The 71389-nt window shown below is 39.8% G+C and overlaps 7 protein-coding genes across 8 annotated transcripts; 6 read left to right on the plus strand and 1 right to left on the minus strand.

Moving 5' to 3' along the window:
• The first annotated feature begins 5191 nt into the window (after positions 1-5191).
• Positions 5192-17106, plus strand: igsf10 (immunoglobulin superfamily, member 10). Its single transcript, XM_053320231.1, has 9 exons — positions 5192-5394; positions 7014-7143; positions 7295-7685; positions 8361-9125; positions 9325-11166; positions 11324-12955; positions 13126-14029; positions 14990-15356; positions 15433-17106. Exons 1-9 carry the CDS (start codon positions 5192-5194, stop codon positions 16981-16983), a joined length of 7785 nt encoding a protein of 2594 aa, XP_053176206.1. The 3' UTR covers positions 16984-17106.
• A 12566-nt stretch (positions 17107-29672) lies between these two features.
• p2ry12 (purinergic receptor P2Y12) lies at positions 29673-31828 on the plus strand. Its single transcript, XM_053320948.1, has 3 exons — positions 29673-29729; positions 29972-30233; positions 30772-31828. The coding sequence occupies exons 2-3, from the start codon at positions 29982-29984 to the stop codon at positions 31615-31617; spliced, it is 1098 nt and encodes a 365-aa protein (XP_053176923.1). The 5' UTR covers positions 29673-29729; positions 29972-29981; the 3' UTR covers positions 31618-31828.
• A 1839-nt stretch (positions 31829-33667) lies between these two features.
• Positions 33668-34651, plus strand: LOC128359919 (P2Y purinoceptor 13-like). Its single transcript, XM_053320232.1, has one exon. The coding sequence runs from the start codon at positions 33668-33670 to the stop codon at positions 34649-34651; it is 984 nt and encodes a 327-aa protein (XP_053176207.1).
• A 2413-nt stretch (positions 34652-37064) lies between these two features.
• LOC128359920 (P2Y purinoceptor 13-like) lies at positions 37065-38069 on the plus strand. The gene has a single exon (XM_053320233.1). The coding sequence runs from the start codon at positions 37065-37067 to the stop codon at positions 38067-38069; it is 1005 nt and encodes a 334-aa protein (XP_053176208.1).
• A 1635-nt stretch (positions 38070-39704) lies between these two features.
• On the plus strand, positions 39705-43105 carry LOC128360409 (P2Y purinoceptor 13-like). 2 transcript variants are annotated; one of them, XM_053320837.1, is made up of 5 exons: positions 39705-39876; positions 40140-40174; positions 41000-41099; positions 41186-41575; positions 42118-43105. In XM_053320837.1, exons 4-5 carry the CDS (start codon positions 41204-41206, stop codon positions 42580-42582), a joined length of 837 nt encoding a protein of 278 aa, XP_053176812.1. In that variant the 5' UTR covers positions 39705-39876; positions 40140-40174; positions 41000-41099; positions 41186-41203; the 3' UTR covers positions 42583-43105. The 2 variants fall into 2 exon arrangements, with proteins under 2 accessions (XP_053176812.1, XP_053176811.1); XM_053320836.1 differs by lacking the exons at positions 39705-39876; positions 40140-40174 and having other exon boundaries at positions 40891-41099.
• A 4140-nt stretch (positions 43106-47245) lies between these two features.
• On the plus strand, positions 47246-54733 carry mfsd1 (major facilitator superfamily domain containing 1). The gene is made up of 16 exons (XM_053320675.1): positions 47246-47483; positions 47653-47705; positions 47925-48037; positions 48163-48205; positions 48361-48428; positions 48694-48802; positions 48958-49060; positions 49563-49661; positions 49962-50073; positions 50879-50935; positions 51278-51434; positions 51802-51899; positions 52024-52136; positions 52401-52448; positions 52705-52771; positions 54329-54733. Exons 1-16 carry the CDS (start codon positions 47315-47317, stop codon positions 54330-54332), a joined length of 1413 nt encoding a protein of 470 aa, XP_053176650.1. The 5' UTR covers positions 47246-47314; the 3' UTR covers positions 54333-54733.
• Positions 54734-57058: 2325 nt separating this feature from the next.
• Positions 57059-58051, minus strand: LOC128359921 (P2Y purinoceptor 3-like). The gene has a single exon (XM_053320234.1). It carries the CDS (start codon positions 58049-58051, stop codon positions 57059-57061), a length of 993 nt encoding a protein of 330 aa, XP_053176209.1.
• Positions 58052-71389: the final 13338 nt, after the last annotated feature.

Raw genomic sequence — 71389 nt, forward strand, 5'->3', positions numbered from 1 at the left:
TGCAAGTTGCAGTATCATATATTTGCAAATGCCGGTGTATTGTTAGCTTCGGCTAACACGGGGAGACCACTAACGAGAGTGGAAACAACTGACGGCTACATAGTTCCGGCAGCTTATTACTGTCGTTGTTGTTGTTGTTTGTATCATTAATAATCATGATAACAATAATCTAAGGCGTGGGTAACAATAATTATTTGGATTAATGTGAAGTTTAAGCTGTGTCCTCACAGTTTGTCACCGGCAACGTGAGGAACATCCTCAAAGCCACATAAACATTAGGGATGACTAACTGCAAACCAAACATCAATATGGTTTTCAGCATGTTTGAGGGTGAGTTGTCTGTTTCAGCCAACATGGGGATGAGGATCGGAACTGCAACACGCTGTTCCGCTTACGGGACGGGTCGGAGGTTGGGAGGTCGCCACAAGTCCTTCTGAATGTTTTAAACACCAACCCTTAACATATTTATTCATGCCGTACATTGTTAGAAAGCATAGGTTGCTCTGATTCATTCAAGACCACTCACGAATTATATTGGTTGCTCACAGCCGTAATAGTATTAGCGATTGGCTCGGCTAGCCACTCAGCTAAAGTAAAAACAGCTATAATTTCTACATACCTTCAAAGTCTTCCCTTTATCCACAACGATCATCTTATGACTCGGGACTTTCTGTACAGCTCGCCAAGTATCCATTCTTGTGAAACATGAAATCCGTTTCCATAACATCGAAATACTTTCCTCAATATGTCCATGTATTTAGTCCAACACGTAACGTAATAACACAAATAACAAACCATATACGGTCCCTTTTACGTCTTTTCCTGACCTACACGTACAAGCAACAACAACAACGACAGTAATAAGCTGCCGGAACTATGTAGCCGTCAGTTGTTTCCACTCTCGTTAGTGGTCTCCCCGTGTTAGCCGAAGCTAACAATACAACAAGTTCGTTTTCCAATTCGTAGTCCTGTTCATAGACATATAAAGATATATCTTTATATGTCTATGGTCCTGTTGTTGTTGTTGATTCTTCTTCCGGTGTTTCGGCAAAAACAGTGCCCGGTAATCCACTTCCGTTGTGGCTTTTTTAATTTGCATCGTTTTTTTTTTTTTTATATGCTGCGGTGTTTTGTTTTTTTGTTTGCTGCGGTGTTTCTTTTATTTGCAGCGTTTCTTTTATATGCAGCAGCGTTTCTTTTTATTTGCAGCAGAGTTTGTTTTTGTTTGCAGCGTTACTTTTATTTGCAGCTATGGCGGGTCTCGGCCACCGTACAAAACACCTAACAAACCAATGTTTAGACACATGAATTTCAATGAGATTTCACTAACTCATAACTTTAACAGAACAACCACCATTTACCATGTAACTAAACTTAAACTGTGTGCCAACTGAGATACAGGAAATAAATCTCTAAATTATGAATGCATGTAATGTTTACATGTCTAATCAAAAAAAATAATAAATGTGAAAAATATTACTATAACTGAAGAACAGGAGGAAAATCAAATATGCTGAATAAAACATGTCAAGGATGTTGGGAGAGCATTTCATGTAAGGTGATATTGTTTTCCAACCCACACTATGCCATAGTCATTCACCTCCCACAATGGTGGGCCCCCAGTCATAACTGAGCAGTGAGTGTGAGTAATGAAACCAGTGCTGTATGTGTCTACAGATTCCTCAGAGCCTACCAGCTAGCTGTGATTTTTAGCAGCTGACTCTTCCAGCCACACTCCCTTCAGCCCACAAGAAAAGAGAGCAATATCTGTTTATCATTTCCTGCAGTCCATAAGTCGAACAACTGTGTATGCAACCTCTTTAAGTCGAACAACATACTGCTGACTCATTTGAGGTCATTCAAACTCAGAGTAATTTCAAAACCACCAGGAATCCCAACAAGCATTTACAAATTGTAGCTTGAAGAATAATACAGTTGCCCTTAGAGTACTCTATCATCTGGAGTACATTAAAGTAAATGGGAAGCAGTTTTCTTCGCCAAAAAAGCGGATGAACTAGACTCAACTTTGTAATGAACAGAATCAAAACAAACAAATTGTATTGTCCAGGCCACTATGCACATGCAAACACACACACACACACACACACACACACAAAACCTGTTGCAAGCTATGCTTTTTCCATCTCATCTCCTCCCATCTAAGCTGCTTACAGTATCACTGCAATTTGCCATCTTAGAAGAGGCTTAACTGTTCAGTTACAATGATGACTTGATTGGTATCAAAACATAATTAACTCAAAACTCTAAATGTATGTTCTGTTAGCATATTAATTCCATTCTTCTATTGATTCCAATATGCATACATTCCTTCATAATTTAATTAATTCATGTTTGTATCAAGATTGCTGTGGAGGGATGAGAATATAGGATCGGTCACATCATTCATTACGAAAGTTCGATTAGTGAATCACACTTGTAGCCTCTGACAATACAAATTAATAGTCTCTCTCCTCTCTGATCACTGTTGGTAGATCAAGTGTAAAAACAAGGACAACATTTACAGGAATGTCTCACTCAGATAATGACTGTTGAATTGCTCTTAATTAACAGTTACAAAAGCCACAGCAAACCAATTTCTCTGGGAGAGGAACCTGACATACTGAAACAGAAATAGAATAGAATAAAATAGATCCTTTATTGTCATTGTCACCAGTACAACAAAATTTAAAGTGCTCACCAGTCAGTGCATCATTCATAAAAAATAAATAAAACACAAAAAATAAAGTAAAAGATAATCAATAAATATGTATAAATATATAAATATATATAAAAACAGCCCAAGTACATTTTGCCATTGCACATCCCTATTTCACAGTCAGTTGTAAACAGTATTACTTAATAATATAATAATAATAATAATAATAATAATAATAATAATAATAATAATAATAATAATAATAATAATTAATTTGCAGTATTGAGTGTAGTAATTGCTGTAGGATAAATTGTGTTTGAATCTGTTTGTCCTTGTTTTAATTGATATGAATCATCTGCCTGATGGCAACAGTTCAAACAGAGGGTGTCCAGGGTGAGAAGAGTCCTTTATAATGTTCTGTGCTTTTTTGATGCAACGGGAACTGTGTAGTTCTTCCAGTGTGGGGCCGTGTTGATGCACGTCGTATTTAAGCATCAGTAGAGAAGAGAAGAGAAGAGAAGAGAAGAGAAGAGAAGAGAAGAGAAGAGAAGAAGTGTTGTTGTCCACATGTGTTGATGTGTTGTCCAGATGTTCAAATAAATAACAGCACAAACAATGGAACGAGCTGAACTGATGTAACTGATGAAAAGGATAAGGACATAATCTGTCATTCCACAGAAATTACCAGTCCATAAACACATTTGTGATGATGTTATCTGTTACCTCTGTTATTTCTCTGCAATTAAAATATGACTGAAAAGTTATACTTTAGCCATTTATAGTCTTCTGTATGTGCAACTGTGTCTGCATCTGTGCATCTGAATGTGATGATGTGTGTATGTGTGATTGTGAATCTCTGTGTGCGTTTGCATGAGTGTCCAAAGAGTGTGCATGTTCGTTGATGTTTGACAGTGTCGATGTCGGCTGTGGTGAACCATGGTGACACGGAGCATAGTATTTGGGAGGCCAAAATACACATGGTATGATTTAAAGATAGCTTAAGCTGCGGGACACATGGGTACTGTTTAATGAATACTGTTTACAAGTGAATGACTCAGAAATGTTGATGATGACAGTCACAATGAGTCATCTACAAACAGGGGACATGCAAACTTAAGTTTCATATTAATCAGATGCTGTGAAATATATAATTTTATCTAAGTATTAGGAAATAGAGATGTATGATAAAGGTACAGTCAAGGTTTAAAGGTACATACACTCACCTTTGAACTGAGATGAGTTTCAAAATATCAAGCATCAAAGTTAAGGATTTGAGGATGCTGACTCTATAATGAAGATGATGAAGTGTACCTTTACATGTCTTATTCTTAAAGCTTCTAATTGTGTGCATATGTCAAAATAATTAGATTTTAGAAAAAGCCACAAAAAAAAGAAACTGACCCCCACATGCCTGTAATGATGCTTAGTTTGTGGCTTCACCATGAGAAAAACAAGCAAAACAAACTTATAAACATTGAAATGGCCCATGTGAAAATGCTTATTGATATAATCAGTAACATGTTTGCCCTTGACCACCATGACTGGATGGTACTTACATGTTAAACAAAGAGTTTCAACAATGTTTGGTGAGCTGAGAGCACCATGTCCAACTGCAATCTTTTACTATTAATTATTATGAAAGAGAGCCAAGATCAAGCAAAAATCCCCTTAATTATTCAGGAAATATATATAATAAATCACATAAGGGAAGCATTTAATTCATTATGTGTGCTCCAATGAAAACCCGTTTGGTGACCTACTTCTAAAACCTAATCACATAAGTCAAATATTATTATCTTGGCAGCAATTAATAATTCCACTCTTGTCAACTGAGGGAGGTTTTTGTGTTTATGGTGGCATTTAACAGTCTATGACATGCATGGTTTTTCAGCAAATTGCTTCCCTGAAAAGTTTCATGGTCCAGGATTACATTTCAACAGATTACAAAGTGGGGCGGAGGAGACCAAAGTGAGCTACACTCAACCACACTCACTACACAGGAGCTCAGACACAGACATGACTCCAGTCCCCCTGCGCCTCAGACACACCGGACTCATCTGAGGAACCAATCTGGAGGACTACTGACAGTGAATGTGGACCTTTCCCACTTTCTTCCGTACGGGACTTTTAAATTCCTACAAGTGCAATCCCGTTTGCTACATCTGCCTTAAAGAGCGGTGAGGGGAAATTTTAGATTATTTCTTTCCAGGGGCAAAATTCATTGATTCATAGCTGAACATGTGGTATTTATATCATCATTGCATAAGATTTTGTAATATTTTTTTCTCCAGTTGAGTTTTTTGTTCCTATTCTAACTGCCTGTTCACTCTTATCACACATTTATCTTTTTGCCATGATGACAATACAAATCATTATGAGGCAAATACTTACAACGATTAAACTATGGATTAAATACTTCTATTATTAGTCGTAGACTATTTGGGGAAAAACGCTACAATACGCTGTGCTTCTCTCTTCCAGGTGGGTTTCATTAATGATTCAAGACGCAGTGTGGCCCCCCTCTGTCTGTGCACAATGAGTGTGTGTGCCTGCAGCGCTTCATACCTGCGGAGATGGCTGCTGGAGGCTCTGTTGATCTTGGCTGCTGTGCTGCCGACGAGCGGTGACTGCCCCAAACCATGCGCCTGTTATGTTCCCACCGAAGTGCACTGCACCTTCAGATACCTGACCGCAATACCTGACCACATCCAGCCAGCTGTGGAAAGAATTAACCTCGGGTGAGTTCTCGCTTTCTTTACAGTCTTGAGCAGATTGGAGAACTGCAGCCACCCTGGGGATGCATAAATTTAGTGAGTGATTGAATGCACAGGCGATAAAGTTTAGAGTGAAGAAAATAACTTAATATATCAATGTACACATCCCCAGTGATATGATAAAATAAGAAACTGCATAATGTTAAAATAAAAAAATAAATGGTGGTAATATTTCATTCATTAACAATTAACAACCTAACCTTGTGATTTTTGGATGGATGGCAAATTAGCTCTGGCCAAAATGTGTAACGATAGGGACAGTTAATCAGGTTAAGTAACGTAAACTTCAACAGCCAACAGGCCAACCTACATAATGTATAGCTTAACTACCTCCTTACTTCTGTATTGACTCATTTCTGAAAACTGGTACAGCAAAATTTCAAAGTCAAAGGGAGAGCAAAAGTCCTGCCCCGCCCTCCAGCTTCCTTTTTTGTAACCAGTGTTGCGTCTTTTCATCTTGAGAATATGAGTGCACAGATAGAGACACAAAACGATGTGGTCTGACACACTGGGCTGTTGATGAGGCAAATAATTTGTTACATTTAGCAAACACTATAATGTGAGAGGTGGTGGCAAGTTTGTGCCATTGCTGCTTCAGATGTGTGCCAACTTTTTGGTTGGTCCATGGCAGGATAAGCACGGGTGTAATTACTAATATTAATTGGGCTACATACAATATTGGCTATATTCCATTTAGCAGTGTCATTTCCAGGCTCCTGTTGTTATTCATGCTGACTCACTGTGAGGGCTTACTGAGAAACTTGATGGAACTGACCCATAATTAATGTTATTAGTCAAATTTGTGCTTTTCATGGTACAATAAGTCAAAATGCATGTTGTGAAAAATGTGTATTGACAAGGCAAAATTTACACTGTAGCTAAAGGATGTAGGACAGTAATGTAATGGGCACGGTTGCAAATAGCAAGTTTACAATTATACAGTCATTGTCAAAGCATGTCACAATGTCCTTATGCCATCTGTGTGTGTGTGTGTGTGTGTGTGTGTGTGTGTGTGTGTGTGTGTGTGTGTGTGTGTGTGTGTGTGTGTGTGAGTGGATTGGTCAATATTGGTGTGTGTAATGTAAAGGTGCTTTTAGTGGTTGTGAGACTGGAAAGGCAGTATATAAGTGGAGACTGTTTATCATTTACCTATGTTAGAAAATGTTTTTTTCAGTGTGTGCCAATTAAAGATATATATTTTACACCTTCCACCAACATATCATGTCAAAGAGGATTATCAGATTGGCACTTACAAAAAATAATTATTTTATCATTAATAGACTGCTGTAAATAGTAGATATTTTGACAATAATAATATTATTAGTGTGTCATCCTTTGTCATAGCAAAGCAATAAAGATTTTCACATGTACTGTTGAAAGGAAGTAATGATTAAAGTGACACATTGCTTAGCTGGAATAAATAATAGGTATTAAGCCCAACACCGTGCTTGTTATGTCAATATTAATGAGACTGATTTAATTCACTAACTGCCATAGATAATGTTGTAAACTGGCGACACTCAGTAAAAATGATGATGAATATCTCCAAGCTGAAGTTCCTTTTTGATTTTCTCTGTCTTTAGGTACAACAGCATAACTGTCTTGAGAGAAACTGATCTTTCAGGACTTGAAAACTTAGAGCTATTGATGCTGCATAGCAACACTATCCACAGCATTGAAGACAGAGCTTTCCAAGATCTCAAGTCATTACAGGTAAAATCATGTCTGTCAATCTTATGATAAGTTCAATGTTGTGGAAGTGATCATGATATAGAATACCTGAGTTACTGTGTTACTTTCATGGTATTAAGTCAACATTCCTTTTTGCTAAGCATTTCCAAATGTCTTAATCATGTTCTCACAGGTCCTAAAGATGTCCTATAATAAAGTAAAGGAAATCAACAAGGAGACATTTAAAGGCCTGGACAGTCTGCTTAGACTCCACATGGACCACAACAACATTGAGTTCATCAGCCCAGAAGCTTTCTACGGCCTAACCAATTTACAGTTGGTCCATCTGGAGGGTAATCATCTCCAGCAGCTCCACCCAGACACATTCATCACACTGAGACATAGCCAGGTGTTCAAGGTGTCCTCAGTGAAAAACATCCACCTGTCAGACAACCTCCTCACCAGCCTGCCTGCAGATATTTTCTCAGGCTGCACCCAGTTGGAGAACCTCTTCCTGCATGGTAACCCCTGGACATGTGATTGCCGTATGAACTGGTTCCCAGAGTGGGCACAAAGGAATGCAGGTGAGGAGTATAACTGTGTGCTTACTCTGGTGCAGTCTGAGACAAAGGATTTACCAATGTTAAGCAACCTGTATCCTGCTTATGTGAAACATTTTCCCTTTTATCTTTTATCTTAACCTTTGTGGACCCACATTTGCTAACAGCTTAAATAAGACACATCTGGCAATGTTTGTAACTGCATTTGTACTTAGATAGCTTATTCTACTCAGACTTTTAAGGTGGTTTATGTTCTCCAACAAACTAATAGTGCATGGGACAGTATCCCAAGCAAGAAAAGTATGTTTCAAGGAAACGTATAAATTGTTCTGGCAATTTTATATTAAAAAGCACAAAGTCGTTAATTGTTGAGAGTCGGTCGCCTGCAGACGGACTCTTTGCTGTCTCAAGTGTGAGATGGCCAGAGCAGGAGAAGACAGAGACCATATCCTCTCCTCATCATGAGAGCTACAGAAAACTCAAAAAACACAGACAACATAACAAAAGTTATTATTCATGATTTGGTTAATGTAAAAATCAACTCATAAATTGCAAATCTGTACAGTGATGATGATGATCTTGGTGAACAGGTTTTTACTGATCAGTTTTGGTTTGGCTGACTCAATGTGGGAACTGTAAATGTTCTTCTCTTAGATGCAACCATCTAAATGCTAAACCATTTTATTTAATTGTTTCCAGGTGTGCTGAAATGTAAGCGAGACAGGAGATATCCAAGAGGCCAGCTGTGTCCTGTGTGTGAAAATCCTACTGTTTACCATGACAGACCCCTGTCCCTTCTACCTAGTGAGTTCTTCACTTGTTCCAAACCCTGGATCGAACCTTATCTAAAGCAGAAAAACGTCAGCCTGGATGAGGGGGACTTCACTCCAGTTTCCCCCAAGGACTTTATCGCCCCATTAGGTTCCATACAAATGAACCTGACTGACCAGTTTCACAATGATGCCAGCCTATCCTGCACTGTCCAGAGGCCATCTGCTGTTAAGGACCTCACACTAACCTGGGAGGAGGAGGGAGGAAACAACATCACTGTGCTTACAGCTAGCGTAACTACATATTTGGTCTGCAACATTGACCATGAACACATCCAGCAGTTGTGGCAGATTCTGGCCACCTACAGTGACTTTCCTATGACACTGGAGAGGGGCTTAATGCTGGCCAGAAGCCCAGAAATGGTGTACAGGTATAGTCAGAAACCAAAGGAGGGAGAGGAGTTGGTTCACACAAACATTGAGGGTGAGATTAAAGCCTCTCCTGCATGGTTGATGCAGGGGGAGATTAACTTCCAGCTTGACCGCACTTCTACCACTTTCTCTACTCTGCACATTAAGTACCAGTCTGTGGTTAACCTACGTATAGAAAACACATCCCCCAAGAAGGGCCGCTATTCCTGGACCATGATCAAGCAAGACAACAAAACCAAGACTGAGCACACTGTACTTACAGGTGGGAGTTAGGGATTAATAAACTAGCTGCCCATAATTAGACTCTGAGCTAATGCATAAATTTTAATTATTAAACAAGCAGCACTGTAAAAAAGAAAACTCAATTATTCAAGCACTGAACATATTTTACATACTTTATTTACAGTAGATCTGACATCAATACTTACTGTAATACATATTGTATTTTATTTTTAACATAGGTGGTGTGGCACAGTTGGGCTGTCAAATCCAAGGGGAGCCAAAGCCTTTGGTGGAGTGGATTTTACCAGATGGAAGTAAGGTCAGAGCCCCTTACACCAGTGAGGACAGGAGGATCATAATCACTGCTGAAGGGAAGCTCACTCTGCGGGGTGCAGATGCCTCAGACACAGGCCTCTATCGGTGCATTGCCACAAACTACCTGGATGCAGATATTCTCACCTTTCGAGTGACAGTACTGTCCCCTGATGTGGAAGAATTTGATGTCAACGGTGTCCAACTCTCACGACCACTGGGTGAAAATCTATTTTTTGACTGTGGCTCTTCAGGAAGTCCTGAAGCCTCGGTACAGTGGATTCTCCCGGACCACTCAATACTGGATAAGTCTCATGGAAACAGGATGTTGTATGAGAATGGGACCTTACTGATTAAGGGTCTCACTGCAAGAGACCGTGGATTTTACAGGTGTTTGGTTGCTAATCACCTGGGAGTTGACCTGCTGGTTTCTCAGGTGACAGTGACTGGAGAAAACACAGTATTTGACAATGAGGGCTCGGGGATGGAAATGGAGGTCAAGGTGGACCCCAACTTGACTGACAACACAGACACCATCAATGAGGTCCCATCTTCCAGTCCCATTGACCAAACTAGTCAGGAATCCAGGACCATCACCTCAGATCGACCATACCCCAGACGGAGGTCACAGGGCAGAGGAATCTCAAGGGGTAGATTGGGACAGAGAAGGAGGGGTCCAGTCAGCAACAGGCGCATGTGGAGCAGTAGGATCTTTGATAAAGTACAAAAGAAAGTGGACCCAGAGAAATTTTCAGAATTTATGAAAAAGGCTCAAGATGGATCAAGAATAAAAACAGAGAGAGAGAAGGTAAAATATGTAGAGTCACACACTGTTTTTTCTGGTGATGGTGAAATTGGCTCTGGTGAGGGTCATATTGAAGACCATCTCAACATTATGCCAAGTATAGTCAAACCAACTACAGATAACCCAAAAGAAGGTAAAATATTTGGGCATGAGAACAGACAGTCTGAAATAACTAAACAGACTAGTCAGGGTAGTACTGTAGCAACAACAGGGACACATCAGACAGTTGGCATTGAAAGCAGAGTCAACAATCACATTGGTTTAAGTCAGGTAACAGAAAATACAAACACACTAACAACAGGGTCATATACACAGTCTGATTCTACACCAATCAAATCCACATTGATACACAATCCAACAGAAAGGAGCGAAAGTCAAAGTGATGCAGTCACACCATATGACACAGGCATTTCTAGTTTTGATGAGACTACAGAGTTTTATACCCTGGAAAAAACTCTTAGGCCATCCTCAAACAGGCACCCAGTAACTCTCCAAGTCACTGTGACAGACACCTCACAAGAAACTCAGCTTCTGTTTTCAGGAGAGCAACCTGCAGAAGCAGAGACATCCACTGGGGCATCACTCTCATTTACCACAGACCCTAATGTCACTCCAATGAGGGATGGACCAGGCCCAGAGGAGCTAGTCATCCACACAGATCCAGAAAGCCAGACCACATTCACAGCCATCACCACTACAAAGAGAGAGCAAGATGAGATCACCTTCCACACTACCCAAACAATCAAATCCCCACGCCTTCCTGCAGGATCCACTATCATTTCCCGGCAGCAGATCCATATCATCCCACACAAGAGAGGGGGTCGCAGGAGGACCTTCCAAGACCGAAGGAGGATCATCAAACCCAACAGGGTTGACATACAGTCTTTCATCAATAAATTTAGACAGCCATCAGTGAGGACACAAGGAAATGCTACAGTGCCATATAGAATTGAACTGACCACAGGTAAGCTACCATGTTCTGTAAGTACTTCTGACATTTTATGTATCTATTATAACTAATTGCAATGTTTTAAAAAACATTTATCTCTTAACCTATCTATCCATTACACTTGAAACTTAGATGATTTGTACCAATTTTTCAGACTGTGATTGTAATGAAGACAAGAAGAAGACAGAAACCACTGATCTGCAGGTGGTCACTCCAACAGCTTCTTCTAGTTCATCTTTACACAGGACAGTGAGACCTGCCTCTACACAAAATACTGCAGCTTCACCCACAAATTATTTTACTGTGTCAAATGCCCCTTTCACACACAAAGAGTCCAGGCCAGATGTTTCCAGTGGCTACATAACTTCTGCTGATGCCCCCGAGCATGACCCTACAATTGATCCGTTTTTGACTATAAATAAAGAACTGTCAATCTCTACCATGACCACTACTACGGCCGCCTCCAAGGTTATTCGAGGGAGAATTCCATGGAACAGGCTGTTTGGAGGCAGAAAAAGGGAAGAGATACTGGGCAGGCTACGGAGGCCAATCATCACCCCCAAAACCTTAACTACAGCTGAAACTACAACAGTGACCTCTACCACAACCCCTGGGGCTAGGCCCACCACCATTGCAAACTCACTCACTGAGCCTGAGATACTGTCACCATCCAGACACACAGACAGCAAAGAGAGCTCATTAGATGATGACTATGGAGATGTATTCTCTGTAGATTCAGAGCTAACAACAATAAGACCCAGTATTCAACATCTAACTACTACCAACCCATCATATTACTCCAGGTCTTCCACCACTGCTGAAACACCACCAGAATCACAGAGTCTACCCTCCCCACCTACTGTCAAACCACCTTTGACGGAAAATCCTGGTGAAGCATTATCATCAGGGTCTGGTGGACTCCCTGATAATTGGTTTGTAAACAGACAGAGACTCGGTGGGACAAGAGGACGACAAGGAAGGAGAAGGCGGCCCTTTAGGGGAAGGAGACCCTTCAAAAAACCTACAATCACTAAATTATACCCTACTAGCACAACTAAGGCTTTAACTACAGAGGTAACAACTACAGATATAAACATGGAAACTTCAATAGAGACAACTATAGTACCTCGGCCGACTGTTTCAGTCTCAAAGCCCCTCTACACACCATCCAGGACAGTGGACAGAACCACAGTAACTGTTTCCTCTGAGGAAACATCTGAGCAGGAAATATACTCATATGAGAAAGCTGGTCAGAGAATGTTCACATCTAGCAGTTCACCAGCCTATACTACAACCAACACACCCTTTATCACCTCAACCACATTTGTGCCAACTACCTCAAAAGGGCCTTACACAACCCCTCAAATCAGAGTCCACAGCAACATCAAACCACCAACACAGAGGAACTATGGTCCCACCACTCATAGGACACCAACAAGGGGAATTAAACCGACTGTGCAAAGCAGTGCTGCCAGAGAAAGTGCAGATAAAAGCTTAACCTTTGACACAATGATTATACTCACAGCAGAGCAAGGACACACCAACACCCCAGCCCCATACAATAACAAGGACATGCATACTGCCATCTCCAGTGTTAATAATCATGCCACAGACTTTGAAGCTACTGGGGCCAATGTTGCTGGCTTTCAACCCACAACAAATGTCATGACAAGCAAACCCAAGATAGTTGGTGGCAATGCAGCCAGCTTTACCGTTTTGTCCAACTCTGATGCTTTCCTGCCATGCGACGCTGTTGGAAACCCTCAGCCAACTATAACCTGGAAACGCTTATCTTCAAGCACAGGTACCAAAACTACTTCATTACTTGTTTCCATAAAGAAAAACAAACATCTATAAAATTTCAGATGTAGCGTAAACGTGATATGAAAACTGCACTCTTTATCGTGTGAGTGATGCATATTGTTTTTGGATGTTTAAGTTGTTTTTAGAAAAAAATGTCTCTCTTTCCCACAGGAAGCACTGATACCATTAAGGGGAGGATGGGCAAATTTGAGGTGTTAAGCAATGGCACGCTGTCCATCCAGGATGCCAACATTAAGGACCGTGGCCAGTACCTCTGTCTAGCTGAGAATGATCATGGATCAGATAAACTTATTGTCACCCTCTCTGTGGTGGCTTACCCATCACGCATTCTTGAGCCAAAAATACGTGACATAAAGTCTCATGCAGGAAACACTGTGGAGATGAAATGTAAAGCAGAGGGTCGGCCCACACCAATGACATCCTGGATTCTGGCAAACCGTACTCAAGTCCGGGGTGAAAACATACATAAGGGAAGGGTATCTGTGACTGCTGAGGGCACTTTGGTTATTCAGCAGGTGTCTGTTTATGACAGAGGTCATTACAAATGCATTGCCAGTAATCCAGCTGGAGCTGATACTGCTACAGTCCGACTACAGGTGGTGGCAGCTCCACCAGGCATCTTGGAGGAGAAACGGCAACAGATGAAAGCTGATGTGCGGCAAAACTTATGGCTGCCCTGCACTGGTCAAGGCAGCCCTCAGCCCACTATCCACTGGGTGCTCTATGATGGGTCAGTTGTCCATTCCAACAGACCTGCCAGGAACACAAGGATATCAGTGTATGAGAATGGAACCCTCCACATAAAGGATGTGACTTTAGCAGACAGTGGGAAATATGAATGTATTGCTACCAGCTCTACTGGCTCAGAGCGAAGGGTAGTAACTCTTACAGTAGAGAGACAAGAATCTGCACCTCAAATAGTGGAGACATCCCAGCGCATGACAGAGTTATTCTTTGGGGACCAGTTGACACTGAACTGTTCAGCTACAGGAGACCCTAAACCCAGAATTATCTGGAGGCTGCCCTCTAAAGCTGTGGTGGACAAGTGGCACAGGTAAAAATGCCTTCATCACTGGCAGTAATATTTACAGCAAACATATTAGTAAAAGCTGGAACAAACAGTGAACTTGTTGGACAAAACAGATTAAATATTTCTTGACAGTTTTGACAAAGCTATGCAGTTCTTACAAATAGACAATTGATTACAGAGGAGAGTAATTCCTCACTTAGATTTAGACCTGCTTTCATGGACCAAGTCCAGGGATTTGCAAAACTAACTTTGATTGGAAACAGGCACACTTGAATAAAAGCCAGATTTCTGAATAACACTTGAGCTCTTCAGCACAGCTTGAGCATGTACCGTAACGCTAAAACAGGAAACATCTCAAGGGGTTATTGTATTTGTGAAATACTTACGTTTTCATTTTAATATCTTGGTCTCAAGTATGGCCTCCTGCAATGACCCTTTGAGCTATCCCCGTAAACTACAAAATAATGGAGTCTTGGATTTTGGTCTCAAGAAAGTGAGACATAGAAGCTATAATAGTGGTTATTCTACTATATTTTCATGAACACCAGCCATCAGCCAGAGTTTTAAGTGACACGAAACATGTATAACTTTAGAAAGTCATTATATCTTGTTATGTTAAAATATGATGCCTTTGGGAGGAAATCGTGCTGTTGACCAAAGATATACTGCAGTAAAAAGACAAGCCATATTTATACAGAACTTTGCCAACTTACAATAAACTTCAGTTCCATTTCAATAAATACTTTATATTTTATATGTTCTCCACTGCTTTCTCTTGAGTAGAGAAAAGTAGCAGGTCATACAGGTCATATTTTACTCAAACACTGGTAGAGAAACAGAAGAATATTGGTTTACAGTACAGTTTACAGATTTGTATGGCCTTCAATACTAAATAATCTTCACTTGTATTTGGGCTCATTAGGTTTTACTCTGTCATCATACTAATGCTAAGTTACTCTAATTTTCTGTCATATATTTCTCCAGAATGGGCAGCAGAATCCAGGTCTTGGATAATGGCACACTCATCATTAACACTGTGATTGATAAAGATGCTGGAGACTATCTCTGTGTGGCACGAAATAAGATTGGTGAGGACCTCCAACTCATGAGGGTCAGTGTGTCAATGAAGCCAGCCAAGATAGAGTATAAGCTCTACGGCAAAAAGCAGGTGCCCTATGGTAATGACTTGAAGGTTGACTGTAAAGCCTCTGGGGTTCCAAAGCCAGAGATCTCATGGGGTCTTCCAGATGGTACAGTGGTCAACAGTGCTCTGCAGGCTGATGCCAGCAGTGGACGAGGACGGGCACGGCGCTACACACTGTTTGACAATGGAACGCTCTACCTAAATCAGGTATGCTATAATATCAAAAATCAACTACCACGAGAAACATTTTACAAAGTTTTACATTTATTTCATCTTTCTTCAGGTTGGTATGTCAGAGGAAGGGGACTACACTTGCTATGCTGAGAACAAAATGGGAAAAGATGAAATGCATGTGCATATCACTGTAGTGACTGCTGCTCCCAGGATAAGTCCACACAGCCAGACCTATGCTGCGGTGAAGCCTGGAGGGAACATCCGCTTTGACTGTGAAGCAGTTGGAGAACCCAAACCCAAGATCTTGTGGATGCTGCCCAGCAATGACGTAATTGCAGCATCTAATGAACGCTACCTAATACATGTCAATGGCTCTTTGGATATCAGGGATGTGAAGCTATTTGATGCCGGGGAGTATGTTTGTATGGCTCGCAACCCTGTTGGAGAAAATAGAAAAGTCTACAAGCTTTATATAGATGGAAATCCACCGGTAATCAATGGCTACAGACAGAACCGGACTGTAATCAAAGATATAGCACCTAAATACTCCAGGAAATTTATAGACTGTAAAGCTGAGGGCGATCCGGCTCCTACTATCACTTGGATAATGCCTGATAACATCTTTCTGACAGCACCATACTTTGGCAGTAGGATAAACGTCCACCAAAACGGGACGTTAGAAATACGGAATGTGCGCCCGAGTGATACAGCAGAGTTCATTTGCATTGCAAGGAATGAGGGAGGAGAGGCAGTAATGGTGGTGCAGCTGGAGGTGACAAGTATGCTCCGAAGGCCGATTTTCAAGAACCCCTTTAATGAACGTATTGTCTCTCAGATTGGGAAAACCACAATTCTGAACTGCTCTGCTGATGGACATCCAGTGCCAGAAATCATCTGGATCCTACCTAATGGAACACGGTTTACTGATAGTGCCGAAGGTGACTCCAACCACCACCTTGGCAATGATGGGACATTAATCATCTACAAACCTCGCAAAGAAAATGCTGGGAAGTACCGCTGTGGTGCCAAGAATATCATGGGTTACATTGAGAAGCTAATAATTCTTGACATTGGGCAGAAGCCTTACATCCTGACAAGGCCGAGGGGCATCATACGCAGTGTGTCTGGGGAACCTCTCTTCCTTCACTGTCTATCTGATGGGAGTCCCAGACCCAGTATCTATTGGACCCTGCCTGGGGGCCACACCCTTACTCGGCCTCAAGTCCTCGGACGCTACCATTTGCTTGACAATGGTACTCTGGTTATTAGGGATACCATGGTTCATGACCGGGGAAATTACATCTGCAGGGCTCGGAATGATGCTGGTGAGGCTGTGCTCACTATCCCTGTTGTTATCATCGCCTACCCCCCAAGGATCACAACAGGGCCACCTCCCAGTGTGAAGGCAGTGGCTGGGACATCTGTACAGCTCAACTGTGCCGCCATTGGGATCCCAAAGCCAGACATCACCTGGGAGCTTCCTGATCATTCATTTCCTTCAACAGATGAACAGGGCAGGCATATGGGTAGTGAACTGCTTCATCCTCAGGGTTCACTTACCATCCAGAGCCTGACAGCCTCAGATACAGGCTCATACAAGTGTCTGGCGAAGAATCAACTGGGCATAGACTCAAAGGTCATATATATACATGTACTGTGAGAAAAAGTCATGACTGGGGGAGGCCAGTGGCATATCCGAATGTAAACATTAACAGACACATAGTCACTTGTGTCTGTGAGGTATAATACACGCTTTCTCATATGTGAAATTGTGAGGATCACAGCTTGTGGAATATTATTTAAAAAGTGACAAATGTGGATTTTTAAAAATGACACGAAGAGAAAGGAAACAGACATTATAAAGGGAAAAATATGTTGTTTTTTTAAACTGGAAAATCCAGCCTGAGGCTAGAAAGTTGTTATTCTAACTTTGTAACTGGGGGTCTGGAAATTCATAGGTGGTTCTCATTTGGGGTAATGCTCATGGGAGCAAAAAGGCCAGTGCATAGAGTCAAATTAAAAGTGATTTCTCTGACCAAGCACTGCTGGCCACACATAGGGATAATATTACAGCACATACAGACAAGGAGAAAAAATGTTTAAAAGATTGGAATAAAGAAAAAAGGCTCCCAGTGGGGTTTTAATTCCCTTTTTCCTTATTTGCCAGAAGTTGCTGCTATCATGACATGTTGCTTTGTCGTTTAATAGCAAAAGAAAACTAGAACTGGCAGAATATATAATAAAATATATTTTATAGAGAAATTCATTTAATTTCACAGTGGAAGAAAATAGGTTCATTCAAAAAATATATGAGGCTCGTTTTACACTGGATGCTTATCTGCTTGGACAGTACAGTGCTTTCATATCAGAATCATATATCAGGTTGCTCTATGATACTTTTCATATTTTGATAACAACTTAAAGCAGATTCCTTTATGTCTATCACAGTGCAGTTAATTGGTAAAAACACACTATAAATCTATTGTGTTGTACACAAGAATTTACAGTAATGTTATACATTATGTTAATCTGTAATAATACAGTATATCTTTTTTTGTAGTATCTACTTTATCAGAGTATGGGAGAAAAAATTAAAAAGAGTAAATGTTTCATGTCTTTTAATGTGTTTTTGTCACAGTCTTTGATGCACCAATACATTTAAAAATTGAGATTTGGTATTAGATATTTGTATGCATTATATATGTGAAATCATCTATTATTGTTGAAGGTATGCATACATAGTAATAGGCTGTTATTACAATGACTGTGGAATTGACCATTATAATGCTGTTGCAATGAGGGTAATTAGGATTATCAAGTTGTACCTTAATCTACGCTGTTACAGCTCTCTGGCTCCAGTAGAAATCTTCCAGACACACAATTTTAACTCTCCAGCTGTGAAAATAGACCCACAGGAGAACCTTTGATTTTTGTTTGTGTTTTGCTGATTTGACTGCCCTCCTGAAAGTTAAACTGAGAGATGAGGGAGGAGGTTGAAAGACAGATGAGGAACAGAGACATATATAAAATTAAACTTTGTGGGGTTGATTTGATATAATATTCCTGTTTGTAAAGTTTTTTTTAAGTGAAAATCAAAATTAACCACTGCACACTGAACTGCAACCTACCAGCACCTGATTGAATATAGTGGCTGTGCCTGGAGAATTCTGTTACCTAGGGTTTGGTAAGCGTGAGATCCTCTTTCTATGTGGTGACGTGTGCTCTCTAACCACACTTGTTTGGTAACTGTCTATAGGATTGCATTTCTTTTCTTTTCCATTTTTTTTTTTTTTTTGTGGGTTATGAGAAAATGGTTACAACAGTAATTTTTGAGGGTATAAAGACAAATGCCCTTTGCCTTAAGGGTGACAACTGGAAACATTTTCACAGTAAATTGCACCAATTGTGGATTGCTTTTAATGATATGCATTTAGAATAGGCAAATAAACTTCCATCTTGCAAGACTTCATAAATAATGCTCATCAGGAAAACTACAAAAAATGTAGGAAGCAATTTTTCTACAAGATGAAATTGATACGTCATTGACAGTTACATGTTTAAATCCACTACAGTGCCTTTGAGTCAGGTATAGACTTACATTTGTGAATGGAAGCATCAAAACTCTTTCTGATGCAGGCGCTGGAATAACATTAAATGTTTCCATAGTCATAGACTTCCCTACAGTCTTTTCCTGGTATTGGAGCACGACAGTCCACTGAGAACACAACTGTTAAACAGGAAATAATTAATTTACAGTGGCTTCCAAAGCCCAACAGCTGCATTTTAATGGAGACTCAAAAAAGAGGTCAGTGGTTAGTTCTCAAGTGTGTATTTTCCAATAAATATTTTTTTATTTTATTTCATTATTTTTTTAAATTTTAAAAAAAGATTTTTTTTCCGAAGACAGGAGCCAGTCTGCAGCACTGTGATATGACCCAGGCAGATTCAGGGAAAGAGGGAATTGTCTTCCATAAACTTAGGAATGTGAGCTACTTGCTCCGTGATTTGAGAGAAAACTGCTTGCACATGTAAGCCAGAGGACAATCAAACAAATTACAGTGGTTAGAAAGCACCATCAATTCTTTATATTTGGCTCTTTGAGGCTAAAGACTGTTCGTCATTCACACCATGTACACATGTGGATGGAAGAGTGTTTATTTGTTCAGTTCTGGTTTTGCGGCTAATGTTTGGGGGAATGATGGAGTTTACCTTTTACTGACTTGGATATTTATGAGGATTTTTAACATGGGATTTTCCCATTTGTTTCTTTCTTCCTGGGTGTTTAAAGGAAAGGAACAGAAGTCAAACACATACCATTTAAAATAAGGTTCTATAAGCAGCTACTGAAAGGAGCAGTGTATGTTTTTTTGGATGTCTGTGGGACTGCAGGAGCAAATTTCACCTCTACCAGGTAAAATGCACTACCTCTGAAACTATATTCTGGTCACAGCTGTTGAAGTGAGACATGTCAGCAAAATAGTTACACTACCACTAGCATTTCATGTGATGAATAAACACGACCTGTTTTTACACTAGATGAGGTAGTTAAAAGTATGGCCACTCCTAGGCCACCTTGAAGAAAGAAAAGGGGGAAAAAAAGCAAATATGCACAGAAATCACCTTCTCCATGGAACTTGCAGTTCACACAAATGTGATATTTCCTGGAAGCAGAGCGTGGATTTTTTTTTTTTTCACATTTATTTATCTCAGCTGCCAACCTGCAACCATCTTACTAAGATTATTTCCATGTGTTTATTAAGACCTATGAAGATCTGCTTGGAACAGGAATGTGTGTCCAATTCAGTTTTTTCCCACAAAAAAGTATAATTACCACTTTAAAATCCTGAAAATGACCACTGCTCCTCCCTCATTAAAAAGTCCACAATCTATAAATATGCAGATATTCATAGGTTTCAAAGGGTATTTATTGTATGTGTGCAGATAACATGACAATTGCAACTAGGCAGTGGGCTGGTGTAGCAGACCAAAACAAGCAAGAGGAAGTGGTGTGCACTGTGTCTGTTAGCCAACCTAAAAGCTAATGCTACCAGGCCAGCCATTCCATTGCTGTCAACATTCACTGACTGAATAACAAAATGGATCTGATCCAACTGAGACTGAGCTTCCATCGGAAGATGGGGAATTGTTGTTTTTCTCCTGATGAAAACTTGGATAAACAGATTGCTACTGTTCCGTGATCAGTTCCTTTGATTTGTGACATATGAAATCTTGCCCAGCTGAACCCGTGACTTTCCTTGGCACACTGCAGTTTCAAAGCAGAAATGCTCAGTCGTGGCATTTTCTGCTTATTTCACTTCTGGTCTTTAGTCAAACTAGAAGCCTCTCAAATACATGACCCAAATTCTGATACAATGCATGCTGATGGACAATGTGAACAATCCATGCAATCACCTATTTACAAAGGCTACCAGTGGATAGACATTCAGCATTCGGACACTCTTGGCGGAATGTAAATGTGGTGCACTATATAGTGAATAAGGAGTGATTTCAGACACAACCCAACTCTTCAGCTGTAGCCCCCAAAACTGAATTTATGGCATATGTTTTAAGTTTTCTGCATGTGTGGTGAATACATAATGAGGTGTGACTGTTAAACTGTTAAAAATGAGAAAACTTAAAGTCAAGTGAGAAAAAGTGGAAAGGAAGGAGAAAATCTGACAGAGTTGGTAGATGAGGGGAATCGGGGGAGGTCGGGACATATTTTTGGTCTGTGGTATGAATTCCATACTTAAACTAGATTGTTAGAAGCTTGAACATGGAAATCTCAGGAGATGACTGCTGGGAGCTGACCAGGAGCAGTAGACAGTACTTCTCTGTTAGTTCAGAGAGTCTGCCTTATTTCTTTGATGCCATAAACTTGGCAACCAGGAAAGTAACCACAAGAGGGAGATGGATCAATTCCTTCATTTTTGCCGCAATCCAAGCATATAAGTGGAAGTGAGATGGGTGTTTGACATACAACCTCACGGGTGCACACACAGGCATACTGTACAGTAGATTGACGTCTGTCTGTATATGCAGTGATGCTGGTATTTCACACCTGCATTGTAGAATCCACACCTCAGTCTTCCAACCACAAATGAGACAGATTCATCTTTGCACTTCGCCTCCAGGTAAGATGTGTCATGCTGTGGTAGTGGTCTCAGATTCATTGGACCATTGCTTCTCAGGTTTTTGAGAGTCTGACAGTTTTACTGGAAAAAGTATGCAGGTATCAGTTGTCCTCCTCCTGCGGCTACAATCACAGCAAAAATTGATTTGTAGTGTGACTCCACATACTTTGAAACAACACCTTAAATCTCAAGATCTTACTTTTTCTCAAGTATGGGTTTTAAGCGTTAAGACTGAGCCATATTGCACTATAATCTCCGTATACAACCCCCAAAAGGGAAAAGTCCAAACACATATCAAATGATTTTACCCGTAAATTGGCCAGAACTTTGAGTAAGTAAATACTCCAACCGCTAAATGTAAAAGTAAGGGCCTAGTACGTAAAATAACAAGAAGGATCAGACATACTTTCTGTATATTATAAGGAATGCTGTGAGACCATACACTACATAGTCTCTGTCTTGAGGGCACTGGGAGGACTAAAGTTGGGGTTGTCCAATGTGATAGGGTGCAGATGTCGTCCTTTGGTCCTCAGAGAGTAACAACGTGGATCGGCAGAGCCTACAACCATTTACCTAACGTTCCTCACTTCATTCGCACGAACACCAATCTAAAAACATCAAAGCACTTCTAAATGATTGAATCTTAGAGGGGGGTAAAGCTTTTAAACAAGCCAGCTCACCCAATTAGGCTGCAAAAACCATGTGGCACTACTACTTTACAGCAGAGGTTGATGTTTCTTTCTGACAGGTTTAGCTTTCTGGACAGCTTTTAAAGTTGAGCAATGAAGTAGTAAAGCTAAGTGAGGTTGGATGTGTCAGTGGAACCATGAGGGTGAAGAAACTTCCAAAGGCCAGACCTTCAAACTGGGGTTTACTTCTCTTATTTGACTGGATTCCCATTTTCTTACGAAATCTCATTGTTTCCAGTAGAAAAACAAAGGCCATATAAGAGAGCTGAAGAAGGGGGAAGGCATGTGTTTACAAAATACATTCTTTTACTCTATGGTCAGCATTTCCTCTGTGCTTCTGGAAATAAAGTTTAATTTATCACTCCATGGATAAGCCAGTTTGTAATTTAGATGCAATCTGGGGGAGCTGTAACCCATCTGAGTAAACACTTAACACTTATAAATAAAAAAAATGAGACAGAAACAGACAGCTTAGCTATGGGCAGCTCAATATAAAACCTTGCTTCAGTTTAAGAAGCATATTTATGCATGTTCTCAAGACATATATCTTGCAGCATAAAGACTTCAAGGAAATGGACATGTCATGACAGCCTGTTTCAAAAATATGACATGTCAATGTCATATATTTCCTGTGCATACTTAAAAGGTTTTGTGTTTTTTTTAAATGAAAACAGACACAAAACCATTTATATTTTGTAAACAATATTTGGACCTGATCTTGACAATTAAACTTAACCAAAGTAGGACATGTTTCTGCAGAGGGAAAGCTTTTCTGTTTTTACCAAAAAACATTATAAAAATCACTCAGACTCAAAGTGCATTGGTCAACTCTGTTACCTATAATTTAGAAATATTAAGATAATAATATGATCAAAATGTCTCTGTCGGGCATCCAATAGATGACATTGACAACTTTAATCATCAATCTGTACCTTTGCTATCATTTTAAATAAGGGACTGACAAAATATGCAAATATATTTCTATCACTACTGAACATGAAAAAATCTCCTTGAATCCAAGACACAAGACCAGCCAGCCATGAATAGTATCACTGTTAAACATGTAAACAGTTTCACAGACCTAGTTTTACACCAAGTGCTGCAGTTAAGTCATTTTAAATGACATCATTCAGACCATTTGTTGCAGCTTGTCTGTCTTTACAGCACCTAGCAGCTCCAGATACCTCAATGACATCACAGGAAAACAAACCCTTCTAATAGCTCTGAGTTCATTGGTTGCTACTGAAGTCATGTTTGCTACTTGGATCATAAAAGTTGCTCCAGACATTCTCAAAACACGTTTCTGTAACATCTTTTTATTACTTTATGTCTACTGTCCAAAGCAGACAATGAATTTGTTGGAATTGTTTTGCTTTATGAACACGAGGGAAGACATACATCTGTTTTTTGGGAGGCTTTTTTGTATTGAGTTCTCTCCCTTCAAATATTTTAGTTTGGACTTTTCAGAACACGATTAGAGTTTAGATGTTAGCTTGACCATGAATAATGTGTCATCTACTTTGTAGATGACACTGACCTTTTGGCACAAGTATTCCCCACCAGTAGAGTTAACAGCTGATGCCTTCTGCCCTGTCCCTTGGCCTATCTGTTGCCCTCTGTGTGCACACAGGTCTCTGTTGAGCACACAGAGACACCCTGTCAAGTATGTGAGGTATCCTGGACTGAACAGCCTCTCAAAGGGAGCTGTTGTCCTCCCTTTTCCAATCCACAAGCCACATCTCCACATCCTGCTTTCTCAGACAGTGGGTTGAGGGCTCATCAGTCAAACATCAACACTTAGGATGAGAATTTAAAGGGGAAATGCCACTGCTGACAGCTGCCAGGGGCAATAAAAGAAAAGTATAGATGTGTATGTGTTCCCAATGTGATGCTTCTACGATTGTGTAAAAATCCTTTTGTATAATGATAATGCCAATTCTATATAAAAAACATACCATGGTTACAGTTTTTCTCATTAACATTACATTATGTTTTAGGGGATGGCAGTGGTTTTGACTCTTAGTACAACAGCAACTATCCTGTGTTCAGTAAAGCTTGTACAGGTTAATGAATGCTCACCAAAGTGTCCTCATCACTCTTCAAGGCCAAAAAGTAATTTAATATCATTATTAAAATCAATGTGTTACCAATGAAATGTTGTGTTTTATTGTCCTACAGGGCCTAAATCCATTTGTACAAAAGCTTAAAATATTGGCTGGCCGGCATGGTGTACACATGATTTACAAAATGATGACCTTAGGTAATATTATAAAGTAGTAGGCAAATTGGTATGTAACCCATACAACCAGAACCTAGTTATTATTAGTCTTATGATACCAGACAACCAGATATCTCAGTCTACCAAAGTCTAAAGATTTCTAAATGTGCGGTTGTTGCTTGAACAGCAGTGAGAACAGCCATTAAAAAAAAACCTACACCCCTTACTTTTTGTGAAGTTGTAAGTTGTCATGCCTTACTGGAAATGATGGTCCTCCCCCATTATCCTCCGTAGTAAACTGCATGTCACCGCCCCAATATATAAGGACAGCCCTCAAGATTTTCTGCAATGCTGGGGTTTTTTTAACTCCCTAAATGTTTCCAACCAATTCTAACAAGGAAAGCTGGGAGATTGTCCTCAGTCTCAATAAGTGAATTGTTTAGAGACTGATCTGTGAACCTAGGTTATCATTGCTATGTTGTTATTTGAGCACAATGTACTCAAAACACAACATAAAAACACCATGTGCCATTCATTCAAAAAATAAAATCATTGTAAAGTTAAGTATTAATACAAATGGACATATACTGCTAGAGTGATACACTGTTGTTGTGTTTGCGTCTTGGCCAATACCATAATACATAATCTATACCATGGCCAGTAACATGGCATATTATTTGGAATGTACATTAGAAACACCAAAGATACCATGCATTATCATGACAACTGGTGAGTTGATTGGAGCTAAATTAAGGTTGAGGTTAAGATTTGCATTAAACATATAGTTTAAAAAAGTTGTAAGGTAAAACATAAAAACAGATGGGTGCTTATATTATTTCTTCATTGGTCTGAATGTCTACATTCAGAGGTGTTTTCTTTGCATTATGTATGTACGTCAAAATGAATGTTTCCTCTGCGTAAATGTAAGCCAGGTAGTGTTCATTAGTAGGTCATTCACTGATACATATACCAGACCTGAAAGATGAGCACCGATTTGTAATACACAAACAAAAGAGCAGTTGCTAGGAAAACGTCTATGTGAGCAACAAACTGGAGCACAGGATGGAATCAACTACATCATTCACCAGTAGAGAAGAAAACCCAGGAGCCAGTTGGACCCATTGATGTACAAGTGCGTGTGTGTAGTTTTGATGCAGACAGTCAATACACCCATAGTGGACACATGGGGCTCATGAGAAATGGAGGAATGCATTTCAGTCAGCAGTAGTTTGAAGCCTTCACAAAGCCCCTGAAGAGATAAAACTAGCAGCTATGGTAGGACAAATGGACCATTAATGCATTTTTATGCATAAATGCTTTACAGCCTTATGCTATCTGACAGTAAATCTGGTTTCTTTTTCTATACAATCTAGAAATCCTGTAACTAACCATTTTCTTTGGTGATATCCATCTCCCCCTTCACCTTCATATGAACTGCTTTAGATTTGCCAGTCTGGACAAGCATATGGGAGGCAGACCCACTGGAACCTACACTGCACTGAACAGCACAGTAGTTTAAGAAACCTTATACTGTCAAAACAAAATGTGGCCCACACATTTCAACTGTGTGAGCTGAAGATAATTTGATAGCTTCCCAAAAGAAATGTATACACACAAATAGGCATACATAAAGACAAAGACAGTCAAAAACAAAACAAAGACCACCATGAATGTTTCTCTCTCTTTCACTCTGTGTGGTAAGATGACCCCTGCTCATGTCTGTCTACCTGTCATGATGACAAGATGATCAACCGTTGAGAATTGTTTTTAGGGTCATAGTTCGGACTCATCCTGCCCTCAGATCAACTAGGCTTTTCAGACAACAGCTGTAACAGCTCTGTGACTGTTATTAGCTTGATGTTTGCCCTCCAACACCAGGGTTTCTTTCCATCACCTTTTCCCTAACCTCATACTTGTTGTGATGAAAGCCCCTCCAAAGGCTACGTAAAGAGGCTATTTTTTCTCATAGCCTGGCTGTGAGAAGTAATTCCCTATGTGCTGAGAAGAGATGACGTTTTTCTCCTGCTGCTCTCTAACTTCTTTATCACCACAGGGTGAAAAAAAGTGTTTATCTTGACCAGCAAGACGGTAGCTGTGCAACAGAAGACTTGTGGTTTGGAACTGGAAAAAAGTGAGAGTGAGTGGTGACTTAAAGGTCAAGGGGTGATGTGGGAGGTAAGGAAAGCAGTGCACATACGGAGAGGAAAAGGCATGTGTGTAGGTGGTGGGGGCGTTGAGGAGGCTCAGAAGGGTTTAAATGGAAACTCAGTCAAGTCTTGTGTTACTTTATTTTATATTGCCCCTCCTCATTCCCCTCTTCCTGTCAGTCTGAAAAGGATTACTGTTTATGTGAGTACTGTGCAGCTTTGCCCATGTGTCTCAATGCATATTTGCAACTGCACACTCAGTTACACACTATTTGATTATGCCTTTGTCTGAATGACTCATGTAAATTTAAAACATTAATGCAAGATGTATGATTGAACCTGGAGATGTTATTTTAGCGCTTGATTACCAAAAGAAACAGAATACACGATCTAAAACATTGTTTAATTGTGTGATCAATTCATGTCAAAATAGAGGTGAAAATCAAGGAACAGAACCAGAAGAAAGGAGATAAAATAGAAAATGGATGAAACAGACAGACCAGTGTTAAACTGAGAAGCTGCTACTGTAGCTCTTCAGGAGAAGGCATGCTTGACACAGTCCTAATCAGATGCAGATGCAGAGGTCACAGCTGTGGGAAACATGACTGCATGTAAATATGGAGAGGGAAATTGAAATTACTAAATTTAGGCTGAGCTATACATGTGACAATAACGATAACAGCGTGCAAATGTACACACACATATTTTGATAAGCATTCAGGGAAAAAAGGACTTAAGGAAGTGAATGCTGCTGACTGCTCATGCTTGCCCCAGACACAGGAAGTTGCAGCTTTGCCATGTTAACTGCTAGCAGTCAGGAGAATAGAGGGCAGAGGGCCACTGGGGTCAGGTGATGAGAAGAGAAGTAGATAAAAATATGTGCAGAAATGTGGCTTTAATTCTTAATATAATAGTTTTAAGAAAAATAGTTTAAAAAAAGATGTTGTGAAACTCCTCTTACACCATGAAGTTTAGCAACAAAACAGAGTACCAACAACTTACTGTGTAGAAACTTGACTTTGTGGTAGTTGGGTGGGTTATTTTACGAGCATTTGTATTGGCACACCAGTTAAAGTACTGTATGATAACTGCAGATGAAAGCCATTCAACATGTTTCCTTATCCAGTGCTAAAAGGCAAATGAAAACAATAACCAGTAAACAAATCCTAATCATAGCAAGGCACTCATTTGGGCATTAAACAAAGCGATAACTAACCTTGATAAACTTACTCAAATAAAGCATCTGGTGCACAGTCATCTGGAGAGGATGACTAATATCACACACAGGTTAGCATGGTTTAGCAAACAAAGGGATAAACAAGGCCTGAGCCAGGCCTCTTGTCAGTTTAGGTGTGACCCATTAGGCTGAGGCTAAAGCTGAAGTTCCAGCCCCCTAGGTATGGTCAGGAAGGAGGATTTTCTACAGTGGGGTTAAGAGCTTATGAGCTTTGATAATCACAGTGGTACCCTGAATGGATAACAGTCAGTTATAAGACTGAATGAGAATTGGTGTCATCGTGACAAGCAGATGGCTGTAAATATATTTATCTTTTTCTTCTTTGACACCTGGACTGTGCCGTCCATTTGTCTTCTGTTTTAACATTTAGGAGGTCAAAGCTCTCTTAAGACATGTTTTATTATTCCTGTGACACAGTCCAAACTGCTAGAATATCACCTCACTGATGAACTCTCCATTCTGCAGACTCCCACAGTGATCGTTGACTTGACACACAAAAGTTGAGAGATTTCTATGGTAAGAAAGGTTAATTATTAATCACTGCGAGACACCTTAAATATTGACCTGGGTAACCTTTTGGTTAGTCTGTTTGTTTTGTTTTTGTTTTGTTTGCCTGTTTGTTTGTTTGTTTTTTCATAATTATGTTTTTCTTTGGAGACCATTAGACTGGACTCTGTTTGCTGTACAACAGTTGAAGGACATTTCCTCATGCTTTCTCTTCGAGAGAGAGGTCGGACAAAGAAACAACTTGAAACAAACTAAACAAATGGCAAGAATTGTCTATTTCACAGCATCACACATGGTTTAGACAGCTCATAGTAAATAATGTTACAACCAAAATTACCTGGCAAGGCAGAGAGTTCAAAATCTGAACTGGACTATGAGCAGTGGGAAAGTTTTATACCACTGAAACATCTTCCAAAAACTGTCTCACATTTGTTTCCACTATGGAACAGAGGGTTTTGCTTCCAAGCTGCTTGCTTTAAAAGAACCTGCATTATATTGTGTCTGTGTTTTGTTTTTTGGGGGGGCGGGGGGGGGGGGGGGGGGGGGGGGGCAGCTTGCACGTTTGGGGGATATTGTTTATATAAATAGCTGTACATGTTACAATAAAGAAATGTGTGTTCAGACAGTTCTGGGATAGGATACAGTTCACCAACCCTGCCAGGGAACAAGAAGTTATAGAAAAAAGAGGATGTTATTATGACTCATGATTTGACAAGTTATTTTTCCCAGCACACCCCATGTCTAGTGGCAGTTTTTCCACTTTTTGAGGAATTTAGAAGCAATATATCAATGGAAATAACAACAGTTTTAAAGGGACAAATTACTGTTGAGTAGGAATTCATTTATTCAAAGAAAAAAACATAAGAAAAAGTTCAGCTTGGCCATGACATGAAAAAATGCAGAAGTAGCAGAGATTACACAATAATCCAAATTGAATAAGAGGAAACACATTTTAAAAGAGCAAACAGGAGTTACGTATTTATAGAATCCTAAAATACAAACTGCTTCTCCATAATTGAGAGTGCAGCAGAAAAGCTGATTGAAAGACAAAAAGGGTTCGTAATATGACAATAACTTGAAGGTTTTTAGTGTGCACTCAAGCTGCTTTTAGCTGTCTTTTGCTTGTGTATAGTCTTTAAGCATGTCTGTCTGTCAAGAGTCTGTAGTCTGCAGCCTTTCCTCATGTCAGGAAACAGAAAGGAGAAGACAAAGTGAAAGTCTTCCTGTGTGTTATGCCTACACACACGCACACACACACACACACACACACACACACACACACACACACACATACCCACACACACACCCACACACACACACACACACACACTGCACACTTTGCAACAATGAAACTGTCTGGACCTCTCACATGGTGTGTGTCGCAGCACATTTCTACAGTATACACACAACAGAAGGACCATAAACCTCCACTGGGACCAAGGAGTGATCATTCTGGGGCTGAACTAACAGGCAGGTCAGTTAGAGTTTTCTGTACTTACCAATGTTGAAATGTGTTATTCAATAACAACAAAAGTTCACGTTGAATGTTTTTAAAGTATGAACCCATGTAAAATTGATGTTGTATTGTATTTCTTTATACTTTAACGGTTTAGATAGAATGTTTCAGCTTCTGTATTAGTCATTACAATCATGATTTACTTTTCCCCGAAACATTTTGAGAACTCATGGAGAGGATATTTATCTTGTATTTTTTAGAAGTCTCTCCATGGACAGAAATGCAACATTCCCCCTGGTCCCTGGCAATCACAGCCACTCCAACAGCAGTTGTTCCCGTGACAACATTTTGAAGACGGTGGTTTTTCCCGTTCTCTACTCCTTCCTCTTCCTGGTGGGGTTGACTCTAAATGGCCTGGCAGTTTGGGTGTTTTTACGCATCCCCTCACGGTCTCACTTCATTATATACCTGAAGAATATTGTGGTTGCAGATGTCATTATGACGTTCACATTCCCTTTTAAGGTTTGTCTAAACTCATGCCACTTTCTTTTAAAGCACCCTTTATGAAGGTTGTATTAATACTTTATGGAACAGCCATAAGCCAATAAGAAAAACTTTGGTTACCAGATTGTGAAAAAAAAAATGTTATTCAATGCTTATCTGTTGTAATTTGTAAGTCATTGAAAATGGGTAATAAACATCAATTGTCCAGTTGTGCATGTTAATAAAGTCATTGATAGTTGATTGATACTGAGTTTCAAACTTTCCAATAAACAGCAAAAGACATCAGCAAAATTTGGTAAGTTATCTTAAATGATGAACCCTAAATATTAAGTCATTGACTCCCTGCAGCTCAAAAGACATACCAAGTGGAGGAGGATAAACAACCTGGCAACACAAAGGTTTTTCTGATTAATGATTCTGATGAGTTATACTGATTAACTAACTAACTTTACTAACTTGTTCTACAGTTAACTGTAGATAGAATAAATTGCATGAATTTGAAATAAATTTAAAACTGTAAATTAAACTGTAAATATCCAATTCTGTGTTTCTACAGGTGTTGTCAGACTCCAACATGGCATCCACTGGTCTGCGTGTATTTGTGTGTCGAGTTTCCTCAGTGCTCTTCTACCTAACCATGTACATCAGCATCCTCTTCTTTGGCCTCATCAGCATCGATCGCTGCAGAAAGACCCTCAAGCCCTTTAGGGGGACAAACGCAGCCAGGTTGACCCGTCGGAAGCTCCTCTCTGGAGCCATCTGGATCTTTCTGCTGCTTCTCTGTCTGCCCAATGTGATCCTGACAAATAAAACTCCAACTTCACCGTACTTCAAGTGCAGTGACCTGAAGACCCCCGCTGGCATCAACTGGCATGTGGTGGTAAATCATGTATGCCAGGTTATCTTCTGGTGTAACCTGGTAACTGTAATAATATGTTACACCTTAATCACCAAAGAGCTGTTTAAATCCTACTCCCGCACAAAGTCTCAAAGCACTGGAGGGACTATATGTAGAGCACCAAGCAGGACTACAACCCGGAAGCCCAACCAAGCAAAAAGAAAAATGAGTGCAAATGTATTTCTAGTTCTGGCAGTGTTTTTTTTGTGCTTTGTGCCGTTTCACTTTGCCCGTGTGCCGTACACCATGAGCCAGACCCAAGGCCTTCTCTTTGACTGTAAACTCAAACTTTTCTTCTTTCAGTTGAAGGAAAGTACGCTCTTCCTCTCATCCCTTAACTCTCTTCTGGACCCTGTCATCTACTTCTTTCTCTGTAAGTCCTTCAGGACAACCTTGTTCAAGACCCTGCAGCTGCCACCTGGAACGTGTAGCTGGCTAACAGGGAAAGGATCAGACACAGACTCAGGCAGCACTGCCGTGAGAGACTCCTCGGACTGTATATAGAGCCACTGGACATGATGAAAACTTCAGTAATGTATCTGAATGTGCAGCTTCTGGTGGCAGATGACACATTCAAATCCAGCTTTGTGACTGAACATCAAAGGACATACTGCAGCTAATATATTTTCTGCCATTTTAATCAACTGTGACTTGTGATTTTTACTAAAAAACTGTCAAAATGAAAAACATAGTTTTGTTGATTCATTTCTCTTGTGTCAAACATAGTCAGCATGTTTTTGTTGTTTTTCTTTCTGTTCTCTATTCCAGTTGAAAACAACATGTAGTTTCCCTTTTATTGTTTCCTACTAATTTTGAAAAGAAGTAATGTGATGTTTACACAGTGAAAATAAATCTAATTTCAAGACCATCCTCAGTATTCCTCACACATGTCTGATCTGCATAGAATTCATGTGGTCTCAAAAACAATCTCACAATCCCTGTTATTATTAAATGTGGATGAAGGTTATGTTATGTAAACTGATTTATGTCCTGACACTGAATAAGTATAGAATAAAAATTATTAGTATTAGGAAAAAAGCACACAAAACATCTAAGTGCTACTTTATCTTATGCCATTCCTATATTGTCACACATTAATACTGTGGCATTAAACTCTAAAAACGTGTAATCACTCTGACAAGTTACAACAAGGGAAGCACATTTTAAAAACAGAAATTGCTTCACTGTACATTAAAAAACATGGCCAACCACATTGTATGTTATTTGAAACCCACTTTCCTTTGGAGCAGCTCACTGTTCATGGATTTGCATCTCTCTGTTTGAAAGGGCCGACACACTCTTCTAAGGTGTTTACCTCCCAAGCTGCATGGTGTAAAGGTAAGGAAATAGCATTCTTGGTGAGTGGATGAATGTTATGCTTTGTTTGTTTTGGGAAAAGAAAATGTTAAATTTACAAGTTGGATAGAAAAAAAGATAAGTTAATTTAGACTGAACATGAAATCATTTTGAGAACATTTTAGTGTGGCTTATAGTTTTGTTAACAGTATCTATGCACATCCATTGCTGTTAAAATACAATCAACCCTGAACTTACCTTTCTCAAAATGAAATGGTCTAGAGCACAATTAAACAAAGATCTTTCTGTGCAGTGGGAGAGATATTTCTAAGTTAACCAGTCACAAAACAGTGGAGATGATTGGAGGATAAATGAAATAAATATATGCAATTTCAAAAATCCTACAATAAAAGCTTATTGCGCAGAAGCTTTAATTTAGCATGCTCTGTATTTCTTCTTCATTGATCACTGTTAATGAATGGCCCTTAAATGCACAAATAAACAATAAATGTGTATAATCTAAGTGTGAATATACTGGTGAGGTGAATCCAGTTAATGATTATTATTAAATCCAAAACTATTACAAAGAGGACAGAAAGAAGCATTAAAGCAACTGAGACGTGATGTGCAGAAGGGTCTGCAACTCAACAGAAAGATGTCCCTAAAATATATAAGAATGTATATTTAACATGTCTCTATGTGATGAAATAATACAGTCCAGTCCAGTGTTTTGTTCTCTGTGGTGAAAACAATTTGCAATTGCATAACTTCCATCTCTCAGTGTCAAAAGTGGAAGTGTCAGGTTCAGCATTCAGCGTACATTCAAATGTTCTAGTTCAGCATTCATAAACAAATCATGGTAGAAAATGTCTTTTAACTAATGGTAAATGCAAATCAGATTCAACTTTGCAAACTGGAAACATTAATAGCAGTTGTTCCCTGTTTCAAACAAGTTCTAGGCAGGAGTCACCAGCTAAATTCACATGATTTCTGTCTTGCATCACAGAATGGTGCAACCTAGTTGCAATTGAAATGTCACCCAGATTGTGGTACAACCAAAATGCCTCCTGTCTCCTTCATTTGTTAACAATTGTTTTGTTGCGGTTGTTGAAACATAGTGCAGAATCAAAACGAACAAAAAAAAATGAAATGAAAAGACTGGGATATGGTTGGTCACTTAACAGAGTCTGCTGAAAACTCTTAGTTTGCTATCTTTCTTTGATCTCTATGTGTTTTTTATTTTCCAGATTCTATGATGATGTCAAACAACTCATCACACCTCTCTTCAGATTGTGCCCAGTTCAGACTTGACAAGAATGTAAATGTGGCTGTCACCTACTTCTTCTACATCTCATTCCCCATTGCATTGTTGCTCAATGGCACAGCAGCCTGGGTGTCTGTCCACCTCCGATCCACCTCCACCTTCATAGTTTATCTCAAAAGCCTGGTGGCTTCTGACCTGCTCATGACACTGACAAGCCCGCTGATGGCAGCTAGCATGCACCCCAGAGCCACATTAGAGTTAAAGGCGTTTGCGTGCCGTTTCTCCTCTGTAATTTTCTACTGCTGTTTGTACACAAGCATTACTTTTATGGGTCTCATCAGTCTGGATCGCTTCTTCAAAATTGTTAGGCCATGTGGAAAGTTGTTGGGACAAAGCCTGGCCTTCAGTTTTGCAATGTCCATCTCGGTTTGGGTTGTGATATTTGGTAGCACAGCTATCCCAACTATGATTCTAACTAACCAGGATCCTGTTAATGAAACAGGAGATTTCTGTATGTCCTTGAAAAGTCCAGCTGGTGTGACTCTTCACAAGTTTGTGGTTATATTTATGGAGATCCTTTTCTGGCTCGTAAGCTTAATGATTGTGTTTGGCTACATCTGCATCACCCTGAAAGTCCTGCAATCCTTCAGAAACTCCGGGAGCAACAACAGCAATGGAAAGAAGAAGACCAAGCTGCGAGTCTTCCTGATCCTACTTGTGTTTTTCATGTGCTTTCTGCCTCTCCACATCATGCGCATTCCATTCACAATTTATGAAATCTTTGAAATTAATGTCTGTGCTGATACATGGGTGATGACAGCCTATAATTTTGTCTTGTGGCTCTCTACTACTAATGCCTGCCTGGATCCTTTCCTCTACATTTACCTGTGCAGGGAGTTCAAAGACAAACTGGTTGATATGTTGAAAGCTAGAGGTATTGAGTTATGTTCAGGAGAAAAAGAGGAGACTTCACAGTAGAGAGAAGTTCATTATTAGTTATCAATACATGAAAACATTTTTTCAGCAGTTAGAGGCAAACAATTGTAGTTTCACTTTGTGGCCAAGTGATTAAGCATTCTAATAGTAATGTTTCATGTTTATGTTTTATCTTGTACCGCCCTCTAGTGAACTATTGAGGACTAGCATCTCTAGATGAACGGTCCACTAAGACTAGATCAACAATGTATGATGAATAAAATTTGATTGTTGTATACATGGTCTATTCAAATATATTTTGCTTTGTGTGTTCAAATGTTAAATCAAAGTCAATGTTTAAACCTCTGTGTGTCTCAGAGCAGTGTATCTTTTATGCATGCACCACGTACTGTATGTAAGTACATCCTTTTCAAGTTTTCAACAACTCAATGTTTTAATTCCACATTGAAGTGTTTCTGTGAGAACTATACCAATAAATGTGTGCTTTATTTTTTCTGTTGTCAGGAGCCCCCTCAGTCACAGTCTTCATTAGCCATCAGTAATGATATAACTCTGTCTTGTCATGGGTTTATAAGGGAGGAGATTTAAATTAACAGAATAATGAAAACAATATAGGACAGAATTTAGGAGAAGAATAAAAAATTAGGAGAATATAGGGGAAATTATAGGTTATCCCCTTCATAATTACTACTTTTATTGACCAATCAATACAAAATAGTGGACATTTTTTCAACTGCATGAAAGAAAAATAGAATTGAAAGCCATAAAGTTTGGACTTATTATATCTTGAGTTGAAATAAAGAATAGCTCTCTCACAAGTCGTGTATCCAAATTGAACATCCTTGCTAAGGATTGCTCAATTGCCAAGAATTTGTTTCTTTAAACTGAATTAATTTCTTAAGTTTTTCATCACCTCATTAAATGACTTCATTGTCTTTAACTATACTCTAAGTAATAATGTGTATATGCAACAAGGGACTCCTCAATACCAAGCAGTGAAGTTAAGCTAATAGAGCTAAAGTTTGTCAGTTAGGAGGACAATACTCAAAGCTACACAGATACAATATTTTATTTCACTATGAACATATACTAAAGATTTGTTTTGGTTTTATTGAAATGGTGCTGTCAGAATAGTTAATATACAAATGAAGGAAGCCTGTGCACTGTGGTGTTTCCACTGTTGCCAGGATGTATGACGTCTGTGTTGCTTTTGGATAAATAGCAAGTTTTTCCTATTTTTGCATAAGTTGTGATAAATTGCCAGCCTTATTACAGCTGAAATGCTGATTTGTTTGTTAGGTAAATCAACATTGTTTCTTTAACACTCAGTGATCACTGGTCTGCCTGACTACTTCGTGCTCAAGAAGAGTGATTCAAGTCATCAACTGTAAGTCATTATTAAATTCTACCATTTGAAATAAGAATGGTTAATCTGTGACGAGAAAAGTATAGATTAAACTAATTCTTTTAACATCAATTATCTTTAAATAAGTAATTTAAAATGTAAGTTCACATGTTTTCAAGTCTGTCTCCGCACTTCAGCAAGGAAAAACTTTTTGGTAATGTTTAGTCTCTTATTACCATGAAAGAAACGTGAACCTATCCTTTAATGAATGCACTGAAGCAAAGATTTGAATGATGTCACACTATATGACTATAATTAATGAAAACATTTTCAAATTCAAGTGAATCAGGCAAATCTGATTCAGTTGAAATGACTGGATCAAATTGAAAACTGGATCAAATTGAAGTGAACTTTTTTTGTCTTCTGCAGACTGAAAGGAAAAAAGACAATATCTTGGAAGGCAATGTTGTTGAACTTGGAAAAGTAATATTCTTTGACTAATGCCCAGTAAGATTTCCATGGGCTCAATCAGTTTGAATTTGTTACTTCTTCATCTACTTTCAAGCAAATCACATGCACCTCTTACAGAGTTTAGCAGAGAGGGGAACAAGCCTTCCAGAACACAGAAACCCATAAATTGTCCTCAGTAAAATTATATGTGCACTTCTTAATTTACTTTATGTTCTTTTGTATTGTTTTCCTCTCACAGTAAATGTAAGCACCCTTCTTTGTGCTGTATGTAACAGAAGATATAAGCTAGGCAGAAACCTTGTGAAATGGAAGGAAAGGGTTTTGCTGATTACTTTCTGAATGATGATATGAGATATGACTAAGAACAAATCAATTACACAATGAAAAAACTATAGCAGCTGCTCCCTTTGCTTTGTCTAGCCCGCTCTGTGTGAAACCTGGACTCGCATAGGTGGTGAAAAATGGGTGAATGGACGGATCCTCCCTTTGACAGTGGCCAAGAGAGTGAGTGGAGAACTCAAAGATTAATCACTATTAAAAGTCAAGAATAATATTGAGCACATCACGTCTACATCAACAACATGTTTCTTGGCAACAGCTGAACAGCTAAAAGGTGTTTATTTTCTTTCAGGTACAGCGATGCCATCGGATCTGATGTCTCGCAATGATGTGGGGTGTACCAGTTTTAATTACAACACAAGCATTGTCCCAGCTCTCTACTGCTTAACATTCCCCATAGCCTTAGTGCTGAATGGCGTGGCAGCTTGGGTGTCTCTGCACCTCAAGTCCACCACCACCTTTGTGGTGTACCTGAAAAATCTTGTGGCAGCTGATCTAATCATGACCTTGATCATTCCAATCAAAGCTGCCAGTTACATGCCGAGTGCATCATACATGTTATATGAATTTTCGTGTCGTTATTCCAGTGTCATTTTCTATAGTACACTGTACGCATGTATCATTTTGCTGGGCCTCATCGGTCTGGACCGTTTCTTCAAGATCGTGATACCCCACAGCAAGTTTGGTCAGAATCTAACCGTAAGCAAACTGATATCAGCCTCAATCTGGCTGATCATGTTTGGAGCCACTGCTTTACCTAATATAATTCTGAGTAACAAATCAGTGGCTAATTTGACAGATAACAGGAATTGCATGAAGTATAAAGGACCGGTTGGGATTGAATTCCATCAAAATGTAGTACTTTATATGAATGCTTTATTCTGGTTTGTCAGTGTGGTCATTGTGGTTTGCTACATTTGTATTGCAAATAAGGTCATCCAGTCTTTCAGAAACTCTGGCAGCAATAACAACCAGGGAAAGAAGAAGATCAAACTACGTGTTTTCCTGGTTGTCATTGTGTTTTTTGTGTCATTTGGACCATACCACATTGTCAGGATCCCATACACTTTCCAACAAGTCCAATTTTCTTCTGAGGTTAGCTGCGCTTACCTAATAGGCAAGTTTGCTAAGGAACTCAGCTTGTGGCTTGCAACCACCAACATCTGCCTTGACCCACTTCTCTATGTCTTCTTGTGTCGAGAATTCAAGGACAAGCTTATTTCTTTGATGAAAAATGTATCCATCTTACTCAAAGTAGCCTCAGCAGGCAAAGAAGAGGGCACTTTACCACAGACTAGATTCTGACAGGTCGTGCAAAATAAAGCTTTAATGTATGCTACATGGACTGAACGCAGATGTCCCTGAAGATTCTGTAGACTAAAAGCCAAGTTACTGTTTCAAGTGCTTTCACACTTTGCTATTTATGCAATTGATTTTTTTTTATAGCCCATGTTGAAGTCATTTTATTCTGTTTTGTGTCTTGTCTAAATGGCTTGAGAACCAGGAAAACAGGAAATACAATAAGGATGAATGAGATAAACATGAGACAAGAGGGTGATGTTATGAGGTTGTTTTTATGTAAACAAAACCGTTTTATGGTAGCACTGGAAGTTCAAAATCAGAAGGCCAACAGAGTTCTAGGGAGGGACTGTAAATGAAACTACCATGCAAAACAAGTTTAGTTAAAGCTAGTTAACATTTGCATCTCTTTGGCAAGTTTGTGGTAACACTAAAAATGAGTCATATCCGTAATGGGGTTCTGCAGATGTGCAATGTGACCACCAGCTAGGGTAGTCAAATGTGACATGCTCATCAGCTTTTAACATTTTACTGCAAAGAAAATAAGGCATACAAGTATGTTTATTCATCTTCCTTCTATCACATATATTGTAACACAAGGAACGTGTAATGTAAAACTGGCTTAACACTTGACTGACATTTATAACTTTTAGTAAACTGTGATAAAAAATAAAAATGAGTTTTTTTTGTTTGTGGTTACCTGATGAGTGACACTGTGCTTATTTATCAGAAGTCACAGTCCTTGCATGTTCTGGAAACCACACGTGTCTGTTCCATTTACAGTAAAACAGATTCTACTTAACATAACAACATCTACAAGAAGTTACTGTTGCATAGGTTAAAAGTTCACTCTAGTAAACACATACATGTAATTTCTCAGCTAGTCTTTCCACATCTGTCAAAAATTCCTGGTCCAGATCCAAATTAAGTCACACAGGAAATCGTGTTGTGTTGTTCTCAGAATGCACTATTTTTATCAAGAAAGCACGAAAGGGAATAAAACTCTAAGACAACAAAGATATTAGATACGAGGAGAAGAGAATGTTCATTAATGTATACTGTATTTCTGTGAAAATAACATTTGTTAACTAATATACTTCAACTTCAACTTTATTTATATAGCACTTTAAAACAACCACAGCTGAAACAAAGTGCTGTACATAACTAGATAAAACAACACAGGAACATAAAACAAATTAACAGGAAATAAATACTAAAATAATTGTTTATTGTTTTTAAAACAAATTAAAAACAATAAAATAATAACTAAAAACAAACCATAAAACACTAAAACAGGAGCAGAGTCTCATGTACGGTTGAAAGTCAAGGAATAAAAATACCTCTTCTATCTAGTGTGCATTTAAGGTCAAATTGAAAAGAACAAAAAAAAAATACATTTGGTGAGATGTGAATAACATACATATACATCGTTGTTATTCATGCCCACTAAAACCACAGTCACGCTGGTGGCTGCTGCTAAGACAGAGTCTCGTGAAAGGAAGGGCCAGAGAGATAGAGGTGGGGTAAATAAGCTGCAGAATGGAAGGAGGAGCAGAGGGGTGCAGAAGGTCTCTAACCCTAGAGTGTGGAGTGGAGAAATGAGTCCATGCCTTTGGTGTTCGCCTGTCAGCAGCTACAGAGACTGACGCAAGCCAGCGGAGGCAGAGGGATTGGCACGGAGCAGAACAAGGCTCTCTGCAGACAATTGGGACAGGAAGCAAGGAAGGAAAGGGTCTTTTACCCGGAGGAAGACTGGCAACCTCGTTGGGATTGTGACAAGACAGCCACACAGTAGCTCCAGAGACCACCCATTGTAAGAGCATCAAACACACATACTTAAAGGAAGGGAGAGAGACATACTGGGAAAGACCAAGACTGAAACCTCCTTAGGTCAGGAGAAGTATTTTGTAATATTTCTTAATTAGTTGAAAGTAACACTTGGACTTTTTGGAGATTTTCTTTTGTTTCATGTTTGTCCAGGGCTTAAGAAGGAAGAAGCAGAAATGTGTGTTTCCTTATTTTGAAATACTGTGGTTTTTTGTTGCTTTACTCTTTGCTCTTCACATGCCCCCACAGTCCATAATCCCAGACGACAAGGACACCACAAGAAGGTAAGATTCAATTATTAGCTTTACAAGTACTTCTTCTTGGTAAAATAGCTCTCTATGCTTGGAACAAAGACCATATCATTTGCTCAACAATTGTTGTAACAGGTCTAATTAACATTAGTGTGCACAGACAAAACTTTTATTGTATATCTTGGTTGCCATAGTATCTGCTCCTGCACTTAATGTTATTCTGAGCTGTTAAGGCTTTCAATGTAAAGACCACACACTATGCAGTGGCATGTTAGTGACAGAGACAGAAGAAAAGAAATGCACTAGTTCTTGGCAGTCTTCATCACTACATACTCAGTATATCTCTATATCTCAACTGACAGACTTAACTGCCAAATAAGGGTTACACTGTTTATAGTGTGTGCAGAAAACAAATTACTTATTTAAATGTTTTTGGATTTGATTTATTTTATTTAAAGACAGAGAAATACCTAACCTGTAAGACTAAATAAACCAAATAAACTAAATAAACCACATAAATAAATAAATAACCCTTTATCAATAATAAACAATAAGTCAGCTATAGTTATTCAGGAAAGACGTAGCTCAGCAGCCACAATGCTGTAATCATTCCATACATATTTAGGTTGTGGCCTTTTCATGTAATTTCTTTATATCTTCATATGAACACAGTCTCTATAATATCATGTCATTATCATCATCATCATCAATGTCATCATTATTAATGTCATTTTATTATGTCTAACCTTTCTAACGTTTCAATGAAGACTGCAAGATGAACAACAGCCTGTCCAACGCCTCTGTCAAGTGCGTGCGGGACACCAGTGTGACAGCTGTGGTTTTCCCCATTCTGTACAGCATACTCTTTATAGCTGCCCTTGTACTGAATTCCCTGGCTGCATGGATCTTCTTTAGCATCCCCAGCACCTCGACATTTGTTGTCTTTCTAAAGAACGTGGTAAGACACAAAAGGTTTTGCTTCATGAATATTGTTGTCAGTGCAGAGCATCAAAATAGAAAGAAAAATGTGTGATCCTTTAACAGGTGGTGGCTGATTTGCTGATGACTCTGACCATCCCTCTGAGAATCCTGAGTGATGCAGGTGTGGGTTCCTGGCATCTACGGGCCTTTCACTGCCGGTACTCTGCAGTTCTTTTCTACATCACCATGTACATCAGCATCCTCTTGCTGGGCCTCATCAGCCTGGACCGCTACCTGAAGATAGTCAGGCCATTTGGAAAGTGCGCCCTGCAGCAGGTCCGTGTCGGTCAGAAGCTGAGTGCAGCTGTCTGGGCAGTGATGTTATCTTTAGCACTACCCAATGTCATTTTAAGTGATCAGCCACCACGCATTTCTGGAGGAAAGTTGAAGTGCAGCTCCATGAAGAGCAAAGCTGGCTTGCTTTGGCATGAAGGATTCAACTACTTCTGTCAGGTAGCTATTAAATTAATTAATTGTTTGAAATTGTTTTGATTTGATGGAACGTGTAGTTTTTAGGCAAGGCAAGGCAGTTTTATTTATATAGTGCATTTCATACACAATGGCAACTCAATGTGCTTTACATAAAACAGAAAAATGTGCAATTTGAGAAACATTAAAACATACAATTAACCCCGCACCCCCCACACTAATGATAAAAAAAAAGTACAGAAAAATTTAGGAAGTGGCTTTATTGGTTTCTATATCCAGTTCTCTTTTTACATCCTGTATCTAGTCTTTATGATAAAGGTTAACCAGCTGCCGGAGAGTGGTATTGATCTTCTCACTTTTGACAAGAAAACAAATAAGCTAATTTGCCAAAAACTTTAAAATCCCCCTTATAAATCTGCTGTGTGCATGATTCCCTAAAATAATTATTACAATATAGATATAACATCTGACTTTTGAATTTCAGCTATAATTCAGAAGTATTCATGAGAAACATTGTAGGAGGGTGCTGCTTTGTTTTATGTCTTGTGGATGTGTTTTACTTTCAGGTGATTTTCTGGGGCACCCTGGCCTTGATGGTGGTTTGCTACACGTTCATCAGCAAGAAGGTGTATGAGTCCTACAAAGCCTCAAAGAGCAGATCTCAGGCCGCCAGTCGCAAAACAAAAGCAAAGGTCTTCGTGGTGGTGGGGGTGTTTTTCATCTGCTTCGCCCCCTTTCACTTTGCCCGCGTTCCCTACACTCTGACCCAAACCCGCAACGTGGCAAGTCATTGCCAGGCACTCTACGTTGCCAAGGAAACCACCCTGTGGCTGTCGGCTACTAATGTATGTCTGGACCCGCTCATCTACGTGTTCCTGTGCAAGGTATTTAGGAAAAGACTGACAGCTGCACTCGGCCCTAAAGTTCTCCACAAAAGTACCATGGATTCTCTCACGGCAACATCAACTCAGCTGGAGATGTCACAGATACCCCACAGTAAAAGACTGTCATACAATGGCATGCCAGAGTGACACACTGGACAATGATTCACCGGGACATGTTTAGTCACTGTCGAGGCACATGAACAATTGTGTAATTTGACCTGTCAATGGCCTTTTTTTTTTGACGACAGGGCATGTAAATATTCCAAAATGACTGCAAGATGATCAAAATCTGCTGATAGGACAATGCTAGGTCACAGAAAAAAGTCAAATAGTCATGAAGTTTCATTACAGCAATGACTTCCGTTTCTGATACAGTACTAACCAAGCACTTGTGCATGTTTGCTAACTCATCCACCACATTTCCTTAACTGTGCTCACTGTCATCTTCAACTTCCTTCTGTCTAATCTTGTTTAAACTGCACTTTCCCTTTGTAAACATCTTGACAGGACATATTCTCAAATGAATTACACCCCACACACAGCATTACCAAGGACTTTATTATAATAATTGTATAACAATTTAACAATACAGCTCAAATATATGGATAATATAAATAGATAATCATAAAAATATGTCATACTGTAACTGTATGTTGTTAAAGTTTTACATTGGAAACCAGACTATTCATTTTTATTATAATAGAGCTATTATAGAGCTTATCATTGTGTTTTAAGTGTTTTTGTGATGAGAACAGCTTCTTAGTGAACATGCTAAAGCATATTACATATGTCACAATTAAGGTGAACAGGTTGGAGATGAGTCTAAAGTGTATAGTCAAATGCCATTTCTTTTACATGGGGCAGAGCAGATGAACCCAAATGCAGACACACAGAGGCTTTGGATTTGGTAGGACAAGATATTTAATAAAGCAGGCCAGGGGAAACTAGTACTGATAGCTGGAAAAGTGGGACAGAAGCTTGGACTGAGCTGAGGCAGTCTGGGGCAAGGGGAGCTGGTCCAGAAGGGAACCTGTGGATGCAGGATAGAGTGGGGTACCAGGGGAGAGAAGCAAGGCTGAAAAGACAAGGGACAGGAAACAGGGACTAAAGCAAGAGCAGATAGGACTTCAGGTCACAGGACATAAGCAACAGCTAGAAAACTGATAAATGCATGAGAAATGGCTTCGTAGTGTGAATCTAGCAGGGCTTAACCACTTAACGCACGCTGTTCCGTCTACGGGACGGGACGGATGTTAGGAGGTAGCCACAAGTTCTTCTGGACTTATATCACGACTTATATGGTTGCTCACAGCCGTAATAGTGTTAGCGATTAGCTCGGCTAGCCCCTGAGCTAAGTAAGAAAAGCTATAATGCCTACATACCTTCAAAGTCTTCCCTTTATCCACAACGATCATCTTATGACTCAGCACTTTCTGTACAGCTCGCCAAATATCCATTCTTGTGAAATATGAAATCCGTTTCCATAAAACCGAAATACTTTCCTCAATATGTCCATGTATTTAGTCCAACACGTAACGTAATAACACAAATAACAAACCATACACGGTCCGTTTACGTCATTTCCTGACCTGCACGTCCATCTCAGAGTACACGTGACTAGATGTTTACGACCGTGAGCCTCCTCTGCTTCTGACGACACCACACACAAGCCAATCGGTGTTTAGAATTAGGCGTGTGTTAAGTGGTTAATGAAAGTAAAGTTATTGATTATGGAATTGGTTGCAGCTGGTGGGGCTCTGCTGTGACTCCAGCATACCTGTCTCCATCCTCAGGGAGAGAGCCACTGGGGAAGTGGCAACAGGTAGTGGCAATTTCTTATAAAACCTGAGACATAAAAGAAGATTAGTGTATGCAAACAGAGCTGAGCTGGGGTGACAGTGCAGCATAGGCAGTCAAAAAGTAAAGAGGACAAAACCACCTATGGTTCCTTTAGCACAGTACTGTGCTGACACAGGTTTCTCATGAAAGTTCATAACATGCTGAGGCTGACATACAGTATCATAGAGGAAATGAAATAATTAAATTTAAAAATATCACATTTAAAAACACCAGCTATTTGTTGTTACTTCCTGTATGAAAAGCACTGACTAGAGGTGCTTAGGTTTTCTTATCTTTATATTTCCATGTAATCTACAGTAGTGATCGGTACCTTGGGTACATTTGATCATTACTGAGCAACAACAACAGCAGACTGCAGAGATTAGGTTGTTGATTAGACTGAATGTATACCACATCTACAAATGTCCAGCTCGGCCAGCAAGTAGGGCATGTATCCCTTCACAATACTGCATATTGCATTAAGCGCCTGATTAATTTTTGAATCGAACAAGAGGAGGAAAAAGTATATAACTGGAATAAATTGACTTTTTCCAACACCGCAGCCCCCCGGAAGATGACTTTCAGGACATTCACAAACTGGCTCTGCAGGATTAATGTCACATCCCACCTGATTTACAATTGTGTCTGCATGTGGGTCTGATTAATGTAATAATGAAATATGATCTTCCTCCATCCCACCCTCTGTTGGCTACGACAGAGGCTGATATTTGGGCAGGAAATTAATGAGCTACAGAGCGGTCGGAGCGGCGACTGCAGCCAAAGGAAGGACCGTTCGTCACCCTCAGATTAAATCCTCTGACAGATGACCCTGCAGTAGTGAATTATGAGAAATTCTAAATGACATTCATGGAAATTAAATAAACCCTGGAGATAGGGTTGCCTAGCAGTATGCACAGACACAAGTTGGGGACAGAAAAGGGCCAGATAAATAGGGGGCAGGTGGAGGTGGGGGCTGACAGCTTCATATAACTGGATCCTTGTGGAGGTCCTGATGAAACAAGGTGCTACAGCTTGCATATCAGAAAAATCTGTCAGGGCCATGTGTCAGTGATGCCAGTCAGCAGTGGTTTCACTGTTTTATGTCAAGACACTCTAGAAAGATGGTTTTAAGGTTACTTATCAAAGCTTTAGATGAAGCTTAGGGTCAAAAAAGTTATTTTGACACACTGTTCAACTGTTCAAAATTCCAGTGTGAGAAAAAGATTGAAACTGAAGGACATTACTTCACTTTTTTAAAACTTTAGTTGAAATGAAGGATGTGCATTTTATATAACCAAAGATACAAGACTTTAAAGTCAGCCCACAAACAGAGCTGGAGCTCTAGGGCATGCAAGACCACATGAATCCTAAACTTTGACAATCAGTTGGGCAAAGTATAGAGAAAAGCAAGTCTGAGGCCATATCTTTAAATCTGCAACAATCAATGTTGTCCACTAGGGTAACCCTTATAAGGGTTAGAAGAAGAAAACAAACCTGACAGACACACAAAGCAGAAAATGTATTGCTTGTACATGTCAAGCGATTCTGCAGGAATTGTCCATCTGGCCAACTGACAAATCCAGTCCTTGTCCTTAGCTGCATTGCCACCTCCTGAAACAAAGAAGAAAGAAAAAAACAATTATAGCCTTCTTCTGCTACTTTCCTGCCACTTGTTGCTGGGCATTTAGCAGGTTTATCAGAGACTGTTTGCACAATGCAGGAACAGCTGCTTGTTGCTTCTGCTCTTCTACTGGACGGAGGATTACAGAAACAGAACCATACTTAACTGTTCAGACTGTCATACTAAAATGAAGCTTGTAGATTTAAAATACAGTAGGCTAATGTAAAAAGAAAAAGAAAAAAAAGAAAAGCTCATTCATTCTGATACATCACACTACACATACAAAGGTGTAAAAGAAACTATTGATGGACTTCACAGTCTGAAGGTTAGATACAATTTTGTGTTTGTGTCTCTTGACATTACATTCCTTATAAATGCCTAAAAGTATTTCTATCAGTAGGTTTTTTGTCTCTGGCCGATGAGTTAAATAAATTGTAGTAGCCTATTTCTAAAGCCAAAAAACAAACAAAAAAACAACAACTTAAAACCACCCAGAATCTGGTTTTCCCCCATTCACTTATGAGATACCTTTATTTCCTGTTTCGTAAGATGTTTGTGGTTTTAAAACATCTCTATGTTGTTTTTTTCACTCGAGTAAACAAGGCAAGGCAATGCAAATTCATTTATACGCATTTCATACCCAGGGGCAACTCAATGTACTTTACATAGGCTATAAATAATCATTTAGCAGTAAGAATTGGAAACAAAGAACATAAAAACATACAACAACAAAAAAAACAAAACAAAACCCAATAATAGTAAACATTGGAAATATTAAAACATACAATTAAAAACAAGAAACACAAATAATTAAAATAAAAACAAAGCCTACAGAAAAATAGAAAGAGAGGCAAATAAAATAAAAACTAGACTAAACAAGGTGCACAGACATATTTGTTGCGAGTCTAAAGACTGTAGACTACTTTAAAACTCTATCCATATATTCGTGCTAAGAGAGTCTGCTCAAAAAGTCGACAAATGATGTGAGTTGAAGCTTTTCTGTGCGCGTTCACGCCAGTCGCTTGAACTGAACTTCACAACAGGTGCGCGCGTCAACATAGCAGCAGTTGTATTTTTGTCCTAGGACGTCGAAGTCACGACCCGCCCTACTCTGCCTCTGATTGGCTTATGCTGTTATTCTTACTTCAACTCTAACCAATCTCACTCAGCATGCCTAAATTTAACCAACCCAAACAACGAAGGCAACAAATACTAACCAATCAGAAGCATGGTTGGGCGGGTTATACCTTCGCCATCCTAGGAAAGAAAATATCTCACCGCTTGTATGGCTAAAAGCTACAAGGCTACAAGGCTAATCCCACGTGATGCTCCTTTTGGGTCATATGATCGATCGCCTACGTCTGCCAGTTTTCTCCCGGCTGCCTCCTCCCCTCTTACCCAAATCCCAAACAAACGAACATGGCGGATTTTGAAGAGCGGCGGAGTCTTTTGGGAGATGACGATGAGGGGTCGTTATCCGGCAGACAGGCGGCCAGGGGACCCGGTAGACCACTGCCAGCCATCTGCGACCCCAGCCACCTCCTGCACCGAATCGTTGTCCTGATATTCATGTGCTTCCTGGGATTCGGTGAGCTGGGACAAGTTCAATTTAACTTAGCATCCTGACGTGTTATTGTGGAGATTTTGGACTAATTGAAGTTATTCTATATGTACACAAAGCCCGTACTGCTCTTACCTATTATTTAATGTTAAAGAAATGCAATGACAACTGTTAATATATACTTCATTTGTTCCAGGAAGTTACTTCTGTTATGACAACCCAGCTGCACTTCAGACTGAAGTCCTCCAGGTAATGTATCCACTGTGAATCTAAAGCATCTTAAAACACTGTGGCCCCTTTAGATAGATACACACAATTCAACCTTAAAAAAAGTCTGTAATTAGAGGATTGTGTCATTATTTAAGTCAACACTTTCTACTCTGTTTTCCACTCCTAGACTATACAGGAAGGTAACAACTGAAAACCAAAAGTGACAAAAATGTGATGTTTTCTCACTCTCTATACCAGGATATGAACCTAAACACTGCAAAGTTCATGCAACTATATGCCTGGTACTCCTGGCCCAACGTGGTTCTCTGCTTCTTTGGGGGATTCCTCCTCGACAGGGTGTTTGGTATCAGGTGTGATTATCAATAATAGTCACTATCAGTTTTGAACTCAGTGTTTGTTTATGTATATTGGCCATAAGTGAAAGTGAAAGAATGTTCAGCTTGGTTGGTTTCACCTTTTGTTGTTTTCTTTGTAGGCTGGGAACCATCATCTTTTCCCTGTTTGTCTGTGTTGGACAGGTATGTTTATTGAGTCTATGAGCAAATTATGATATATCTGCACTGTCCAAAATGCATCCAGAAGCACATTTTTAATCTAAGGTCTCTTACATGGACAAATACATTCATTTTATTTTATTTTATTTTATTTTATTTGAACTTCTCTATCTGCACAGGTCATATTTGCTACTGGAGCTTTAGTAAATCGTTTCTGGCTGATGGAAGTTGGACGTTTTGTGTTCGGGTGAGAAAATAATTGTAACATTGTGTTAAAAATAATTCATTTTATTAATGTAATCCAATACATTTGAATGTCAGTAGCCAGTTTCCTGCATTCATATCGCACATACAATACAAAGACCCTGTGCTGACTGCCCAAAACTGACCCACCTGTTGGTCACAGACTTTCTACTGCAAACAGATTTGAAAATCCGATGATTCTCTGGTTGGTCTTTTACTACCACATAGCTTACACCCCCCCCCCCACTCTTTGTTTTTTTTTTGGGTAGTATTGGAGGAGAGTCATTGGCTGTGGCCCAGAACACCTATGCAGTCAACTGGTTTAAAGGAAAGGAGCTCAATTTGGTGTTTGGCCTTCAGTTGAGCATGGCTCGCCTGGTAAGGACGCTACCAATGAAACATCAAGTTATCTACACTTTCAGATAACGTCTTAATGCTTTTCTTGATTGTAACCATGGTGAATGAACCTGTTATACAAATCACATAGTCATTTATACAGTAATGCTTTAAGTCCATTCATCCTCTGTCTAAAGGGCAGCACAGTGAACATGAACATCATGGGCTGGGTGTACAGCAAAGTTGTGAACCTCGTGGGCTCTCCTGGACACACTGCACTAGGCGCATCACTCATGATAGGTAAAGTGGTGGGACTGAAATTGCCAAGGGTTAAACATGAAGACTCAGGTTACAGATGCTTTATCTTTGTCTCAGATAGAGATACTAGATCCTTTTTTCTGTAATTAGTGATCTCAGATAACACAGCCAGCAGAGACAGAGAGAAGTGATATAGAGAACTAAAAGTGCTGCTGGCTGCAACAGATGAATCACACATGTTAGAAGAAGTGTCAGTTCTTGTAATTTTCTGCAGTTACTTGGCAGTGCTAGAAGTGCTTCCACTTTTGCAAACCTTGCAGTTGTGCAGTTTCTTTTGTATTTTGCCTCCACTGCCACTGCTCATTCAACTTTAATCTGACCATTTGAGATAGGCTCATGTGATAAATAGAATTAATCAGCAGTCGTTAGGAGCTCCCTCATCATCTTTTTCACCAAAGTATAATTGCAGTGTGTATTTACGTACTTTTTTTTTTTCTCTCCTCGACATTTACTTATGTTTTTAATTCCTGTTTTCTGTCCTTAGCTGCGGTAACCTGCATATTCTCACTGACCTGTGCCTTGGTGTTGGCATTCCTTGATAAAAGAGCAGAGAAAATCCTTCACAAGGAACAGGGCAAAACAGGTGATTCTGACAATGTCTTTCCTATCTGTTGTTTTTCCTCTTTGACCTGCACATGTCAAAAACGACTAGCTTGTCATAATCAGCGTGGACCCCGAACTAGACTTTGAGGTCACATTTTGTTGTTGTTGTTATTATCTACTTAAAGTTTCCATTCTGTCTAGACTACTAATAGGCGTTTCTTTTATAAATGGCAGGGGCAGTTCAGTTCAATGTGTGGTATTTGACTTCATTGTCTTTTTTAAGTGGTGGAAAACCAATATGCTCTCAAGCTGATCTGTATGTGTTAATCCTGCACATTAGGTGAGGTGATCAAGCTGACAGACGTGAAAGACTTCCCCCTCCCCCTGTGGATCATCTTCATCATATGTGTGTGCTACTACGTGGCCATTTTCCCTTTTATTGGACTGGGACAGTGAGTATTAAATTGGTGCCATCCCACACAAAAAAACTTCAGGCTAATCAATCAGAACTGACTGGGCTCATCAGGAGGGAGGCCATAAAGAGACAAGAGCTAAAACATCCTGTTTCAGACAGAGGCTGAACTTACGGGCTGCATAAAGGGCCAGAATAAGATAAGAATAAGAAAAAAGGAGTTTGGTTTTAGTTATAAATAATGCTGAGATATTCCAGTAGACCCCCAAAATATAAATATAGACCGGGAAATGTGCATGGTCTTTTTATTCATAGAAAATAAACAGGGTTACTTGGATTACTACAATGGAAATGCTATATGTTGGTATTTCTTTTCTTATTAAGGTTCATAAATGTAGAATTTGACTTCTAGACCATGAAGAACCTCAAAAAATTAGTGCAAAAATTGTGTCTGACGAAAGATTCAGTGGTGCAACCTCCCAATGCTGCGTTGTCATCAAACCACAAAGAGAGAGAGGGGGGGGGGGGGGGTCAGAAATAGAAGGTGCTTTGACAAATGGGTTGTCAGTGAAAGAAACCAATTGAAGCTATCACAACCTACATTTCCTTCGCTGAAAGGCACTCTCAAATCACTTAGCAACTGACATGGTTTTTCCACAGAGGGTCAGTGCTTACAGAGCAAATAGTTGTAATGCAAATGGGGCAGAAAACAATGTATGCAAGACTGATAGCTGCAGTACCTGCTACAGGAGTCCTCGCAATACCTCCTCCTCCTCCTCTTGTGGTCACAGCAGCTCTGTGTACTGTGGTACTGTGAGCCCACTGTCTTGTCTTTTCATTTACAGGGTGTTCTTCATTGAAAAATTCAACTTCTCCCCAGCTGAAGCCAGAGCTGTCAACAGGTAACTCAGATGTAATAGGTCATTGAGAGACCAATACACCTTCATCTTGCAGTTGTTGTTTGGGTGCATTTTTCTTATTCTAATTAATTGCTGGCCAAAATTAAATTTGCAGTACAAGGTTTTTGTCAGCTATTTGAAGCCATGAACAAACTAAAATCCCACTTAATTCTAAAAACAAATAAACAAAAAATATTAATCAAACTACAGAATCACACTTGTATAGTATCCAGTTATAAAATCATGTTTGACTTAGTCATCAGTCTGAGGCTCAGTCTCAATCCACTCCAGTAAAGAAGATATACTGCAGTATTCACCCTATATGATCTTCTCTGTTTTTCCCAGTATCGTGTACATAATCTCAGCCCCTGCATCTCCAGTTTTGGGCTTCCTAGTTGACAAGACAGGGAAGAATGTGGTTTGGGTCATATGTGCAGTGGTCACCACACTTGCCTCTCACATGATGCTGGCCTTCACCTTTTGGAACCCGTGGATCGGCATGGTAACCTTAAACCTTACCTATACTCCAAACAAAGTTATATTTTGTACATTCATAAACTGCTGTCATTAATTTGCAGTGTTTGCAAATGTCAGTGTATTCATTGGAAATCTAGGTCTGTGAGGTGAGGTAAACTGTGTAGCTTCTCAAAACATATTTAAAGTTATTGTTGAACTTCTGTAACCGTAGTTACACTAGTATGCCTTAGATACTGAATAGTAAGGTCTTACTGTTGATGTAGGTGTTGACACAGGGACATTTTGTAAAAGAGCACTACATGCCAAATTGACAGTTGCAGATCATACCAAGGAATTCTGTGGAGTCATTGAGTATTTGAAGTAATTTGAGAGCATGTGTGTGTGTTTTCCAGTCACTGCTGGGTGTCTCCTACTCCCTACTGGCCTGTGCACTGTGGCCCATGGTGGCCTTTGTGGTACCTGAGCATCAACTTGGGACTGCTTATGGCTTGTATGTACCTCTAATGGCATCATCATGACTTACTTCATACATATTTTGTTTTGCTCAGTCAATCCAGCAACAATCAGTTAATGTTATTTTTTATTCATAATGATGTTGATCATCTGCCCCCCAGCATGCAGTCAATCCAGAACCTGGGACTTGCTCTAATTGCCATGGCAGCAGGATCCATACTAGACACCAGAGGATATCTGTTTTTGGAAGTGTTCTTCTGCGCCTGCATCTGCAGTCAGTATTTTGTGTGTGTGTGTGTGTGTGTGTGTGTGTGTGTGTGTGTGTGTGTGTGTGTGTGTGTGTGTGTGTGTGTGTGTGTGTGTGTGTGTGTGTGTGTGTGTGTGTGTGTGTGTGTGTGTGTGTGTGTGTGTGTGTGTGTGTGTGTGTGTGTGTGTGTGTGTTTTTATGAGAGTAAAATCATTCAAACTCCAGTTGTACTTTTTTGAGTGACAGTCTCAGTGATTTTCTCCGTTGTTTTTATACTCGGCTGTCTTGCAGTTGCACTGATAGCGGTGGTGATGCTCTACTTTGTGGATTATCTCAGAGGTAAGAGAAGACTGACGCCTTGAACTGCCCACCACACCCCCACCCCCCCTCTGACTCTCTTCTTCTTTCTCTTTACACAATCTTAGATTTTGTTTCCCAACCTCCCCCATCCTTCATTTTCTCATGTGTCTACTTCTCACTTTACTCTGCCACTCTTCAGCACCCCACCCCCTCCCCCTCCTCCCTTACCACCACACTCACTACTCTTCCACAATTGCCCACTTCTTCATCTCTCCATCTCCCTCTCTTGCTTCAGGAGGAGATTTGAACCGGTCAGCCTCAGACAGAGCCAAACTCCAGAAAGAAGGCACTTCAGACGCAGAGTAAGTACCCTCCGTCACTGCTTTTCCACCCACTCACCCAACAATTAGACAAGCTTCTCAGAAATATAATGAACAGCCCACTCCTGTAATCAAGTGGTACAGGCATTTTTTGGAACACTTGTAAGATCTCCTGTTCTAATTTATTCAAGATGTTTCCTTAGTTAAGCCTGCTGCAGTCAATTTAATACAAATCTTCTGAAATTGGTATACATGCAATTAGGGCTGGGCGATTATGGCAAAAATTAAAATAATGATTAATTGAACTTTTAACCTCGATTACGATTCATGAATGATTATCTCTCACACATGAGTATCTTTAGGGAGTGAAAATAATGATGTTTTAAGGTGTGACACTGTGGTTAATGTCTAGTTTACTTGATTAGAACTATGTAAAGATCATGGTTTGGGTTAAAATGATCACTGGAGAGTTGTTTTCAAATTCCATAAAAGATATGCAACCTTTGCTGTCATGGCAACAGAGAACACCACGATTAATTGACATGAGCAAGATTAAGTCGATTACAGTTTCTAAATGTCGGTTTCGATAATTTTTTGATTAATTGCCCAGCCTTACATTCAATTCTGTTCTAGTCTGAGTGTCCAGTGAAATAAAAATAAACAATTTAACAGTTGAACATGATTTTCAATGTGTTAGTTACTGTAGGGTAAATGCTGCTGCTCTCCTCATAAAGTGACTCACAAAAGATGTTTTTTATGGTGTTGTTCTTTGGTCCCATGTTCTACCCTCGGACCACATGACTCAATGCAGAGTTGCAGAATCTTGCTTTATTTTATGTCTACAGCTCATAGTTAATATGGTTTACAGTTTGGAGAGGTGAGGAGTCACGTTAGCAATGAAATGTTGGTGGATTGGTTTATCTGATTAGGCTGAATTTTTTTTTGATAGCCTATTTCCACAAAACTGTTAACAGTGTGATAGTTACTGTGATAATTATTACTATCAATATTAATATGTTTATGTATGCTGTTTTCCATTTCTGCCTAGCTTATTGCAAACAACTTGTCAACATTAGTCTTGTGGAAACTATCTAGACAACTGCTTCTTGTACAGACACCAGAAAAACAAAGCATAATATACTCTGGTGTCTTTAGTTGTTACTCATCTTCTTGGGTGGTGACATAAAGAAATCATGTCAGAAATGTGTTAGTTTAGTCTAACTAGACTTTGTCTGGTATTAATTATGACATGAAAGCAAAAAACCAAAGCAACAAAGAAATGAGGATTCCTCATACCACAACATGATGGACAGAGTTTTTGCTCCATGCATACTCAATGTCACATGCCAATACCGCACAAACCTGTGGTTGGATTATATTGTGTTTGCAACAGAAAAACAAACCACACCAGTTCTTTCGGTGGTTGTGATTACTTTCAGTTCTCAGTCTTTGCATGAGATGCTTCGCTTGGATCAGTTTCTTTATTAATGTATCTCATCTAATCTAATCTATATACATAATGTGTATGTTTTCTCCAGCTGATGCTATGTGAAAGTACAGACTAACATGCCGGTCCGTGATGTAATTGATATTTTCCAGATGATGATGATGATGAGGGAACACACACATGGTCCTGGGCTTCAGAGCCAGCAGGCTGCATTGTCTACCCCAGAGCTGTCAATCATCTGCCATGGGGCAGTACTGCACTACTGACTCCGCCCAGCGCTGTCATCTGTGGCTCTTCCCAACAGAACTGACTGTCTGGCCCTGGCTATTACATAACCCACCATGTATTAATAGCTGATTACATCCAAATCGACACTGACAAATGACAATGCTCAGTTTGGACTCCACAGTTACTGACATCTACTCCATTATTTACTCTACTGACACCTGTGTGCGTCAAACTTCAGCATGAATTTCTTCAGTTTCAGAGGAAGGTTTAGATGCTTGAAAAGTGTTTTTAAAACATTTTAAATGTCTTAACTGTTGAACAGAAGATAATCTCTAAATATAGGATTCCTATATTAATTAAATTGTTTTATATGTATATAGAGGTAACTCTCTGGGTATTTTAAAATCTTTTTTTATGTTTTTCTTTATGTAAATTGTTATGAGCTGGAGTCTGTTACTTGCCTTACTGCAGATCACCCAGTAGTACAGCTATGTACATGCCAAAATCTCCCTTTCTGGTCTCTCCTTAGTCAGAGTGAGTTTATTTCAGTTTTAATCACGAGCTATTGACCTTTTATGGCTTTTAATCTAAAAAAGAGCATAGCTCTTTAATGTTTAAATCATTATTTCTCATTTCTTTCATTTTTTAATTCCTTTATCTGCTCTTCACTGGTTTTGGAGGTTAGTAAAATGTATTTTTTGTCACATCATCAAAGCTACATTACTATAATGATAAGATACAAAAGAAAAAAAGGCACACTTTTGATTGCATTTAAGCTGTAATGTTATTCACAATTTCAGCTTTTTGAAAGCTTTTTATTAATATGACCTTTTGAAAAATCAGTTCCACATATAAATTATGTTTTATAGACTGTTTTGCTCTTTGATCAAGTTCAGGTAATGAACTTATTTTTTAAAAACTGTCCGCTTTCTTCATCTGAATGGTGCAACAAAATATTACTGCAGTCTGGTTAATACTCATCATTCCAGTAATACGGGGAGAGATTTGTCTCCTGTGTTGTTATCAGGGTCACATACTGTGGATGATAGACATTCACTACCTCAGTTGGGCAAACTAGCCTTCTTGAAAATGTAAGGAAAACGCCCTACACCTGTAAGGATATGGTCAGTAGCATAACGTTAAAATGTTGTAATTGCACATTAAAATGACCACTAGGTCACACAGACAGAAACATGCTGCTCTCCTCACTCATTTGCATGATTGTGTTGAGACAGAAGTTCAGTCTTTGCTTGACTACGAATATTTTTGTTAAAAATTGCTAACTGTCATTGAGCTGTGTATAAGAATGAGTGTATTTGAGAAATTACAGAAAATCAATTGTGTCATCAAACAGAAAGTAACATCGGATGTAAAGTCACTGGAATAATCACCTTAAGTCTTTTGTAAAACCAAATCACATTTGATACTTGTCTGTTCCTGGAAAAATGATATTACATTAAAAACAATTTATTTGAAGGCATTTGAATTATGCTCTGCAGTACATTTCCTTCCCCCACCTTTGGTGAATAGTTACTTTCTCAGCCTTCTACAGCAGAGTGTAAGCAGTATTCTGTGGTAATATTTATATAACTGCTCATGTTAGTGTTGGCTGTAGAGATGATAAAGATGGCAACATTATTCCTGCAGGATTAAAAGGCGGCCCAGTAAACTGACAGAGGGTGAGCCGGCTAGAGTAACACCAATGTCTGCTTTCGGCTTACGCAATCGGTACCTCTCCAGGTTGGGCACACAGGTATGTGCACACATAAATTGACTAGAGATTAGACATGATTCAAACAGAAATCCATATATGAATTCAGTCAGCCACTAATCTTAACACTGGTATTTGTTTTATTTGGTTTATTTGTTTTTTAATAAGAAAAATGCAGGATTGGTTTTACTGCAACACCGCTGTGTAATTATATGTGTGCCTCCTGTTATAAATGTGGTCTTTAATCTTGCTTGTTCCCTCTCTGCTCTCAGCTCCCAGACCACTGTTCGACCCATCTGTCATCACTTGCCCACAGGAGTGTTCTCAAATGATGCCCTTCATTCAAATGTCTGCTCCTCTAACTCTTTTGCTCTGTGGCTCCAGACAAGCAGTAAAAAAATATGCTCACAAGGTTCCCGTTTTTGCACTAGATATTGAGGCACTTTTTCACCTTCAAGGTATTTATAACCTTCACATGACTCACTGCTGTTCAGGATATTTTGGCAGGTATCTCTTTCTATGTTAAGTTTTAATTTGGTTAGTATTAGTTTTATCACCACAGATGTTATTTTTGTACTTTTTCTATTTATTTTTCAGGAAGTGGAATCATTTAAAATTGAATTACTGCAATGGGGCTATAGTATGCTGTTTTAGAGACTCGACACTCTGCAAACGACAGAGGGCACCAATTCCCTTTGCTTTTGCTGACCCTCTTGGTTTTATAGATTGCATTCATTTATTTGAATAAATTGTTGTTGTTTACTTAAAATGTTAAATCTCATAAGTCAGACCTCAGTGGCCTGTTGAATGCTGTAAAATATTTCTTCTTTTTAAAATAATAAAAAGATGTTAAACAAAGCTGGTAGGCAGTCTGGGCACAGTCCTTAGTGTTATTTCTGCACACTAACTCGTGATAAAAGTCACTGTTAAGAAGATAGATACTCTATCCTCCCGACCTGTTTGTGCTGCCTGCATCCACCACACACAAACTGGGCTGCACTCTCGTCTTCCTGCTCCACAGACAGGTCTGGATCTTCCGACGGTGACTATCAGAGCCCCAAAAGTACAAGAGAGGATTTGCGCAGCAGTTGAAACTGACCGCAGGCTTCAAGACCTTGAAGCAGATCATGGCCACGTTCAACAGATGACAGTTCCCGGGCATGTAGACCCTCACAAACAAATAGACAGTCCGAGCAATATGATAAGGCACAAAACACATCACAAACATGAGGCACACAAGCAAAAGAGTGCATAGAGACTTGTTGCGGATACGAGTTGTCCTGGCAGTAGAGATGCTGTCCACCGCCCTGCAATAAAGCGCCTTCATCATGGTGCAGTAACAGGTGATAACGACAAGAAATGGGATTAGAAACCCTACGATGGCTAAAAACAACCCATAAGGAAAGTAAACCTTAAATTGTTGCGGGTTTGTCATTTCAAAGCATACGGTCATGTTGTTGATCACACCTGTGTGCGCAAAGACCAGGGTCGGCAAAATCTCCGCAGTGGCCAAGACCCAAACCGACCCTGACGCAAACAGGGCGAGTTTTCTGGTCCTGAGGCGCACGGCAGCCATGGGGAAGCACACTCCGATGAAACGGTGCACGCTGACGCAGGTGAGGAACATCATGCTGCAGTGGAGGTTAACAAAAAAGAAGAACCTGACGGCTTTACAGATGATGTTGCCGAAAGGCCAAAGGCCTCCCATGGCATTGCTGATAATGAGAGGGGGCAATGCCAGCACGTAGAGGAGATCTGCCACGGCTAGGTTGATCAGGTAGATGACGGTGCTGCTCCAGCGGCGCGTCTGACAGCACACACTCCACAGCAGGGCGCCGTTCAAACCCAGGCCCAGCAGAAACACAACGCTGTAGGTCACCGGTAGAAGGATCATTTGGTAATACTTAGTTACCGGACAGATTTTGAAGTCCTCCATTTAAAAGATTAACTCAGATGGTTTGATGATATCCTTAATTCATAGATGCACCACTTCTTTTGCCTCACCTGTCTGCTGCTTTAACTGCTGACGTGCTTCTTTAAAAAAAACAAAAAAAAAACCAAATGCAGGTGTTTGTTCAACTTGTGCGTCCCAGCCCACACCTGTGTGATGTAAACCATTATAACGCCATATCTAGGCTATGAGCAAATAGATTGGCACACGTACCGCGAGGCATTTCAAAAGCCTGGTATAATGGTCTGAGATACAGTAGCATGTGATTGCCCTTCCCCAGAGAGAAGGCGTGCAGAATAATGAATACAGTGATTAAAGCCCGACTGCCAAGTTAAATGACACAGTCAACACACGCGCGCGCGGGGGGGCGCTATGTAAAAAAAAAATTAGAAATAAAAAAAAGGAGAGAAAAAACGCGCGCACACTCAGCATCCCATTGGCTGCGAGAATTTTCCAAGTCTGCGCTCTCTCTGGCTGCTCCCGTCTCAAAGTGCTCACTTCGTCTCTGTCTGTCCGCGGGGAGGGAGCTCGTCATGCTGAGGAACGGCACGTACAGGTTAGTGTCACATCCAGCGACTGCTCTCAGAAAGGAGTGTATGGCAACAGTGTTCATGCAGGACAAATTATCAAGTGTAGGCTGCTCCGACATGAACAGATGTGTGATTTAATTTTTATTTTTGTTAAAGAAAGAAAGAAAAAATACTGCATAACGATACTCTCTGTAGCTTGGACACATGCACGAGTAGGCTACAGGCTGTTCATATGCAAAAGGCTCACAACTGATTTCATATTTGGAGAGTTTTTGTTTGTGTGTGTATGTATGTGTGTGTCTCAACTTGAGCGGTGTCCTTCCAGAAGCATGTACCAGGGAGAGGAAGCGAGGCTGCGCAGCGGGACTCTGGTTCAGGAGAGGAAACACCTTGCACTGTGTATTAACAGCCAGGTAAGAAACACTCAGAGGAGAAGGCAATAGGCAGATTATGCGTAGTTAATGAGAAGAGGATGGTGTGTATTCCTTACCGGTAATATACTCTCATGTGGTAGGGGGAACATTTTTAGCAATGATGTCATTCACTTTCTAATCTTTTTTTTTTTTTTTTTTTAGAGCAGTAAGTTGATATGTATAGTGCTCACAATAGCAGAGACGCTCCTAAGGGGAAATAATAATCATTATCTTGAATATGACAGTGTTAAGGCAACTATTCCTTAGTGGTTTGCAGCTGGAGAGACTATCAGCACCATGGAGAGCGAAACCTTTTATCATGTGCAAAACTAAATCATAGTAAACCTTAACTTCTTTGTCTTCTGCTTCCCTCATTAACCAGTTAAAATGGCATATCTGGCTGAATTCAATTTACTTAGGGAAATTGCCTTTTCATGCTCGCTTGAGGCCACCTTAAAGATTTTTGTCATGACAGCAGCTGAAAAGGTCTCATTAATTCTACATATTCTACCTTCCACTGTAAATGTCTTCATTCCCAGGAAGGAGTGCTGAGCTGCTCAGCTGACTCGAGGTGTCATCCTTTCCTCAGGTTGAGCACAGAGCTCATGCAACCTGTTTTATAAACTCAGACTTGATTTGAGGAGAGTTGCTGTTGTAATTTTCTTCATAATGCAGATTAGTTTTGCTAGAATCAGTTACACACTTCCGTTGTGTGGTTGGGTGAGTGTAGGTGCACAAGTTCACCTGGTTGTGTGGAGCCTCTGAATATTTAATGCCAGTGATGTAGTGTTGCGCATTATCGGCGGCTGGGGATATTGAGCACGTGAGCTCTGAAAGCACTGTTCCATCACAGCTTTCAACTTACTCTACAATATATTCGGGATGGTGCAACATACACAGACACACATACTTGTGTTCACTGCTTGTACCCCTAAACTTCTTCATTTTGGGTGTGCAACTGTTCCAGTCCGTTTCCACTGCTGCACTACTTGACAGCTGACTTTCATTATCGCATTCCAAAAAACTGACATTCCCAAATTGATCCAGAGGGGGACATGCAGAGCGGAAGCTTGCCGAAGGACTAACCAGTAGTAATTGGCGTGTGAAATATGAGTGAGGATAGAAATGCAGGTTATTGGATATGGAGGCTGCTCCACTTGCTTGTGTCCATATGAGTGATTCAGATTCATTGCCGAGGCGTGAACCCCCCTGAGAAACACATTAATCTATCCAGCTATTACCCCATAATCAATGGGACAGCTGAATTTTACGGCCATGGGCGCGTGTTGTTAACCATTTTACACATAGCTTATTTAAACAGCATACCCAAATGGGGGGTTGGAGGGGAGGGGGGACGGGGGGTCACGTTTAATGGGGGTGCATGAAATACAACACAGGTGACATTGTTGACACAGAATTTTCAAGCTGGAATCTTGAAATCACTCATCGATATTTTGCATGAAGCCTTAAATTGTTGCTCCTAATTAACTCATTTAAAAATGTCCTAGCACACCACTTTCTGAATGAACTGATCTGTTTGTGTTGAACAGGGAAACAGAAATCCAACATACACAGGAGTCATTTAGACTCTGTATCATTGGAGGGGGCATGCTCACTCTGCTGTAATATATAGAGGGTTGTATATAGCCTAGTGGTAGTGTGGTGCCAGGGAAGGTGTCATATTTCAGAAGTGCATTATCGTCTCTCCCCCAGTGGGACAGAGCTGTACTGAGTGCTGTTTGCACCATCTCACTCAAACGCCCCACAATTGAGTCGTAATAACCTGCGGAGGAGTGAGACAAGCCTGCACACTGACAGATAGGTGTCTCTCTGCTCATCACGGTCATATGACGAAGAGATATATCCTGTGTGAGTGAGTGTGTGTGGAGCTTTAGTTCAATTCCATAAAAAAGCTCTTTTCTTCTTTCTTTTGTGTCATTTTATTTAATTGCACCATGACGCCTCCAAAACACACACACACACACACACACACACACACAGACACACTTGCACACACTCACTTCTCTCTCTCTCTCTCTCTCTCTCGCCTTCCCTTCCATTTTTTTTAAAGTCATTTCCATCCCATCCCATTACCATGTCTTGGAAGGCTGGTTTGGTCTAAATGAGTGAGCTTAGTCTTTGATCACTGAAAGAAGCCCCCTTACCAATGATGTGTGTGTGTGTGTGCTTGTGTGAACATGCTCGCCTTCACTCCCTCCCTCGCCATATGTTAACCAGAGCAGCTCTCTTACTGTTTAATAGTGGCAGGGGGAATAGTCCCAAGCACTCCATTTTGCATTTTGATAGTCTGTATGATCATTTTCTCACTCGTCACACCCCACCCACCTCCTCACTTCTCGCTCGGGATGTCTTTTTCTTCTTCCCCCTCTCCCAGATTAGAATAAAAGTGGGCCCTCCTCTTTTTCCAGATTGATACCCCTTTAACTATTTTCTTCACAGCTCGATCACTGTCATAACACATGAAGGTCTGAAGACTCCTATATGTATGCGTCAGTAATTAATCAATTAACTGATTGAGAGAAAATTAATCCCTAACAATTAGCTTTTTTCAAATGTGAAGAGCTTTTTATTGATTGTTATTGGACAAAACAAGCACTGCAGAGATATTACATTAATCTCACATCTGTATGTGCACGTGATGTAAGCCTCTTTGATGCTGCTGTTCCTTATCTGTGCCTGATACTGTAGGTCAGTTTACATCGCCTGCTCCAGCCTAATATTGATGGCTGTGAGACTGCAGTAGTAGCCTGGATGTTGTATGAATATATAGGTCTCTACACATGGTTATCTGATCAGAGTGAAACTGCTCTCTTACTGCAGTCCAGTCAACAAAAGTTTATCATTTTGATTCTTTGTTGATTTACAACTCCAAATCTTAGTGTCTTTTTCTTAATCTCTCCTGCTTGTATCATCCTCCCTGCTCAATAGAGTTTAAAGGTTCAAGCAAAATTACATAAATGCATCCAAGTACTTGTTTTACCCCCATAGACATAACACTAAGAGAAAATAGCATCTTGCATCATATAATCATGTGAGCACATCAGTCACACCTACATCTCTTTTTGTACTCAGGGAATCAGGCGTAAGAGTAAATGTTGACTTCCATATTACTCCTCGCACGCGCTGCGCATGTAAATTGATTTCCGATGTTGCGATTAACAGGCATCTCCACTGGCACACCTCCTCTCCTGATTGGACATTTCCCCAAGCTGATGGGCAAGTCGAGCTGCACCTCTAACAGCAAATAGCTTGATGCAGATGTTTCAGCGCATCACCATACTGCAGTCAAATCCTCTGAGATCAGATTGATGTGTGTGTGTGTTAACATGGGACTGTGCATTAGAGTGTGAGTTTATTTCACTGATAGACCACACCACACCAGTCTGAAGAGCACAAAGAGCTGATCATTGCTCACACACACAGGATAGATGTGGCGTGTGTGTTAGTATTTCTGCCATCGATCTCTGTGATAGAACTAGGACTCTGAGAAATAATGATTTTAATAACCCATCAATTAAATGGCAGCAGGCTTTCTGCGCCATGCCATTGTTTTCTCTTCTCTTCCTTCTTCTATTTCTCCCTTCTCTCATTTCTCAGCCTCATAGTGTATTGATCACCCTCATTCTGATACTGAAAATAATGCGATTAAGCTGTTTACAGGCATAGCCGAAGAAGGTTCTGTTAATATCCATGTTTTTATGCAGGCACGTATTCTGCTATTGGTTTAATGGATTGTCATGTACCCTATAGACCATAAGGAATGCATTTCTCCTGTCATCAGCTACAGTTGTATTACTCCATTGGTAATTATATTGTTCTCATATAACTTTAGTGCATTTTAGCAGTACCCAACCCAATACATTACGATTGCTTGTAAACACACACAAGAAAAAGGAGTTAAAAAAAGAGCAACACAAGGAATATCTATAGGAAATGTTGCAATATTTACAAAACTTCAATTGTGAGTTCATGTTTCACTCATAGTGCTCTTCATGCTAAATCATGCAATAAAACCAGACAATTCATTATTTTCATGTCATTAAAGTGTATTATTTGGGCTTTAAAATAGTTACTTCCGGCACTCCTCCAGCACAGTATATTTCATCATACAAAACTTTTTGCACTTTAGTAACACATTGACTTATTTTCACTCCCAAATGAGACACCACGATTATCATTTCTCATGGATTTTTAATTTTAGTTTGTGCATCTGGATGGCATCCACAGCATAACACTTGTTGCTACAGTTATGTTTTAAAGCCTTATTGGCCTTCTGCCTGGCATCCTGAACACTTAATCCCTTCTGGCTTGGCTGTGTGGAGAAGCAGGAACATTCAGAACTGTTCAGCAAATACAACAACAGCACACAGTGTCTCAATTACACATCCCCAAATGTACACAACGTGAGCTTAAAGATGTACAGAAACAATGTAAACTGCTTGTGGGTTTTCTACTGCTGCCCAAAAATGTAAACAATCTTGAAGTTTGCTCTTCATGCTTTCACAGAAAATATAACACCAGATTGTGCGGAAGATAAAAATTGGGGAATGAGTTAAGCCATTTGCTCTTGATGTTTCTGAGGACAGACTGAAAATTGAAAGCTCTGTTTTTGAACATTTTATGCTTAATTAGGCTTAAATAATGTGTTTTGTGTGGTCACAGTTTGTATGTTATATAATCTTAAAATGAATTTAAGAATATTGTGAGTATATTCAATCCTGAACTCTTTATCGTACTGAACTGTGAGAAGACTGTAATTATATCTCTGATGTATTCTTTAGTACATGAACACAAGCATGAACTAAAACTCACAGCTTGCTGGTTAACAGAAAAAAATGAGTGAATGTTAGAGACTGGAGTGGAGCTGCTTTGCTGCTTCTGGAGCACATCCATCTGCCCAGTCCCATTGAGCTCTATGGCAGCGTCCCCATGCAGAGCTGCCTGAGATCTGTCTCACCCCCTGGCCTGCAGCCGTTGTCTGGCTGGTTAGCACCAGTGGAGCACAGATGCTGTTATCCATCAGAAACAGAGTATACACAACACAAACCAGGTGTTTTTTCCCTACTATTATGTGTTTACTATTATTTACACTTATGTTAACAGACCCAGAAAAGCTGCCACGCTTAAGGTTAATAAACAGATAACTGAAAGAAATTATATAAAGAACAATTTTCCTGTTTGGGCTCAGTAATGCAGCTACGCCAGACAGAAAATATGCGTGGGTGGCGGAACAATTACACATACACAAAATACTTCATATTTATTATTGTATCTTACTGAAGCGCAACTCCTCCTGTGTCACATCCTTGGCATAGAGAATTAAAACTTTGTTGATATGTTGCTTTTCACTGAGCAGGAAGAAGTGAAGAGGTATCATCGCTACTGTAACCACAGTGGAGGGCAAGCAGTTTCCAAGGTGGAGAGGTAAGACACCATATAGTAGTGTCTCCATTTTTTCCCTAAAAATATATCTCATACAAGACCCTTTTTTCCTACCACAACAATGGCTTGTTTTACAATGGGAAGCTCTTACTCTTACATAGTACTTTCTCTACCAAAGTTAGTGTTTATTTTATGACGCTCCAACATTACTTAAAAGATTGTTTTGATAAAAATCAATGTTTTTTTTGTCATCTTTGACCTGATATACCTCTTTTACTTTTCTTATTGTCATAGAAGCCGTCTCTGTAGGAGTGAGGAGGAGGATGACAACAGCCCTCATCGCCGCGACCAAGCTATTGTGTGAGTTTCATCTATGGCTTGCCTGTGCATTTTTATTATTACTTTTGCTAAATATCTGTGTTACTTATTACCTCAAAAGTGCATCAAATATGTTTTGGAGTACAGATCAATTTATGTGTGGCTTTAATTCAATCTTTCCATTTGATTAGGTTTCAGTGTCAGAGTCAGAGTTCATGAACCCGCTCAGAGTGCCGCCTAACACCATTTTACTTAAACATGGCCCAATGCTTTTATAGGTGTAACAGGTAACATGGCTCTTGCCTCAGGCTCTCACTTCCTTGAAAGTGGAGGATGGAGAAGAGAAAGCCAATGTTTATGTGTAGACTTAACATGATTGGGGTGTAGAGAGGTGAGAAAAAATGTCAGGAGAAGGCAGTGGAACAGGAGGAATAGACAGGGTGAATGGAGAGATAGAGGGAGCAAAGAGAGAATACAAGTGGAGGAAAGAAAGGGGAGAAAGGTATTGGAGCCAAGAGTTATGGCTTAATTCAATTTGTTCCATTTGGCTCAGCTGTCTCTCTGCTCCACTGGAGGTGAATGTGTTTCTCCATTGGGTAATTGATCCTACACTCCTGGACCTTGGAGTCGGGGTGACTATGGGGATGAAAAAAAGTAGAAAGTGAGAGAGATGACAAGAGCAGTCTATGAAGTTTGAGAACATGGGTGGGAAGAGGTCAGGAAAGTGTGTGAGCAAGATTCAAAGACAAAAAAATAAGCAGAGGCTAAGAAACTGGTGCAAGGAGAGTCACAGAAGAGGTAAATTGAGTATGAAAAAGAGCAACATGATGTATGGTAAAATCATTGATCAGCTCTGTGTTTCTAGAGTAGTTATGAAGTCAATGCTTTGATCAACACACAATAGATCCATTTTCTGTTATACCTACCCATCTTTGTGTGTGAAATAAGTATTTACACCCAGTTTTATCTGTTAAAGTGGGAGGAGCTTCTAGTTCTTTAAGTGTTTTTTTTTAAATAAATACTTTTTTAAATCATATTTTTCATAGATAAAAAGATAGAAGGACTTATGTTATGTCAACTTTCAGAGAAATTGTGGAATTATGTTTTCAATCAATTTGGTTTAGCAGATGGTTCTTAATAATACAATTCCCCATGAGTCTTAACACCATTGCAATGGAGAAGAAGCCAGGTAGAGCTGCAAATCAGTGTAGTTGTGAAGAAAAAACAGCACCATAATTGATGAATTCATCCAAATCAGGTTTCTAGAAAGCACAGAGTTGTATGTCTTTGGCTTTTTTTTTGTTGTTGTTAAATTAAGGAACAGATTTTGTAACGCAGTTGCTCATCTTTTGTACAGATAATTCAACTTGCAGAGTATCATGTCCATTCAAATCTTGGAAGTGCTCACCTAACATTTCAGAAAATGAACAAAACCTTTACTTTAGGAACTCAGGATATCCTTGAATTACTCCTCCCCATTATCAACTTCCTACCCGTTATTTTCATTGTTACACAACCTGATACTAAAGCTAATGAATATTGATATTGAAATATAGATGTCATTGTTATATTTCATTCATTTATATTCCCAGGATCCAGCGTGCCTGGCGTGCCAGCATGTCTCGCAGAGGGAGCTGGCATGGGCAAGACAAGAACCGAACCAGTCATCAGCAAGATGAGACGGTGCCTTCAGAGAGTCTCCAGGACCCTGTGATGACCACCAACATTTCTCCGGTAAGGATACTTAAAGAAAATCAAAAAGACAACCATATGGTGCGCCATGAGAACGAAGCAGGTGGCGAGAGATCTGGACGTCTTTAGCTTAACTGCTATCTAGTTATCAGCCATGATCTGTTGTTTCTACACATAATGAAAAAACAATGGTTGAGTGGATGCGTGGATGGATTTACTAATTAAGAACAGAGCAAAGGAGGGGATGATGGGAGGGGTGTTTACCTCTAGTGTCATCTGGGGGACTGCGGGGGTCGTATTGGTGGAGGTGGAAGGGGTGCCAATTGGCACTGTGCCCAGATCTGTAATTAGCCAGTAATTAGGTAAATTTTCAAAGCTGGTTGATTGATTAATGAAGTGCCTCTGCCCTTGTCCTCCTCTGCCTCTCCCTTCCTCCCTCTCCTCACCTCTTCCTACTCCTGAGAGAGTGCAGGGGGAGAATTAAACAGTGTTCACATGGCTTGGCAGCCAAACAAAAGCCAGAAAATAAAACATAGTCTGAGCAGCAGATAAACAGTAACAAGAGAAGGAGGTAAAAAGAAGCAAAGTCAGGGAAAGGCAGAGGCAGAGATGAAGAGATGAATGCAGGGATGCGAAAAAATGCCTTTCAGACTGCCTGAAGTTCTAAGTGACAGACAAGGACACGCAGGCTCACATGCACAGTCTGCTGTGCTGGTTTCTCAGTCTGTGTTTGGCTGTAACAGTGTTGTAATCGCACTGAGACACACAAGCTGCCTGCCCACGCTTTGCAGAGACTGAAAAATATGATGTCATGTCTGCATACTCAGTAGTGTGTGTGGGATGCATTTTTCCCACTCTCCTTTTTAAGCAGTGCTGGAAGAAAGCAAGATTCTCTCAGGAAACAGATGGGCCGGTGTGCTGGTGAGAAGCATTGGTGACTGTGTGCGTGTGTGTGTGTGTGTGTGTCTGTGTGTGTGTTTGTGTTGTTTTTAGGTTGTTTGTTCTGCTTGAAAGAGTTTGTTGATAATTAGCACAGCAGCAAATGTCTTCCTAATTAGAAAGTTACTGTAACTTAAAAACCAAGATGACAAAGAACCCCACCGTCCCAACTCTTCCTCCTCCTCCTCCTCCATCACCACCCTCTGATTTTTTTTCAACAATATCTTTATTGGAAATATAAATTAACATTATTGTGACAATGTGTGAAAAATGTGTTACATTATCCATATAAACATATATATGAGTAAAAGTTTAAAATTACAAAAGGGGTAAGTTTTATTTAAGTATAAAATATTAACTTTTTATCTTCTAAAACACTTCACCATTTCATGGTTAGAAACTGAGTTGGTGTTTTTTACTCCAACTCCTTTACCCTCTCCACTAGCTTGCATCACTCTTCCTTCCTCCACCTCTGCTCAGTTTTTTTTTTAGTATTTTTCCCCTCTCACACTTTCTCTGTTTTGCTCTCTTCGCCTGTCCTCCTTCATACACTGGATCACTCTCCTGTGGCTGTTGTGCTCTCTGAAGGACAGACATTCATCAGCGTAAGGCCAGGGTGCCACATTATATCTGTGTGTGTTTGTGTTTGTGTGTGTGTGTGTGTGTGTGTGTGTGTGTGTGTGTGTGTGTGCATGTATATGTGTGTGGGTGTTCATGTGAGCTCATGTGGGCTTGAAGGACCTTGCTACTGCCCTGTAGGGGAGGGGGGGAAGGTTCAAACATACTTCATGCATATTTCATGAAACTCTGATATCGAACACTTCGCGCACACACACACACACACACACACACACACACACAAACACTCACGCACACACAGACATAGATAAGACACTGCAGCAAGCACTGAGATTTTTCTCCCTCATCTGCTACAACATAGAGAAATATCCTCGATCCACACACTCGCTCTCAATAACACCTGAAACTGTTTGTATCATTTCTCCTGCATTTTCCATATAATACAGATGTATGTCCAGTAATGGTGGTCACAGACCCACTGTGACCCTAGACCCAGATGTATTATATCTACACCAAGGGGCCAGGCCCTACATGTCCTGCACTGGTCACTCCTGGACTGTTGATAGTAAATCAATAGGTCTGATTGTTCTGAACACATTGCTGCTGAGTGTTGGATGACCTTTGGGGGTTGATGTGTAGACTGTGTAAGAGGCAGGTTCTTCTAACCTAAAGGTCAGTAGATGAGCTTTTAAAAGCTAACATCTCAGCACCTGGGAAAATAATGATCAACAATGCTATAACATCCCCTCAGACGTTATTTTATGGGATAGTAAAAATCTTACTTAAAGGGGACGTATTGTGTTTTTTCTGGTGTCCTGTTATTTGTATACTGTTATGATGTCCAAAACTTGAACTTAAAATGGGTTGAAATGCTTCTTGCAAGCTTCGACCTGCTCTGAACATTTCATCTGTAGCATTTTTTTCATCCATGCCTACAAGCTGACGTTGGCTCATCTTGCATGCCCATGAATGGCATGTTCCATAGCCTTGGTTGCTAAGGCTGTTGCTAAGGGTTTTTTCCATATGTTGTTTGCATCGTTCACTCACATATTGCAAATCATATTATGCTTTGAACTATGATTTACAGATGTATTTGTGAGGTTGACATCACAAGTAGGGACCAGAAATAGTAGTGAAATCTTAATACCATAGCTTCTTTCCGGAAGTGTTTAAAATAGAGCTTGAACTCAGGGGGTCGTAAAGGGTCAGTATGAGTTAAATAAGGAGATTTTTTAACTGAATCATGCAAAAATATTCCAGTTGAGCTCCACATTCAAAATGTAGACCTGGAAAATATGCATAATATGTCCCCTTTTTGACAACATTATTTTAGAAGATGCATTAATTCGCTTTCTTGCCGAGCATTAGGTGAGAAGATGCATGTCATGTACTCAAATGGCAGTCTATCAAGCAACCACCAGGACATAGTTAGTTTAGCCTAGCATAAAGACTGACTGAAAGACAGGCAAAGATGAAGCTAGAAAAATGTGCCTATACTAACATCTCTAAAGCTCATTAATTAACAGGGTATTCTCATTTATATTAACTGTACATAAACCAAAGTGTAAAGCCAAAACGGTGTGGTTTTAAGGGAAGTTATGTATGAGAATATTTGTCCTAGCAGTAGCTTCATTTTATTCATATTCATATTTAGTCTACATATATGAGAATGTTATCAGTTTTCTCTCAGCAAGAAAGCAATTATGAATATTTCTCAAAATGTCAAACTAATCCTTTAATGCAACTTAAAATACTGGCATTCACTCAAATTCTTAACTTGTTAAAGGAAAAACGCTCCCCCTGCTCATAGTAGTACAAGCCATGCCTCCAACTTGCCTCCAGGCTAAACTTGACCACTTATCCTGGTGAAAGATATCTAATATCTGATTGGTTGCAATTTTGAATACAGATGAGCTCTTGGACACAGTGGAGAGCCTAAACCTAAATCTGCAAGATATTATGGACACAAGGCAGATTGCAGTGTTGTATTTTATTAGCATAAATAGTGACTATTATTAGGTAGTTTGTTTGTTCTGTTTTTAGCTCAGAAACTATGCTCTTTTGTAGTGTGACAGGAATTTTTGCCTTTGTACATGTGGAGAATTATGTGTACGTACATACTGACTTTATTGTGTGAGAAATCCCCATGATTCACAGCTGGGCATGGCCCTCTGGGATGGATTGGTGAGTTTTATTCAAAGGCACAAACCAGTGATCAAAGCTTAAGTGTTGAGTTGAGAGCGAAAATGGAGTGCTTCAGTGTTGTGCCTGTCGTTAAAAAGAAACTAATACTGCTGCAAGGCTGCCTGATCACTAATGAAATGATTTCAGCGATGGATTGTGAAGAGAACTGAAGGATTGCCAGCAAAGGAAAGAAAAAGGGTAAAGCTGAGTGAAAAATAAAGATAAGAAAATGCACGAGAGCATGAAAGCTTGGGTAACTGTGTTAATACAAGTTTGTGTGTCCATGGCTGTGTTTGTTTGCTAGTAGTGTTTGCAGAAATTGATCTGTTCCCATCTCTGTGACATGTCGCATTTTCTTTCCCCTTCTTTTTGTGGGGCCCCAGCGGAGGGAAAGTGTTAGTGTAAGCATTCCTGCAGCCTGTGTGGGACATCATTCTCTCATCTCTCACCGCCAAGAATCTCAGAAAGCGAAGTGATGGCTTCATCCATGCCTCCACCTCTACCCCCCTTAATCCCTTTTTCCCACCCTCACTCTATGTCATCCCTAGCTTTCCCTCCCACTGCCTCTTGATGCACAGGCACAGGCACAGGCACATGCACACACCAGTCCCCCGTTTCTGTAGACAGATGCTAACAGATTACTTGTTTTATTAGTGTCAGTCGGTGTCTCATTTGAAATAAATTTATATACCTCTGCCCTGGAGTTGACATCGATCAGGCTTAACTCATTTAATAGCCATGACATTTGCCTATTAGCTTATTTACTGTCAAAACAGGCCCAGGCTCAGCTGGCATCCTGAGAGACAGTAACTCTCACATTTGTATCCGTTATCCGGTAGAAAATGTGATTGCTTGTGCAAAATATAAACTCCAGAGGAATATTCAATCCAAGTACACACACACAGTCATGAACTCAGACACACTCAACACCCATCATGCATAATGTAATTTCTAAGTGGTAGGGTCATTGTTGACCTCAACTGCAGAGGTCAGCCTTTACTTGAAACAAACTTAAATTAACGATATACATATTTTTTATTCCTGTGTTTTTTTTAATGTTCCAGTTTTCATTTGCTGTTTCTGCTGTATGTTGATAATGGAAAACTCCATCAGCACAGGTGAGATTCACCACCCCCTACCCCTGAACAGCAATTGTCCAATTTTAGCAACCATAACTAGGCACAGCAGAAAGTGTGTGCGACTCTGCATATGAACAGTTTGAAGAGTGTTGTTTTTTAATTCCTTTCCAAACCCCAAAAAGTAAG

This window comes from Scomber japonicus, chromosome 6, assembly GCF_027409825.1.
Source record: "Scomber japonicus isolate fScoJap1 chromosome 6, fScoJap1.pri, whole genome shotgun sequence".
Classification (NCBI taxonomy): domain Eukaryota; kingdom Metazoa; phylum Chordata; class Actinopteri; order Scombriformes; family Scombridae; genus Scomber; species Scomber japonicus.

Coding starts and splice junctions, on each gene's coding strand:
- LOC128359919 (XM_053320232.1), top strand. CDS start 33,668: ATGTCAAACAACTCATCACACCTCTCTTCAGATTGTGCCCAGTTCAGA.
- igsf10 (XM_053320231.1), top strand. CDS start 5,192: ATGAGTGTGTGTGCCTGCAGCGCTTCATACCTGCGGAGATGGCTGCTG. Junction 7,144..7,294: donor AAGATCTCAAGTCATTACAG/GTAAAATCATGT, acceptor ATGTTCTCACAG/GTCCTAAAGATGTCCTATAA. Junction 7,686..8,360: donor GTGGGCACAAAGGAATGCAG/GTGAGGAGTATA, acceptor AATTGTTTCCAG/GTGTGCTGAAATGTAAGCGA.
- LOC128360409 (XM_053320836.1), top strand. CDS start 40,917: ATGAACAACAGCCTGTCCAACGCCTCTGTCAAGTGCGTGCGGGACACC. Junction 41,100..41,185: donor TTGTCTTTCTAAAGAACGTG/GTAAGACACAAA, acceptor ATCCTTTAACAG/GTGGTGGCTGATTTGCTGAT. Junction 41,576..42,117: donor GATTCAACTACTTCTGTCAG/GTAGCTATTAAA, acceptor TTTTACTTTCAG/GTGATTTTCTGGGGCACCCT.
- mfsd1 (XM_053320675.1), top strand. CDS start 47,315: ATGGCGGATTTTGAAGAGCGGCGGAGTCTTTTGGGAGATGACGATGAG. Junction 49,061..49,562: donor AGGCGCATCACTCATGATAG/GTAAAGTGGTGG, acceptor TTCTGTCCTTAG/CTGCGGTAACCTGCATATTC. Junction 50,074..50,878: donor CCTTTTATTGGACTGGGACA/GTGAGTATTAAA, acceptor TTTCATTTACAG/GGTGTTCTTCATTGAAAAAT.
- LOC128359921 (XM_053320234.1), bottom strand. CDS start 58,051: ATGGAGGACTTCAAAATCTGTCCGGTAACTAAGTATTACCAAATGATC.
- p2ry12 (XM_053320948.1), top strand. CDS start 29,982: ATGGACAGAAATGCAACATTCCCCCTGGTCCCTGGCAATCACAGCCAC. Junction 30,234..30,771: donor CGTTCACATTCCCTTTTAAG/GTTTGTCTAAAC, acceptor GTGTTTCTACAG/GTGTTGTCAGACTCCAACAT.
- LOC128359920 (XM_053320233.1), top strand. CDS start 37,065: ATGCCATCGGATCTGATGTCTCGCAATGATGTGGGGTGTACCAGTTTT.